The 66,937-nt window shown below is 31.7% G+C and overlaps 1 protein-coding gene across 4 annotated transcripts; it reads right to left on the bottom strand.

Moving 5' to 3' along the window:
* Positions 1-12,890: 12,890 nt before the first annotated feature.
* LOC143242029 (uncharacterized) lies at positions 12,891-59,542 on the bottom strand. 4 transcript variants are annotated; one of them, XM_076485372.1, is made up of 19 exons: positions 59,411-59,542; positions 52,922-53,022; positions 48,769-51,648; positions 46,874-47,040; positions 46,487-46,586; positions 45,033-45,314; positions 42,991-43,137; positions 41,832-41,978; positions 40,522-40,575; positions 39,170-39,238; positions 37,335-37,499; positions 31,768-31,992; positions 28,746-28,828; positions 27,033-27,137; positions 24,347-24,497; positions 23,831-24,074; positions 22,898-23,044; positions 21,313-21,451; positions 12,891-15,828 (listed from the first exon to the last, which is right to left on the bottom strand). In XM_076485372.1, the coding sequence occupies exons 2-19, from the start codon at positions 52,977-52,979 to the stop codon at positions 15,679-15,681; spliced, it is 5,313 nt and encodes a 1,770-aa protein (XP_076341487.1). In that variant the 5' UTR covers positions 52,980-53,022; positions 59,411-59,542; the 3' UTR covers positions 12,891-15,678. The 4 variants fall into 4 exon arrangements, with proteins under 4 accessions (XP_076341487.1, XP_076341506.1, XP_076341501.1 ...); XM_076485391.1 differs by having other exon boundaries at positions 41,832-41,951; XM_076485386.1 differs by having other exon boundaries at positions 42,991-43,134.
* Positions 59,543-66,937: the final 7,395 nt, after the last annotated feature.

Here is a 66,937-nt window from a genome sequence, read left to right as displayed (position 1 = left end):
TGATGGGCCTGAAAGTAAAGAAGAGTGCACTTATGTGTCGATTATATTATATCTACTTCATCCAGAACCGTTTAGGTATTTTGCTCAATACTGGAGCACATCTAGCCAAACAGAATACAATAGACATAGTAATGATCGAGACGCTGTTAGTATTATGAATTACTTGAACTACTACTTGAAATTATTGTTGTTTATTGAATTTCACGCACAACTATTCGAGTTGTATTTGCGCTAGTGATAGACTAAACGGAAGCAACAACCAGGGCCCCAGAATGTAATATATCGGGCAGTGGACTCATAAGCTACACGAGTACAATCTGCATTAGTCGTCCCTAATTTAGCAGTGTAAGACTAGAGGGAAGGCAGCTAGTCATCACGACCCACCGCCAAATCTTGGACTACTCTTTTACTAATAAATAGTATGATTGATTGCCACATTATAACACCCTCACAGCTGAAAGGGCGAGAATATTTGGGGTTACAATGATTCGAACTCGCGATTCTCAGATTACGAGTCGAACGCCCTGACCACCTGGCCATGCCAGGCCGTCACCATATGTTTCCTACCTTGTAGCATGTTCTACGTGATTCTTTGAAGGCACTTTAAGCTCAAAAGTGACAAACAAAACCTCAAAATGTTAAAACACAAACAAACGTAAGTAATATAAAAATACAGTATGTCTTATAATAAAAAAGACTAATGAATTTTTTCACGTGAACAAATGTATTTTAACGTTAGTTTGATCTGTTTAACAACTAATCGTCATCCATTTAAATATAACAGATGTATCAAAGATTAGGGTTCAGCGAGAAAATTTTGTTTTTACTTGTATAATCAATACGTTTAATGTTTATTGACATTAAATGAGAAACAGGTGTCTAAAGTACAAATGTGGAGAAAATTATCATTATTTTTGAAGATAAAATTGTGCTTAGCACTAACCGTTAAAATTAACACTTAATGCTATATCTATCTATCTGTTCAATATTAGAAGTGATTGAATTTTGATATTCCAACCAAAGGCCAGGATTGCCAATGAAACTCTGTATTATGCAACTGCTCAAAAGTTTGAAGATGTCTGTCCATCAGGGACGGCGCTACCCACTAGGTAAATTAGGTGGCTGCCTAGGGCGCCACAAATTCTGAACAGACTTCAATTAAACAGAATAAGAAAGCATTCATAAATAACAAAAAAGATGCCGAAACTCATACACAAAAATATTAATCGTACATTATACAATCTAATCAACAGACTTCTTGAAAACAATTAATAGGCCGCAGTCATTTAACTCCATGTAAAAGATAAGCCCCGTGGAGGCTGGGAGAAGGTGACGTACAAACCCTCTTCCTCCTTTCTCATATCATCGAGTTTATTCTCTCTCTCTACCCTTCTAGCTGCCAAGCACCTGGCACAGACTATGGGAGTGACCATACTCTGGTTTACACGCAGCTGAGGTCAGTCCCATAACCCCTCTTTTTTTCCTAGCCGACCACATCAAATACGCCGCCAAGTAGTCTACACCTGCATTTGGGAATGACCGCATCTGGTAAATAACGAGTGACTGCCCAGCTAACTTCACACATATGACGGCGTCATACGACGAAAAACAGGCTTCTGAGTCTCAGGTCAGATTAAAATTTAGAGATTAACCTGCCATTTTATGGAGAATGTTGTTCAAGGCTTGTTAACACAGATAAGATCAGATTACCGACTGGTCAGTAATTTGACCGATGTAAGTGCATCTGCTGCACCGATCTGGATAGCCATGAACAAAATTAACTAATGTTAGTAAAAATACGAAAACTCGGTTATGAAAGGAGAAATGACCTGGGCTGACGACAGTTATGCTGTAAAAAATCTGTTGAGGAAGACTCGGAAAGGTTTTACTGAAATGACATTTCGCTATCATAACCAAAGCCGATGCTTCTGGGTGGGGTGGAAGCTCAGGGTAGGATGGAGTATGATGAGGTCAACCGTGGATGAGAGGGGGACGGGAGATGTGAGGTTGGGAAGCGCTGGAAGAAGGGGTGTGAGATCGTCTGGTATTACGTGTGATGTGTCCGTAATTTGGCGTGGGTGAGAATGGAGTGGAAAATGCGAGCTGCTCAAGACTTCATGACGTTTGTCACCTCAGTCTTTGTCTTGAAGTAGTCAGTGAAACAAGGATCAAGAGCTGGTTATCCTGCCAAAAAGTAAGTTAAAAATTTGCTTTGTTTTATTATTTTTACAACGCAGTTCCTTGATGACTAGAGAAAGCTGTAGAAAAGAATTGTCTGGAACACAGAATCATAAAAGGAAAACAGAAAAGATATCGAACTAAAAATACAAGCAGGTTCACTTTTGAAGCATCTTCGTCTACATTGTCCAGATGTAGAGCACTAATCTGATCAAACAGACATAAATAATGAGATACCAGTTTTTACCACAGTTTTCTCAAAGTAGAAGTGAATATTTTTTGAATAAAGAAATAGAAAAAAAGTAGTGATTGTGAGAATTAAGATTTGAAAAGACATAAAATTAAAAATACCACCACCAATCTGTACTATAGTGACCCTGCTACTTAGCCCAAATGTGACGAGCATCTGTGACTAATTTTCGTAGAACATGGATCAGAACAATTTCAGCAATATGGTTTTCCTAAAAACCATAAACAAAGAAGATTCTCATCAGTTCATTATAGTAAAAGACTTGACAATGGCGAACAAATGCATCGGAAGTGATTACAGTATTCCGAGTAAAAGGACTCGGTATTTTACTTATGTTGTAAACTGTTTACTTTTGCCTACCAGACTATTTCGTATTTTGCTGATCAAGGCTGCAGAAACTGGAAAAACATATCTGGAATTCTAGCATTGCATGAATGTAGTAGGGAACACTTGAATAATTTTGAAAACTGGAGAGAACTTAAACTACGATTGAACAGCAAAAAAAATAATTAAAGAAATAAACATGCGTCACATCAAACAACAAGAAAAATATTGGCAACAAATCTTAGAAAGACTTATTGTTTTAATGAGAGTTATTGCTATGCAAAATTTACATTTCAGAGGATCACATGACAACTTGCGCAGGTCGGGCAATGGAAACATTTTGAAGTTAGTAGAATATCTTGCTTTGTTTGACCCACTTATGAATGAATATCTTCGTAAGATACAAGACAGTGCCACATGTGAACACTACCTTGGGAAATATATACAAAATGAACTGGTTCAGCTCTTAGCGAATACAATAATAATAATAAAAAAGAAATACTAGTAGCTGCTCATGCTTCTAAGTATTATTCGATAATCTTAGATTGTACACCTAATGTAAGCCATTGAACAAATGACCATGATACTTCGATTTGTAGATATACCTTCAGACACTGATAATTGCGAGCCAGAGCTTCACATCAAAGAACATTTTATTGGATTTGTGCCAATTTAGGGCACAACAGGTGCTGGTAGGACGGACGCCATTCTTCCTCAGTGACAGGAGATTTCATTACTGGTCAAAGATATGCGTGGTCATGTCTATGATAACGAAAACAAAATGAAAGGAAAAGAAAATGGTGTACAACGGAGAATATTGGATATTAATCCACGAGAACTGTTTGTTCCTTGCAGTGCACATTCTTTAAATCTGGTTGTTAATGATGCTGTGAAAAGTTGTCTGAAGGCAACACCGTTCTTTGGTCTGGAAGGTATTAAAAAGCCATGTACCAAACATGACAGGGAAACCATTAAGTGATGCAAGATGAGAAAGCCATATTAATGCTTTAAAATCCCTTTGATACCAGATAGGCAATATACTTGATGTCTTAATTGAAATGTCTGATGCTAGTTCCCTTACGGGATCGTCTGACAATTCTTCCCAGGTTGAGGCGCGCGGTTCTGCAAATAAAACTTCCAATTTCAAGTTTATTGTTTCTTTTGTTGTTTGGTATGATATTCTGTTTGAGGTTAATATAGCTAGCAAAAAAATCAAGAGAAGGAATTGGATATAGATGATGTAGTTCAACAACTGAAATAAACAAAACAGTATCTTCTAAATTGCAGGAAAGACAAAGAATTGAGGAAACATTAATAAAAACTTGCTGAGGAGTTGAATATATCAGCAGAATTAGAACCAGAGCCAGTTCATGCTGGAAGAAGGAGAAAGCAGTTCACGTACGAGGCAGACCACGAACCAATTCAGAACACTAAGCAAAATTTTAAAATTATCTTTTATTTTAGTCTTGGACGCAGCAATACAATCCGTTAAACAAAGATTCACACACATGTGTCAAGTAAGTTTTCTGTTTGGCTTCCTTTATAACATCCACAAAATGCAGACAATATCATTGAAGGAACTAAGGGAACATTGCTTAGAAGTAGAAGAAGCTCTGCAACATGGTAATGACAAAGACATTGAGGCTGCAGATTCATGTAATGAATTGCAATTTATTGCATCGAGAAGCATGCATCCCCATAAGTCATTTTGAAATTTTTGTGAAAAAAAACGCTGGCAGATAGTGTTCCAAACGTATTTATTGCTCTATGTATTCTGTTGACACTCACTGTGTCTGTGGCCAGTGGTGACCGAAGTTTTTCAAATTAAAATTGATAAAAAAAACGTATTTACAGTCAACCATTGACCTTTCCACTCTGTCAATAGAACATGAAATTGCTGAGAAACTTAACTTGAAACAACTTGTTTGCACATTTGTCAGATCAAAAGCACAAAAAGTAAAGTTTCAATGGAAATTTATGTGTCTGCATATAATATAGTAGTAATGATGTTATATTATATAATATTAGTAATAATGTCGTACTTACGACAATAAGCTGTGTGATGATCGAAGTGGTTGCTGAACAAACAAATAAAAATATCTGTAAAAGATTTAGAAACAAAATTTTGCAGGAAACACCCAAGGATGACCAAGAAGGATGGCACATCAGAAAATCAGCATACCTGCATCAGACTTCACTCGAAATAATAAATAAATACAATCAATATATCTACTTTGACTTAAGGTACAGCCAATCCCGTACAGTTACGACAATACGTATAATAATTTTATTTATCTGCAAGTTACGTCTTTCAAGACGAGAAAACTGTATTACATACATATGTAGTTACATTACTTTTAAACATAGATGGAAGTACCTTACAGTCATCTTTCCATTTTTTTTGGTAGGATAAGCATATTTGTTTGTTTGTTTTTGAATTTCGCACAAAGCTACTCGAGGGCTATCTGTGCTAGCCGTCCCTAATTTAGTAGTGTTAGACGAGAGGGAAGGCAGCTAGTCATCACCACCCACCCCCAACTCTTGGGCTACTCTTTTACCAACGAATAGTGGGATTGAGCGTCACATTATAACGCCCCCACGGCTGAAAGGGCGAACATGTTTGGCGCGATGGGGATGCGAACCCGCGACCCTCAGATTACGAGTCGCACGCCTTAACACGCTTGGCCATGCCGGGACCATTAAATGTTTGGTGCAACTGGGATAAGCTTGTCTGCAGTATAACACATGACTTATCTCTCAGAAGATGTAACATAGGCTCACCTAAATTATGTACTCTAGAATATTAGAGAAATAATATGAATATTACCGATTACGTTTAGTGGTTAATAACGTTCTCATTTGTTATTATAAAAATATAAAAAGAACGATATGTTTACTTTGTCAAACATGGAAGGGTTGTGAATATAGTAGTATTAAAGAACCTTTAAGATTATATAGTTGTGTTTGCCACTGCACATTTTCTCGCCATGTGATCTATAATTAGCGGTGGATGACAGGCTACCAGGGTTCTTTGAGAATAAAATATTCTCTATATACATAAATTGTTACTCATGTTCACTTCGTGTATATAATAATAATAATTTAATTTTTTAGTAATAACAGGTTAAATGAGCTAGCTAAATGCTTAAAATATGTATACTTTCTTTCTTTACAGATTATCTTAAAATAAAGCTAAACAATAAATTGTATTTCATTCATATTTTTTTCACAGAATATCCCCCAGTGGCTCGGCAGTATGTCTGCGGACTTACAACGCTAAAAACCGGGTTTCAATACCCATGGTGGGAAGAGCATAGATAGTTCATTGTGTAGCTTTGTAATTAATTCAAAACATCACAAATTCTTCATTGAATTATTATTATTATTATAATAAATTGGTTATTTGCATAAATGAAGATAAGAACCACAAGATGAAAATATGAATGTGTTTTTCGAGACTTAAGATGGACAATATAGTAAGTAGCTCCTACATTAGCTTGTCAAAACTTACTAGTGGTGCACATCTAAGGGCTCGCCTAGGGCGCCAAATACCTTTGCGCCGGTCCTGCTGTCTACAATAAAAAATAGGCCAAACGTTAAGTGTGTTTAAAGTACAGATGCAATAAGTGACAAAATTCATAACACTTTTGAGCTATCGCGAAGTGCAAAAATATTTGTTGTAAATGTTCTGGATTTTTTTTTGCATTGTAACCAGCAGCTGCCGTTTCCATTTTAATTGGATTACAACGGAATTTCTATTGGTCAAAAATTGGTGTGTATCAGTGTTGTTGTTGTTTTTTTCTTGCAGAAGTATGGTTTGTTAAGTACCGCTTAGTACATTCCGATAATTCATGTTTCAAATTGTTAAATACCATTCTTATCTCACTGAGTGGATTAAATGAAAGGTCTACAAAACGAAGAATACTAAAATCCCCAGGAAACATGTTTCCCAAGCGATAAAAATTTTGAGTTTTAAATGTCTTTTCTATTTCTTGACACGGTACAGAAATACTTGAACAGTTGGTTGCTTTAAACCAAGGAAAATTGCAACGGGAATTAAAGATCCCATGTAGATCGCACATAAGATACACCACGTGTATGTCTAAATCTGTAGGCCCGGCATGGCCAGGTGATTAAGGCACTCGATAGCCTTCGTGTAGCTTTGCGAGAAATTCAAACCAAACAAATCTGTAGCTTGTTCCAGTGAAACGTAGACATAACACACTGGGGCCCTGCATGGCTAAGCATGTTAAGACATTCGACTCGTAATTCGAGGGTCGCGGGTTCGAATCCCAGTCGCACCAAACATGCTCGCCCTTTCAGCCGTGGGGGCGTTATAATGTGATGGTCAATCCCACTATTCGTTGGTAAAAGAGTAGCCCAAGAGTTGACGGTGGATGATGATGACCAGCTGCCTTCCCTCTACACTGCTAAATTAAGGACGGCTAGCGCAGATAGCCCTCGAGTAGCTTTGTGCAAAATTAAAAAAAAATGTCTTTATTTATTTATAAATGAAAAATTCAATAACATTTTAATCTCTTAAAATTTATTTGTCGTACTTTTTATTTAAATTAGCTTCTTTGTTGTTGTTGTTGTTTTCAAAATGTCTCCCGTGAAAAGCAGATAGTGCAATGTGACTTTGTTGTAATACGAACAAACAAAATGTATTTTTGTTTAATAACAAAGTCGTAAAAGTGCAGACGGTTCATCTTGAAAATGGTTAAGGACGTGGTACCCACATGGTTACACGTTCAATAAAAGGACCATCAAGTAAATTAGAACAAAGCATAAATATAATTTGTAGGTTACCCCTCACAAACATGCATCACATGGTTGTTGCTTCTAGTGACTTTCAGCAACGGCACGTTTCGTCCATTTCTGATAAACTTTTACGTCTAGTTGCTCTTAGGCCTAATTGATACTACAGGATCCTGTGTTCTTCTAAATCTAAAACAACGTTTAAGTATATTAATACACAGAGCATACTTGCCAAATTCTTGACCGAGTTAAATATTTTTTGCATTATTAATGCCGGTATTTTAGTTTCAAATCTACCGTCACAGAAAAACAGAAATAAGTAATGCATTTTTTTAAAATAAACAAAAAACGTTTAACTGTGAACTTAGTTTTTTTGTAAAATGTGCTTTAATTTTCCTATTTATTACAATGTTTTTCAATTGCTTATGTTTAGTAGAAAAATCCTGTTGTCTTTATGATTGTTAAATCAGTACATTATTGATACATTTCGGCATGCACTTTCAAATATAAATTTTTATTAAAGACAGCTTTAAACATGTTTATGTAGATCTCATGAATCATCTATTTAAAAAGTCTGAACAACTACGTAATTGTTTAAACAATTAAATTACTTCATCGATGTCATCACTTGGTGGGACTTTGTTCTAACAGAACCGACATTTGGTAAACTCACCAAAGTACTCTAGAACAATCTTGAAAATGTACATAAATGTAATAATATTGATCAGAGTTAGATTTGTTTTAACCTACCTGGCCATACCGGGCCGATATGACGTGAATTATTCTCAATTTTATTGTAAAGTACAGGGTGTTTGGAAAGTCACTGTGCACTTATATATTTATTAACAGACATGTTTCAATATAGAATACAGGAGGTAAATATGAATGACAATTATAAACAATGTTGAAAGTGACCCCCGTTGGCATCAATACAGGCTTGGATTCTTCTTATTTTGTTTCTAAACACCGCTATCAGTTGCTGGCTTGAAATAGACTGAATAAAATATGATTATAAAACTGCACAGTGACTTTCCGAACACCCTGTAGTATCACACACACACGTTTTTTAGGTGTAATGGGTAGGTTTTATTTAGGAACTCGTGACTGACATGTACTTTTAAGGAAGGCAGTAGTGAAGCCGTGTAATTTTTATGCAGGATCTGTAGGTTGGAGGTTATCATAATTAAAGTAGGGGCAATAGCTAAACGGAAGTATAGACTGTGAGAAATGACAGCAGGATTTCAGGAGGAGCTGAAATGTAAGAATGACTTTCAGGAAGTTAGAAGCAGTTCTACTAGAGTAAAATGTAGTGAATTTAGTTATAACGACCCTATTTTGTTGAGCAACAAATTTCAGCCCTTGGCCTCTGTAAATGAGGAATTATTGAAGGGAAGGAAAACAAAATGGTGAGAGAAAGATATAGATGATAAGGAAGTTACAGTTGATTCCTTGACAAGATATGTGGATAGAATAGTCTGCGAGGTAAATATGGAGAAAACAAACAGATTATGCCACCCAGGATCATACTAAGAGAGCAGAAAATATAATAAAGGGGCCAAGCAGAGATACAGTTTTTGTGGTGCGTCAAGGGGCTAATTATGTAGGGTAAGGTAGGTCTCATGAACTAATTAATAAGTACAAAGGGTTTGTAAAGGCATTTAAAGAAAAAGATAATAGCTTAATTTTGTCAGGGATACTTGTCAAGAATTACACCCTTGTGCAAATTAATTGAAACAAGACGGAAAATTACGATTTTTTCAATTTTTTGCGTTTTATTTCTGAGAATCCAAAAATTACTCACAAATTAATACGATATAACATCCTTTATTTTTCAGAAGATCATTAATCCGATTTGGCATCGAGTCTACGAGTTGATTGCAATCTTTATTAATTTTTGGATCGCGATGCCACACCTCAATTATGGCCTCAATTAGCTTATCTTTCGTAGTACAGTCTTTTCCCCGAAGTCTTTCTTTACAAATCGCCCAAAGATTCTCAATAGGATTTAAGTCCAGAGAGTTTCCAGGCCAGTCCAGCACCTTTATTAATGGTATTAATAGCGCATGAATGGATTAACGAGATTCCCACTGTCCCTATCTACTATCTAGCGAAACCACAGCCATGGGAACGGGCTTGGAGAAATCAGCCCAAGGATTTACAAATTTACAATTTATGCTAATTTACAATTAGCGTTGTAGTCATAATAATTCTTCACAAGTTTCGATGTGTGGCACGGAGCCAGATCTTGCTGAAAAATGCCAGATCGATCTGGAAATCTCTTTTTCAATTCTGGAACGGCTCTTCTCTGCAAACCTTCGATGAACTGTGATCCTCGCACCATACCTTTTACGATATGTAAGCCTCCGACGCTATAGTAGCTGAAAAAGCCACAAAACATCTTCAAGGAATGTTTTACGAACTGATTGATGTGAGATTCTCGAAGTTTCTCACCTGGAGATCTGCGAACATGCAGACTTCTTTGACCCTGTACGAAGAAATGAGTCTCGTCACTAAATAACACCTTCCTCCGTTGTTTTTGAGTACAGTTCTTGTATTTCAGACCCCATTGATACCGTTTTTTCTTCATTGAGTTGGTAAGAAGTTGTTTTTTTTTCTGGTCTCCTTGCCCTTCTAACGCAACTTCGAATGACGTAATATTCCTCAAAATTTCGTCATATATCCCAGAAATAGATCGACCGTTCTGCAAAACAAGCTAATGACGCCGTCTGTGTGAGAAAATGACTATTAAGGGAAATCAGCGGGTCCAGCGAGCCTACACCAGCTGCCATACTAAAAATATTGTAAAATGACCATTTGTTTCAATTACTTTGCACAAGGGTGTAACTGTGGGGACAAATAGATCACTAGAACTAAATGTTAGGCTTAGGTTGGTATGTAAGGTTGGTGGACTAACGGGATCAGTTCAGTGGAAGAAGGTTTTTTTTTTGGAATGGATGGCTTACATTTAAATAAGGTAGGGGCTGGATTGTTTACTTAGGTCATTAATTTAGCTATAAGGGAAGGTTTAAACTAGTACTAGACAGTAGTGAGGGCTAGAAAAATTAAATGTAAAAATAATAAGATGCGAATAAGAGTTTAACATAGGAAATGAGTATAGACGTAGTTATAAAGTTAGGCTTAATAGTTACTATTGTAATGTTAGAAGAAATAAAATAGATGGCTGTAGAGCATTAGTAGGAATAGAGGATTTTGATATGATGGGAATAAGTGAAAGATAATTAAACGTATAGGATTTAATGACAGACGTTTCTTTAAAAGTTAACTTACAGTAGAGTTAAATTAGCAATATTACAGTGAAATAGAATAGATAATGGCAAGGAAATATGAAAAAAAAACAAAACAGTAGAATAGATAAAGGCAAGGAAATATGAAAAAATATTGTTAAATGTTTACCTCCAAATATTCCTATCTAAGAAATAAAGACCTCTTATTTGACAACACTGTGTAATAACTACTTCCGAGTTCAATGTTTATCGTTCGTAATGTACGAAGTAATTATTACGTTACGTAAACTTTTTCATTGCAATGGTTTATCTTCTTTGTTTTGATATACGTATTTTGAGACAGAAGTCATAGGTTATGTACAACACATATTAGCGAAGTACATCTTAAAACTATTTTGAAATTTTACACAAAATTTTAAATGATTGATTTGCATCAGAATGATTATTTTTGAATTTCGCGCAAAGCTACTCGAGGGCTATCTGCGCTACTCGTCCCTAATTTAGTGTAATACGAGAGGGAACGCAGCTAGTCATCAACACCTCCGCCAATTCTTGGACTACTCTTCAATCAATGAATAGTGGAATTGACCACACATTATAACACCCCCACGGCTGAAAGGGGGCGATCATGTTTGTTGTGACATGGATTCGAACTCGACTTGCAACAGCAATGATAAATATAGAATTTGTCCAATATTTTCCCTTGTAAGATAACATATTATAGTTGAGTATAATAAAACAATATAACAATTCAAACAGCACCACTGTACAATGATAAAAGATTCGGCATACATGTATCCACCTGCTTTCACTGAAGAAAAACTTGAAAATAAGTGATGCTCTGAAAGTTGTTATACATATAATCCTCATGTATTAAATATATTTAATTTCACTTGAAAAGCTTATTACTATTATTCCTCATTCCTGTTTAATTATGTAAAATAAAGTGCATTCCTATACTGGAACTACTATATCATATACGTATATTTTGATATTGCTAGCGGTTTGTTTGTTTTGGAATTTCGCGCAAAGCTGCACATGGGCTATTTGTCCCTAATTTAGCAATGTAAGACTAGAGGGAAGGCTGCTAGTTATTACCACCCACCGACAACTTTTGGGCTACTCTTTTTACTAACGAATAGTGGGATTGACCGCAACACATTATAACACCTCAACGGTTGAAAGAGCGAGGGACGGGGATTCGAACCCACAACCCTCACACCACGAGTCGAACGCCTTAATCCACCTGGCAATTTCTAGTGTGAGAAATTCGAATGTTCAATAAATATACAATTTTAGATATTTATTTGAATTAAGTAAAGGCGTCTTATTGTAGGTTAAATTTAAACTAATTCGTTTTTTTCACACTAATTTAAAATTTAGCAATATTTTGTTTCTCTCCGAGTCAGTTATGAAACAACTATTACCAGTTTCATTACCCTCTACATTCAGACCTTATTTTGTTTCTAAGACGAAGAGTTCGTATTGAAGAGGTTGATTTCATTATGTAAATCAAAAGGAAAATAGCAGGTTTATTATTTTAAACTACTTATAGTACATTCTGTAATTGGTGTTTCACTAATAGTTTCACAGTCTGCTATTCATCAGCACACTGTGTTTTACCTGGAACTGAGTAAAAACTGATCAAACAGAAACCACTCTGGGCTTCTCCTATATAGCAGGCTCTTCAATGAAGGACATGGATAAACTTAAATAGTGTTATGGAAGGAAAAAGATCTTGGTGACCTGGTTGATCAGTTTCTTAATCCATCCAAGAATTGTTTTGTTGCTAGTGACAAAGCAGATAGGACTTTAGACTGAATCTTCAGAAATACTAACTACAAATTGTAATGTAATTGTATAGGTAATTAGTCAGGTACCATATAGAGTATTGTATTGAGTCTTCAGGTCCTTACCCCAGAAAGAACACTGAAGTATTGGAAGGGGTTTAGTGGGATGGAGAGGTTATCACATGAGGATAGGTTAAAAACTCTGAAAATGTTTTGTTTTTCAAGAGTAAACAAAGTGTTTGAGGTTGTTAACAGAATTAATAATATTGATCCATCACTTTCCAAAAGTTTCACAGACAACTGATAGTCTTTGTACTGATATAAACAAAAACCACACCAAAAATTATCCAAATTTAGAAACTTTATTCAACCTTGAACCTAAATCCTGTTATGTTGTTTCTGATAATAGTAATTACCAAGTGGTTTGTGCTAGCAACTATCGTGGTTTTAATTATCCTCTTTTTGATACACATACAAAATTCGTATGATTTCTATATTTTTTTGAAAAGATGTTCCAAGTCTTGAAATCTAATTATTAAAAAAAAAACAAAACAGCAACAAAGAGAACCAACTATTTTATAAAATATGGAAAATAAACATTTCAGGATTTTCTAAATTTGTAATATTTCTGGTTATTTTAAAATATAACTACTGTACAACTGAAATAACAGATTGTGTACCATCTATGTTAAAACAGTGAAACCTACATACTTCAACAACAGTTTGTTACTGCTTTGTATTTTTATTACTAATGTAAATTCTATATGTGCACCTGACACATCAAAATTATGTTCCAAGTGCAGACAAAGTGATTCAGATTTAAAGTGCAAACTTTTGATAAAATTTTAATTCCAAATAATGATAAAACTGTTAAAGCTCCAAATTACTTAAACCACATAATGGAGCACAATGGCTTTAATTTGTGACAATTTTATTACTTTTTTAATTACCTATAATTCGTCTAGAAAATGTACCATTAGAAGTATGTTCACCAAAAAGACAGACACATTGCTAAGATGGTTTAACACGAAAACAATTTTCTCAGTTCAAATAGGTATGTCTCTCCCTCTTTCCATATATATATAACTACTGTGAAAGAAACTAATATATATATTAATATACACAAAACCATTACCTCGTTCCTATATCCATCACTTTAGTTCTGACACATACAATAACAATTTCAGAGGAATTAATTTTCTCCCCCCCACAGAAAAGAAAAACTTTTGACAACATAACTAATTGCAAAAATATTAGATATATTTAGTTTTGTAACAATATAAGTAATTACTTCCACCTGCTGAGATAAAAGGTCAGAATACTTAAGTTTTAGAAAATAAATCTGATTATACATTAAACAAATTACTGAAATAATGCCTGTTGAAAATAACTGTTTAAAAGAAGAAAATGAAAAGGGCCAATGTCAAATGTTTATAAACTGTAATTAAGAATGAGAAACATTCAAGAGAACTTATCTACCTGATTTGGCACCAACTATCCTCAAACTACATGAAAAATATTGAAACATGTGAAGCTTAAAAAAAGATGATGGCTTCTTTAAAACAATCTGCATGGCCATCTTTGCTGATTTCAAGAAACGTAACAAAAGCACCACATGCTGACAACACATTCTGATTATCAAATTAATATCTATACAACATTAAGTCATCTTTACAGTTAATAAAACTTTCATGAGTTTTAAGAAACACAATATGTTCATCTGAAATTCTGGGACCGTCTGTACGCATTTGAGAAACTCCTATAATACATTACACACGTTTCATACCATAACGTTCCTGTTTAGTATTTGATCTCATTTATCACTTCCTTAAATCACATTATCAAAAACATTCCTTTTGCATATCTACTGTTTTACAGATGTTATTTTACAGATTACTATTGTTTATATCTTTACACCACACCTGTTTCAATGCACACATTTAACAAATTTAACATTTACACTACCTTCTCTTCTTTAGTCTTTTAATTACTCATATTTTAAATCTGTTATTGACTAACCACGCAGACTAAGATAAATCTTCTTAAATAAAATTATATTAATAACATTTAAGTAATACATTCTTCTAAAAATCCTAGAGTTCAAATGGCCATGCATTATATACAGGTTCTCTCTTTATTTAAGATAAATACAAAATTGATTACTCTATCATCCAGGCAAGTACAACTTAAACTTATATGTATGTCAGTTCTTAACTGGAAATTTGATGCTAAACCAATAAAAAATACAATAATAAAAAATAAACCAAAGTTAAAAAAAACTTGTAGTTCACTAAATAAAGGTTCTATTGTTTTAAATTAATTGTTTTAGTTATGCATAAAACAAAGGGTTATACAAAGAACACAAATAATAATATCTTTTCAACCAAATTACAACACTCAATCTTAACTTGCTATTAAACTATAAGCTATTCTTACATAATGTTATCAACCCTTCTGGCCAAGATGAACTTCCTCCACTTACCAAATGCATTCTTTTACAGGTAACAACAATAATACTAACCAGAGCTATAAAGTAACTTGCTTCAATCACATAGTTATGGGCCTATTTTTATAAATAGAAGCAAGAGAGCTAATAAATCATCTTCAAACCTTACTAAACTCCCATTAATATAGTTACCATTAAATGAATTTACACATCAGTTTTTATTAGTTCTACCAAATAAATTCTTAGAATATCTTTATGATAATGTACTTCATTTTTTTTTTCACTAATTCATGTATTATTTTAAGGGACTGCATTAAAAATAAAAACTGAAAATTTACAATTCTCTTTTTCCATACCTTTAGAAATGAAATACTTTTCTACATGGTATGCTTAGCATTTACACAGATATATTAAAGTAAGGCAGTAGAGTGTATCTACACTTTCACAGTTGAAACTTTTATGAGTTGCCTCAGTTTTGCTATATTTTCTCTGAAATACACCCATGAAGAGCTTGGACTCAACATTTGAAATTTACAAATCTCCGAGATCCTGCTTTATTGTCATCAAAGCACGGTTCTGTGCTTTTACTTTTTTTTAAAGATTTTGCATACATGGGCAAAACACACATTCAGTAAGCCTACGTAATACCTGTACCTGGGCGTGTACAGTCTAAACAGAAGCAGCCTGTTATTTTAGCAGGATATGAAATATCAGCTCGAGACAAACATGACCTTCTTGACAGTTGGGTGAAGAGATGACTGGTATCAGTGCACTGTCCAAGTCATTCATGTAAATACTTGGTAAGGATTCTTCTTGGGATCCCACTTCATAACCAACCTTAGAAGTAAAAACACAGATACAGTACATTTGACACAAACAATCTAAACTGACATAAAACAAGCACTATACATTTAAGTTTTCATTTTTAAAAAGTTCACTTTAAATAAAAACTGCACACACAGAAGATTTCACTCAACTGTTTTTAACACTTCAGATACACAACTGAAGAAAACAGTCAAGTGTACAAACTGTTTCAATAATATAATCAAACATAAAAAAATATTAGATTAAAATGCTTTCTACTCTTTTACTAAACGGGTTTATTTTGCATAGCTTCCACCTCAGGTAGAGAATCAGTTGAAATATGAATGAGATGTGCACACATGGTGTGAGAGAAGTTGATAATATGTAAAAAAAATATAAAACAGTTACAAATGTAAAAAAAAAAAAAGTGTGTGGGTGTATATATATTTACACGCACACCTTCATTTTTATGCATTTATGTATCTATACAATACATACAAATATTTTCATTGCACAGTAAGTTCATTTGGTACAAGTGTAGAGAACACTTTTACATACTTTTCTTTCCATTGTTAAATTTTATTAATGAATCTTATTCTTAATTAATGCTATCTTTAACTGATGAAACTATACCAATTTTTAAGTTTCTTAGAAACATAATCATGGGAATTTGCATATTATATGCATAAAATCTGGTGGTCAATAAATTCTTTCAAAGTTGTATTTACAATTAAATGATAAACCAGAAGTTATATTAAAAATTCTTTTACAATATGCAAATACTAGTCAGTACTAAAAATAACTTCAACAGCAAACGAAAATCAGTTGTTAACTAGGATTTGTAATAACTTGAAAGACAAGCTTATTCACTTTTCTCGTACAAGAACTAACATTTGCCAAGTGAAATGAAACTAACTAAATAAACAATATGGCTTTTATCATATAAAACTCACAGATAGCTATGTAGACTGATGCTGCTACCCAAAACATTCCCGCTATTTGAGAATTAATATCCACAAATAGTCTAAGAATAACCAGAAAAATTGGATTAACTTATCAAAATAACAAGGATACATAAAAGCTACAAAAATAATAAATTAGAAAATAATGGAAAAAACTTGTACTTGTCATCAGACATTTATGTTAGGCCTATTATAATGTTAATAACCAAACACTAATTTTTCTCTTACTGTGTAGAACAACTGTTTGAAAGAAAAAATGTTTTCAGAGTTCAGGAGGACATCTTCAAAAGAGCTACTCTTAATATTCATTCAACATTTTTAAAGAAAAGGCTTTACTTCATTTTCTGTCAGAGAAACCCTTTTTAAATATTTTCAAGTATGTTGTAAAGTCAAAATGTGATATCAGGTTTTCAGTGACACTTTGTTTCAGGGTATGATATACTCCCGAGTATAGATGTGTTAGCGTTAAATCACAACAAGTACCCATAAAATTATAACATCTTGCAGACTTCTAAATTCACCATATTTTAATTTGTGAAGGATTAGAGTCTATTTTAAACCAGTCAGAATCTGTGAATGAAGATACTCTACATAATATATTTTACCTTGTAACTTCATTTACAAACATAGGGAACCTTCCTAAACAATAACTGTCATGAATACTTAAATGTGTAGCAAAAAAAAATGTTTCACTCCAAAAATAAATGGCTTAAACTAATTCCACTTGACAGAAAAGCTAAAAGTTATCATATGCACAGTCAACAACACTTGTTAATTTATAGTGGTGGAACATATTCAAGTAAAAGAAATAAGATACATATGGAAGCAATTTCCATCATGATATACTGTCTACTTTAACCAGATAATTATTTTAATCATTAGATTCACAATACCTTGAATGCTACTTCTAAATAATCCATTAACTAATATATTACCAGCTGGCTGTGAACAAAGTGATCAGTGTTGTGTTACTGGAGATTTCTACTACCTGATATATTACCAGCTGGCTGTGAACAGTTATCTCTGGATTAAACTGAACTTTCCATCATTATGTGACCAAGCTAAATGCTGACATTACCTTTAGCATAAAGTATCTGGTAGTCAAGAAAAAATTTTGAATTACAGTTCATGTTATTGAGTATCATTATGGCAAAATGTTCTCTTGTTGATGTACAGCTAAGGTGTCTATAAACATCTGGATTAAATGGCCATAAGAAAAGCACATTACCAATAACATGTTGAACACCTGTTAGACCACATTTCATTTGAATGTAACTAACATAGGTAGATAAGTGTTTTTAAACATGAAGCTACACAACTGTTTTGTTTGTTTTGAATTTAGCACAAAGCTAGATGAAGGCTATCTGTGCTAGCTATCCTTGATTTAGCAGTGTAAGACTAGAAAAAAGGCAACTAGTCATCACCACCAACTGCCAACTCTTGGGTTACTCTTTTACTAACAAATAGTGGGATTGATTGTAACATTATAACACCCCCACACAGCTGAAAGGGTGAGAATATTTGGTGTTACAGGTATTTGAACTTGTGATTCTCGGATTACGAGTTGAATGCCTTAACCCACCTGGCAGTGCTGGGCCTACACAATTGGCTATCTCTGCTGTGACTGCCACGAGTACCAACATTCATATTTGAGAAGTGTGAGCCTTCAGACCTACTTGGAGTCACTGGGGGCCATACAGATTAGTTTCACTGGATTTATCACATGTAGCTCACGATTTAATGTGTGTAGTACATATACATGTATTAAGTGTACACTCTTCTGCAAATTAATTGAAACAAATGGTCATTTTACAATATTTTCAGCATGGTGGCCGGTGTATGCTCGCTGGCCCCGCTGATCCTTTTAATAGTCATTTTTTCACACAGATGGCATCATTAGCTCTGTTTTGCAGTACAGTCGATCTATTTTTGGGATATATGACGAAATTTTGAGGAATATTACGTCATTCGAAATTGTGTTAGAAGTGCAAGGAGACCAGTCAAAAAACAACTTCTCACCAACTCAATGAAGAAAAAATGGTATCAATGGGGTCTGAAACACAGGAACTGGAAGCAAGAACAATGGAGGAAGGTGTTATTCAGTGACGAAACTCATTTCTTTGTACAGGGTCGTACATATCTCCAGGTAAAAGACTTCGAGAATCTCACACCAATCAGTTTGTAAAAGATCCCTTGAAGAAGATTTGGGGCTTTTTCAGCTACTATGGTGTTGGAGGTTTACATATCGTAGAAGGTATGATGCAAGGACCACAGTACATCGCAGTTTTGCAGAGAAGAGCCATTCTAGAATTGAAAAGATTTCCAGATGGATCTGGCATTTTTCAGCAAGATTTGGCTCCATGCCAGACATTGAAACTTGTGAAGAATTTTATGACTACAACGGGAATAAAGATGCTGGACTGGCCTGGAAACTCTCTCGACTTAAATTCTATTGAAAATCTTTGGGTGATTTGTAAAGAAAGACTTCGGGGAAAAGACTGTACTACGAAAGATAAGCTAATTGAAGCCATAATTGAGGTGTGGTATCGCGATCCGAAAATTAATAAAGATTACAGTCAACTCATGAACTCGATGCCAAAGCGAATTAATGATCTTCTGAAAAATAAAGGCGGTCGTATCATGTATTAATTTGAGAGTAATTTTTGGATTCTCAGAAATAAAACGCAAAAAACTAAAAAAAATCATAATTTTCCGTCTTCTTTCAATTAATTTGCACAAGAGTGTACTTTATTAAATAGGAGTGTTCCTACTTTTGATTATAGTAAAAGAGTAAAATAGCCTTCTACAAATTGTATGTTGAATTAAGGGAATAATTCATGGTAGAATGTATACAGAATTGTTATTATTGTGAAGCAGAAGGATCTTCTTCCAATTCAGGTGTGTTGTGTTTGATGTTTGCTTATGTTAACTGGCTGTTCACTTCTTGCAGTCAAATGTTTAACCTTTTCACTGATGGCTCAGTTTAGTATTCATGAGTTCATATACATGTTTGCACACATTTCCACACTAACTTTTGATGCAGTAAATGTATCTTCACAAAATTTGGTGGACATTTAGTAAAGATTACAAGTTTTCTTGCATTCTAGTATTTTGTAATATACAGTCACTTTTCAAACTATTATACACTATATGTATATAGATTATTACTATTTATATACAAGCTATTAAACTTATTTTTCTTCAAATATAGAATAAATAAATAAACAAGTAAAGCAAACAATTACCTCTTCTATCTCCAGCCTCTGAACTAAGTTGTTGCTGGATATAGGTTGCTAAGCCTTTTAAAATGTTACACATGGAGAATATGAACCAAAATATATTTTTACTGATTTTATACATATAGTGAAAAAAAAAAAAAATCATACTTCACTCTATTGATACCAAATAATTCCATTATAATTTATCAAGATTAGTAGCTAAGCTCTATTTAGATCCAGAAATTTCTAGCAGATTATAGATAATCCTACCTTATATTTGTAAAAAAGGCTGGTATGGGTAGAGAAAGCACTAGAGGAGAAAACAATGTTTCGACCTTCTTTGGTCATTGTCAGGTTTACAAAGCTACCTTCTTGAAATCTTGTTTCAGAAGAATACAGTAACCTTTTAACAGGTTAAAATGACCGAGAAAACCATTGGGAAGGAGGGGGATATTCTAAGCTGTCAATTGGTTATTTGCATTTCATATAATTAAGTACATGTATATAAGAGACAACTTCCAAAAATAGAAAGAGGTAACAGGGTATGTATGTTTGATTCAGTATGTAAGTCATATCTTAGCAAAATAAAAATATTCTTATTTTATATTCTAGCTTGTCAATATTGATAATTGAATTTGTAATTTTTACAAAACTACAAACCCAGTATTTTGACATCACAAATACCTAATCTGAATCAGCAGTGTATTCAACATACCATGTGACTCACAAAATTCAATTTTGATATACTTTTAAATTAAGAAATTAACTCACATACAATATTTAAGTTTGAATCAATCTACAATTTGATACCAAACTTAATGGCATAAATTCATAAAATAGTAGTTCAACATAATTTTGAAAGCAAGCCATCATGACCCACCAGCCAACCTAGAAAGGGTTAACTACATACATGTAGACACAAGATTTAATAAAATTTATATCCGAACAGGAAATGACATATACATTCATGACTAGATATTACTGAGTGAAGCTACTTTTACCTGACAAGACTGTTGTGTTTTCTGTCTTTCTATGAGAAGCATACAGTTCAAAGTCTCACAAACAATTCTATGAGAAGCATACAGTTCAAAGTCTCACAAACAAAGAAAAGAACTACAATCTCTGTTCACCTCACACTTTAAAATATTTAAGGGGATCATTTCATCAAAAAAAGAGTCGGATCTTTTCTTAAAAGAATGTTGAGTAAAGTTTGAAAACCCAGTTTATGTCTCCTTGAGTAATTAACCTAATTAACCCTAACTGGTGGTTCAATTTAAGAAAAATAAGTTTTTATTATCTAGTTATACATAAGTAAATATTTAATACACACACAGTACCTGTTCACTATCTAGTGTGACTCTAAGTCCAATTTTTGTTAGCTCCTTTTCAGCTAGAAGCTCAAGATGAGGGGTCAGAGCCAGACAGAATGCTTGGGATATAACCTCGGCTAGGCGAACATGGTCAACTGGATCAGACCTAAGAAACACATCTTATTTCACACACTGTTTGACAGTCCCTTAATTTCTAACCAAATATAACAACAGACAAATGCTGGATCACACAACTACCATTCCACAAAAGTATTAGTAACCTTCTGAGAAATTTAAAACTAATCAAATGGAGAAAACTGACCATATGATTAGAAAAAAAATCATACCACATAAACAACAAACCCAATCTCAGTTTAGCCAACTTACTTACAGATTGTTATACTTTTTAGTGGATTTTATTAATCAATTACTTGCTAGTTACCCTAAAATATTTCTAACTATGAGATGAGTAAGTGTATCATAACTGATACAAAACATACATTTAACATATTCCAGATATGTTCCCGTTTAGGATTATTATAATAGATATTTATATTAAGTACACTGGAAATATCATTCACCATTTTTGTTATACACAAATAACTATTAAATTTGTTTTATGTAGCATTAAAAACTCTAGAAGTTATATCCAGTATATTAAAAAAAAAATTACAATTAGCTCTAAATACAAAACTATCAAATTGAAGAAAATTAAGTGTCTAATAATAATTACAGCAAAAATATTTCTATTAAAGTAATTGTTTTTTTCAAACAAAAGGTTCATAGCATTTGTAGGCTTGTTTTAAAATTTTGCACAAAGCTACTTAAAATTTGTTTGTAGTTAAGCACAAAACAACACAAAGGGGTATTGAAACCTGGTTTCTAGCATCGTAAGTTCCCAGACATGACACTACTTAAGAGCTAGTTGCATTATTTATCCCTAATTTTGAAGTAATAGATATGACAGAAGATAGCTAGTCAATACCATCAACAACCAACTGTTACTCTATAAATAAGAACAGAAATGACTGTCAGACTATAATGTTTCCATGACTGAAGTGCAGGCATGTTTGGGGACCAGATTCAAATCTGTCATCCTCAGATTGCAAGCTGAGTACCCTAACACACACATCTAAGCAACACTCTTTAGCTGAAATCAAGAATAAACGACTTTTTTTGTTACTAAACAAAAAGTTAAAGATAAACAATTAAGATTTGAAAGTTTACTTTCAAATATTAAAACTTTAAAAATATTCTTGATTAATATTGTATTTAAAAAGTCAATAAACACTAATAGTCTTTTTGTTGCATTCACATAAACAATCACGTTTTTAAACTTACTAATTACAAATTTAATGTTTCACTTTTAATACTTGCTTAGGAAACTCCAAGTTGATCATTTATGGTGTTGGAAATTCTGTATTAAAATTTAAGTTTTCTTCATTGTTTTTCTCAAATGAAAGCCTAAGAAACTTCACCTTACAGGTAACAGAAAATTTGTGTATTATGAAATAAAATGCAAGGCTACTTTTACATTTAGTAACTAAGTCTTAAAGTAATAATTCACTCTCACAAGTCTACTTTTCACTCTCTCTCTTGTAACTCATATTACCTTCTACCATTCCTGTCATCATCAAGTTTAATTAAGAAGACATCGGTCCAGCGAATGAGGTATCTTTCTCCTGCATAGTCAGTTCCTGATCTGATACGTAGACTCTGCACACCACCTAGATCTTTCCCATCAACAGGACTTTTAACTCTGTAAGTGATGTAATTTTTTTTTAAATGCTAAATTTTTTTATATCAACTGTGGTAAATTTCCTGAACACAGATTTTTATTACTTGGACTGTATTTAATTCAATATAATTTTTTGTTGTTGTCAAAAACACCTTTACAACTAGTGATTATTTATAGTTATATTTATTATATATCTATTATTGACTCATAATTCCTATTTCACCCTTGTACTTAAACCTTTTAAAGGAAACCCAAATTTCTGTAAGAAAGCCAACATTATGAGGTTATTAACATTATTTACACTAGAATTATGAATTTTCCTTTTTTTCAATAACTAGTTTTTATAATACTTATAAAAGTGAATATTATGTTTGCAAGTATGTCACCTTACTTAGACTGTTTGACATCACTATTTAGGCTGCTAATTACTATGTAAAAAAGCAGCAGAAGAACAAAAAATTCAAATTTTTTGCGATGATATTTACAGACATTCACAGAACTTATGACAATCATTATACAAATATTGTTATAAAAGTAAACGCTGTATAGCATTGTAAAGTTATGATGACTTGTTGAAAAGATATTTCAAACACCATTTGGATGAACAATCCAAACCATCCATATAAAGGCAGTGTTGCCACCTGCCTAATATGTCCAATTAATTCTCAATATTATACTTTACCTGTTCCAACTCAATACTCACAATGGTTACAATCAATTCTCTTCAGATTTACTAGTGATTAAAAAAAATACTGAAGACTTCTCAACAAAAAAAATCAGCTAACTTTTTCCACAAATTTGTCTTACCCAATATTGCAATCTTTATCATCTGCAGTCCACTCTAACGTGACAACTTCATCTGGTTCTGAAGCAGCTACTGGTCCACAGGTAATTGTAAAATCTCTCATCTCTCTCAAGGCTGTTCTGAGTGCTAACAGAGTTTCTGAAGGAATCTGAATAAGCAGACCATCTTCCACAATTGTAGATTTACCAGTAAGTCTAGAAGAGGCTTTCAGTGCTCCAGTGAATACAATAAAACTGACTCCAGTTCCTAAACACAAAGTATGGGCATAATCAGGTGAGTGACTTGATGGTTTCATAGATAAAAAGATTAATGGAGCAAGCAGCTGGTTACATATAAAATCCAGTAAATACAGGTTAAACAATAATACTGTTTGTTAGTTTTCTGTGCCAGCTTTCTTATTTTTGTGATCTTAATTTAGTTACTACGAGTCTCTTAATTTAGTTCACAAGATCTTACAAATGAAAAGAAAAACTACATTTTCTTTCCTTATTACAATTTTTATACATGGTGCTACTTACTTGAATGAGACACGTTTTGAATATTAATAGCTTGGGTCTGATATACCCCCTCACTGTTTTGCACACACACCAGATGTGAATCAGCGTCTTTGCTGAAATTTGTTCCCATTGCTAGTACATTTTCATTGTTACTGTTCAGTACTTTCACCATCTGGTTAGAAAAAAAACAACTAAGTAACAGTCTGCATATATTCAAGTGTAATAATAAAGATAAAAATGTGAAAAAACCAACAACAACAAACAAATGTAGCATTATATTTTGTAAAACAGATTATAGGTCACAAGCAAATCACTTGGTTTTAAGAGATCATTATTTTGCTTTCCATCCTAGCTTTGAGTATTACATTCATATATAAATCAATCAAAGGTGCTGAGATGAAAATACAAAAATGAACTTGACTGCTATCTAATGTTGTACCCAATTCTATATGTAGATATTTTAGAAAAAATCATTAGTATACCTCAATAAAAATTTTATAACTTACCAAGTGATATTTTTAACTTGAAAACTTTAAAAGTATTCTCCATAAAACCCTAAATTAACTGATACAAGAAATGTTACAATTTACTTTTATATCAGCAATACCAAAAACCAGTGTTTACATCATGTCATGTTCGATTTCTTGAAATAGGAGTCATAAAAGCCAAAACACATTTATTTAGATAGAATAGTTCAATTACTGTCTACCCATTATGATTTTAGTGATGGGTGAAAGGTGGCCATGAAACCTTACAAGTGTAGTAAGTGTTTGTATATGTAATAAGCTTAAAATAAAGATAGTTTGGGATCAGTTAGCCAAGTTATTTCTTAAAACAGTGTCTTGCATAGTACTCTAAAATATACTTTAATTATTTGTGGGCAAAAAAAATTGTGTATGCCTTTTATTTACCTACCCTAATGAGTACAATGCTAACAGGCAGGAAGAAAATGCATTTCTGATGAATTATTAGAAACTAATTGAAGATTCACATACTTCTAATTATTTTTCTAGTTTGTAAGCTCAGAAGTGTCTTAATTTTATTTTAAATGTAAAAAAATAAAGTTTAATTTTATAGCAATATTGAATAATTTAGTTTTTCTCTAATAATAAAAATAATGGTATTTCTTTTTTTTACCCTACTGTAAGACAATACTATTCCTCTGTGTATTTGTACTAAACAGTGATGGGGAACAGACAAAAGAATTCTACCACTCTTTCCAATTAATACTTATTTCTTGTTACAGTAATCTTTATTGAATGTTATAATTAAAATTATTTTTTTTGACAGTAACTAGATTAAATTATGCCCTATTTACTCCTCAGTTTTTTCTGGAAACATATGATTAAAATGATTTTCAAAGTTTACAGTAAGTGTATCAATGAGTTGGTGAGGATATGTTGTATACTCCCTCTCTTGGAGTCATCTCCATTTTATCAAACTATTTGAAAATGAAGGTGAATCATGTGCTACCGAGCATCTTTCTAGAAGAACTTCTGCATGTCCAGTCATACTTGAGCCCATTGTGCATGATGACAAGTTAATTCTCTTTATACCTTCTTATTCCAAGATGTTGCAAGAACTAAGATTAGTATTACTTTCTATTAAAAGTCCTGACAAACTGTATTTGCATGTGGCAACAGTAATGATGGTAGGATGACATCTCTACACTATCATATCCATATAGCATGTTGTAGCAATACAGGTTAATGGGGCAACCAATACTGATCCACACTCAAACCAGTATGCAACCACTGCTGTGTGTGTCTCTTTTTTTCTATATGAAGTTACAGTTGGACTGGATCCTTGGTACACTCCAGATATGTACAAGTCTTGATGCATTTTGTAACTTGATTAATCTGAGAAAATCATTCACCCACTTTCCACTTGATCAATGCAAGTGTTCTTTACATTAATGAAGACTGGCTGTTCTGTATCAATGGAATATAGTAACCATACACTACTGGTTATTTGACATGAATGTTAATTCTTATGAAACCTACTTCTGTTGAAATGCTTACTGATTTGTTATTCAGTTGGAGATCTGAGGCACACTGGTTGCTTTCAGTCAATACTGTAAATAAGGAGCCATCTGGTGGGGTTATTTATTGTGGTTTACTCCTGATTCAGTTCTCTGCTCTGAAAACAAGTAAACAATCAGCCAATGATGCCATATGAAACTTGTCATTCTCATTTGCTTGTGGTGTATTTGATCAGATTTCAGCCAACCTACTACTCTCAAAATCATGGAAATTTCCAAATGTCTTTCTCAGACTCCTGATATCTTTTGGTATCAATCTGTCTGGAGTTCTGTACAAACACTACTGAAAACATGATCTATTTTCTTCACTTTACTATAGACTTAACACCTTTCAGATCAGAATAAACCACCTGATACCGGTTTTACATAAAATGTAAATTAGTAGCTATCATTAAACAATAGTAGTCGTACCTCACTGTAGCTAGAATGTAGAAAACTAAAGTTATTCTTGTGTTCAAGTATTTTTATCATCACTTCTTAAAACATACAGCAGTTTCTTTTTTCACTATAAATTTGATATAAAACAGTAGAGTTAAATGTTTGGAGAACAAGGATTAATTTTTTTAACACTAATGTACATTTTAATTCAACAGAAAATTTGAAATAATGTATACTTAGTATCCATTTCTTGGAAATCAAATAAAATATTTTAATGCAAAACAATACCTGGTCATAGCGGTTTCTTGGGATGTAAATACAAGATTTCTTGTCCTTGATTTGGGCAAACATACCAGGAACTGTAGATAACATGTACTGATAGTTTTGAAAATCCTAGAAAAACATAATCATCTTTAGCTACCAACACCTCGCTAAAACTTCACAGTTTATCCAAAACAGTATTTAAATATCAAAGTATAACAATGAACTTTATCAATCTTACAATCTTTGTAGTAAAATGTACACTTATTCAGCGTTACATGCGTCTTTTAACAAGTTAAACTTAACACTCCTATTTACAATGCACAAATATCTTCAAATAAAAAGAAAAACTCGCAGCAAAATATGTGTTATAATTACTAATATGTTTTGCTACAAATGTCAGATCTAAACTTCAGCAGTTTGCATTTTCTAAATGAAAAAGAAAAATATTTTTCATAAATTTTTTCAAATTTTAGACAATTTTGATCATGCTCCCACACTTATTTTAAAAAAGAAATTATAAATTTATTAAAATAAATACTCTGTGTGTGTGTGTATATTATTACAAATCTTGGATGACAATGCAATAAAATTGCAAGAAAACTTTTACATAAATTAAAACTAATATTTATTATATATTTGCTCTATGTTCAGAAATACTGAGCAAAAGTAATTTATTTTCAAAGTGTTTTGCTCAAAACATAATTTTGAGTTTGAACTTGAATGGAATTTTATCCAGCATATGGGCTTAAAAGATCAGGACAGTGAACCTTACAGATCAGGTATGCAAGTGCCTCATTTTGAACAACTGACTAGAGGTAGGTTTTGGTTGCCTCTTAAACTTAACAATAGGATTTACTGTTTCATTTATACTGCACCAAAACTGAAAGTGCTGAGTTTGTGTTGTGGCACAATAGAACAAAACCTTGGGATTCAGCACTCTCTATCCTGGCCTTTTGAAAAGGAAGTTGAAATCTGTGAGTTGTCATGACTGCAAAAATTAAACTATTTTTTTACTACATATGTTTACTTATACATACATATATACGTACACAATACCAGGAAATCAAAATTATAGTAAATGAAAATCTTTACGCTCGAGTGGACAAACTACCAAAGACATACGACATCATTTAAGTACCTTACTGATATCAGTTAAGAGGTGGAAGTAAAAATCTAAATACATTGCAAAAACAAAACATGTGAGTTTATCACTATGTTATTCCAATGACTGAGAAAATCAAATAATTACATTTTCAGAAGGAACACACAGTATAAAATGACATATGCAAAATTATACTCCCGGTTGCATGTTATCAACTACTACTTTGTAGAATTTGTGTAATATTTTCAAGGATTTTCAGGTTCTTATATTACATATAATCAACCTGACAGAATTTCAACTTTTATATGGAATGAAAAAAGATAAACAATTACACTTAAGTATGTTAATAACCATAAAAAATATGGATGTTTCAGACACTGCTAGAGAAATATACCTGATATCAGAGTTTAAAATTAGAAATGTTACATTTTTAAAATATATGACAAAAGAAGTAATTAAAGTAATGAAAAACAGTAGATCATAGAATTAACTGTAAATCTTGAAAAAGTGTACTCACTATGTGAGGGTTATCTTCATACTGATATTTTACTGTTTCTCTGTAAGAATTTTTGAAGATGTATACATACACTTGCATCATCAAATGATTATTAAAACAAAATAGAACAAAGACTCACTGCTAATACATTCATTATGGTACTGCCTATTTCTCCATAAACTGACTTGCGAAAACGAACACTAACAAGAGGACAAGGGTAATCTGTGGAAAAGAAAATGACAAAAAACTTCTCTTCATAACTCATCTAATTGCACTTGTACATTTTTTTCAATTTAGGATACTATACTATAAAATATCTTATTAACTTTATCAAACTAGAGCATTTGGTAAACTACTCTTCTTATCAAAAAATTGCTTTCATATAAATCATATATCCAGGCCTTGACCTTAACCTTTGATGGCATAAACAAATAGTTGCAAGTTATCTCCCTCTTCCACTAGAATGTCTGGGACTGCTACAATGCTACCATTATTCTTTTTTAGAATTAACAGTAGCTGTGTCATTATTACATATTTCATATATAAATATTTATTTGTACTTCCATGTATATATTGGAATACCAAAATATGTTTTAATTGTCTAATAGTGCTAAAAGATGTTCAATTTGGGAAGAAGTTGATGTTGCTATGTCATGACTATCTAGTTAACCAATTTCTATAATACTCTATTGCTGATAGCCATCCTATATTAAAAACTTTTTCTTATTAAAATTTACAGTTTAAGCATTGAAGGCTGTCAAAGCATTATAAACTCAAAAAGGCTTAACATCTGTTTTAATTATTGAGAAATTAAAAAAAATCTGTAAATTACTTTATTTCTATCTTATAATTAATAGTACCTTTAGTGAGCAATCATTAGAGTGTGGTTTGTTTTGATTTCACACAAAGCTATATGATGGCTGCCTGCACTAGCCATCTCTAATTTAGCAGTGAAAGACTAGAGGGAAGGCAGCTAGTAACTTTTACTATCAAATAGTAGGTTTGATCATCACATTATAATGTCCCCCATGGCTGAAAAGATGAGCAGATTTGGTAGGATGGAAATTTGAACTACCAACCCGCAGACAGTGAGTCAAGCACCGTAATCACTTGGTCATGCCAGGACCAACCATTTGAGCACAGTTTTTCTAATCATGAAATAGAAGCCAGATGGTCTGAGTCAGATTAGCTGGCTCATGTCTTGGTAACAAATCAAGAATAAAGTCGCAGTGTTTCCAGGGATATTTTATTTTACCTGTCATCATCCATAAGGTTAAACAAAGAATGAGGCCTAACTAACTAATGAATGAACATATGCTGTAAATTTCTTATGAGTGCTATAAGTATAGCTTCCACTTTGGCCATCAATTTGATTTCATTCCCCTAAGTTCCATGCTCAATCTTTGTTTGGCTGAGCCTTTTTTTTCTTTTTTGACATATCTAAGGTGTTTTTGATTAGATAGAATAATGCACTACACTTTAATTATATTAGGAAACTGTTCAGCTATTTATTAAACATTATTATGGTATGGGTATCCTGAATCTGAAGCAAGTAAAAACAATCACAAGCATTTTCATATTAATCTTATCAACCCTAAGAGTGGTTGATGGGATTCTGCCGAGCCATTGACTTCAAGTATCATTTATAAAGTATATTACTATGATGTGTTAAATGAGAGACAACACACCCTTGAAAAGAAATTAAAAAATTAAATTTGTTATTCAGTAAATAAATATTTCTTGAAGTTCCCCTGAAATAAATCATGAAATATCCTAGATTATCTGCTAAATATGAAATAGTTGCAAGTAATGCTTAAAAAAAAAGTTTTACATTTCATGCAAATTGCTTAATTTCATTATCTAAAAAAAAAATTTCAATTAAGTCAGATTCCTCTTAAACCAGTACAATAATTATCATTGTCATTTATTGACTACCATAGCTTTATAAAATTTACTGTTTGTTTTTTGTTTGAAGCACCATTTAATATGAAGTTAAAAGTTATCATAAATAAGTAATTTTCAGTACACTATCTCTGAGTAAGAACTAGTACTGATATTTTCAATATTTGCAACACCTTTCTCTCACAAGAGCTAAATGGTCAGAGTTCCCTAAATGTTCAGACATAGCCATTTCTAATTTTAAAACATTAATAAAGGAAAACAATAAGCAGGAAATGCCAACACAGAGGCTGTATCCAGTTCTGAACATGCTAAAATCTTGCTCTGATAATGCACTCACATAACAATACAGCCCAAATCTTGGACCATATAATCCACAGCCTCACATGAGGAGCTAGCTAAGAAATGAATTTTATTTAAATAAACTAAAACCTAAAACAAGACCCACTAAATTTTGTTTCTAAGCATTCTCGGGTGGTAGGCATGAATGAATAGCATTTAATGAATTACTAACAAGTGTAATAACTTTCATATTACTCTAACGTATACTGGTAGTTAACAGATGCTTTAAGGCAAATTAATCATTAGCTACATATATCTAGTCTTCATAAAATGAGAAATGATTTTTATCAAAGTGTTTTATAAGTTATAACATGTGTCCACTTTTTAATTTTGTCTTACACTTGGGTCTCATACATAACTCAAATGGTTTTAAAATACTACCACTTCCTAGTGGTAGGCATGAATGAATAGCATTTAATGAATTACTAACAAGTGTAATAACTTTCATATTACTCTAACGTATACTGGTAGTTAACAGATGCTTTAAGGCAAATTAATCATTAGCTACATATATCTAGTCTTCATAAAATGAGAAATGATTTTTATCAAGGTGTTTTATAAGTTATAACATGTGTCCACTTTTTAATTTTGTCTTACACTTGGGTCTCATACATAACTCAAATGGTTTTAAAATACTACCACTTCCTATTTACAAATTTTTCTGTTCTTTTATGAGCACCACATCAATAGAACTTCACAGACTTTCCTAAAGCTGAATTATTTTTAGTATATGCATCTGATATTAGTACAATATGTAGTAAGTCAAACAATATTCCTAGAACTCTTAGAAAAATAAATTTTACTTTATTTTCAGAAAACAACTCACATTGTCAAAAGTCAGTGTCTTTGAATTTTCATACATTAATTATATAAAAATTATTCCTTTATATGCAAGTGACAAGAATGTATTACTAACTTACAACGATATTCATATCCTAGCCTTAACACCAACCGAAGAGGAAAAACCTTTGCCCATGGAACTTCCCATTTCTGGATAAGAACTGCCACAAGAAAAGGAGGAGATGGAAGCACCAGCTTTCCTAAGCACTGAAATGTAGGCCTAACAAACAAGAAACCACTGTGATCACGACTTCCCAGCATTCCTTCTGGGAACAACGTATGCCCCAAGTCGGACACTGTGGTACCTACGGAAACAATTAATACTGTGTGTTATTATCATTGCAATTTAACAAAAAATCTTAAATATATATAACACATTTAAATCTAATAAACTAGGGCCTAAAGAAAACTGAAAATGATCATTCATCTCAGATATTAATTAATATTTTAAGGTTCAATATACCCAAAACCACTAAAAATCAACCAGTAACTCACATTTGGCTGTTTAATGCTAACTATTTCTACAACTTTAAAATAAATGAAATCAAACAATGTTTTTGGATGTCTACAAACTAATGATTTAACACATTTATCTTGTTAATGTATACTGATTTCATGAAATACATTTAACAGTAACATACAAACTAGAATATACAAATCATATCCAAGAAAATTATTAAAAATCATTATATTTACAATGTTACAAATTCAAAATAAAATATACAAAAGCTTACGTTGTACAACATTCTTTTTATGAAGCTTTAACCTGTTCAGTGCCATAGACAAGATAAATTGTCCAAGCTGATTGGAAACACAGTGCCATGGACAAGTTATTCAGTTTGCTCTCAATAATACCCAACTTCAATGCTAGATGACAGTACTATACATGCATTTGATCTACTTACAAATTGTTTCACTTTTGATCCACAATGGCGTTACGAAAAAGGTTACAAAATGAAGAAGCATTAGAGTTGTATTGTAGCAGCTGAAATACTTGGCAGTCAACAGGTTAAACTGATCATAAAAAATAAACTTTCATAAATGCCCACAGGTGGGAGAAAAAAAAATTGTACACATTTCACATTTTTTCTAGAAATGTTTGTTTCAGCTATTCATGAAAAGGTACACAAGTTACCTGGGCTAGCCATCCCTAACTTGAAAGTGACAGATTAGATGGAAGGCAGCTAATTAACAGCACCCACCTACAACCCTTGGGCTATTCAAATTGAATAGTGGTATTATCATTACTACTATAACAGAACCAAAGTTCCAAAGTGCAAAACAGGATTCTGTGGCATCAAATTATGAACAGCTAATCCTCAACTTTAAATTTCAACACATTAAATGCTATATTTAATATTCAGTATTTTTCTAAAGATAGTGGAAAATTAAATTTCATGTTGAAAATTAAATTATTTCCATTAAACCTAAAGCTTCTTTCAGGTTTCAAAAAATAATGGTTCAAGAAAACCCATATTTAAATATTCTGGGGATTTAAAGGAAAGGTTAGATCGTTGTAGTAAGCTTCTGAGACACAGCTATTAAGATCAATAGTGCAGTTCCATTTGATGTAGGGTGATGCTGATATTAGCTGCAAGGGGCACTGTGGTCACATCTCATAAAATGACTTGCACTTTTTAAATTTTTTATTAAATAAGATGAAAGCATTAATTGTTTTTCACTCAGAAAACCAAATGTTATGTAATGGGTGAGGCATATCATATAATAAATATGATATTTATTACACATTCTAATTATAGATTTACACTGTATATTTACACAGTCTTGCGTCTACTTTCCTTTCATTGTGTTTGGTTAAGAGCAGAAAGAAGAAAGACAACCCTCAAATGAATAAAGTACAGTATACACTTAGTATGAGTTAATAAATTGCTGTTGATGCATTTGTCACCAGATTGAAAAAATCTGATCAAAAATGAGAAAACTGGTTTGTGTAAGTAACATAAAACTGAAAGCTACAAAGCTCATTGATAATAACATGAAAAAGGAATTTTGTATCAAATGTTTTATGAATACTGTATTGATCCTTCTTGCTATGGGTAGGTCAAATTTTAGCATGAGTATAGAGTTATTTTATAGTCTCCAATATTATTTGTTTACAAAGTAATTAACTCTTTCAGCATGAGCTCAGTCCTTGGGATCAAACTCATAACCATTGCATGCTTGTTATAGTTTTCATGTTATAATGTTTAAATTAACAAGCATATGTTCACACAATCTGGCAGGTTATCAATAAACATTACAAGGCTTTCAATATGCAAAATATCAGATATTTTTAAGTCTTAAGGTTTTGTTAAGCAGTGTTTTTCTCATGCCTATTCAACATGCAGACTATTTTTAAGATTAAAAATACTTTTATGCAACAGAAAATTTTTAAATTTTGCAAGCAATATCTTTATAACATTCAGATACTATCAAAGGTTTAAAAACAACACTTTTACATGCTATTTTCACTAATAAACTCTATACAACATTGGTCGATTTGACTGATCTTGTAACCATAAAAAAGACAAAACATAAATGATGCCTCAATTCATCCTAAAATGACTACAAACTATAACACAAAAACAAATGTTTAAACTAAACAGCTTAAATCCCATTACATTATACATTTATTTTATATATATAATATTGACCTTTTAGCCATGCCCAACTGACAATACAGAAGTTACAATGATGCTGTGCATGTGCTCTCATGTTACCATATCCAACAACATAAAACTGATCTTTATCTTTCTGAAATGACCTATCTTAATTGTGTTTTAGTAAGACATTTTGTAAAATAGTCACATTTCAATTATTACACAACATATGTAAATATTATTACTAAGCATCAAAATAAGTTCTTAAATGTATTTTTCTTAAAACACAGAATTGTAAGTAATGACGTAAAGCAAAGGATTTTCTTGTTTTTACAACTTTTCTATTTGTGTGCTGCTTCTTGTAGGTTGCCCAAGCCTTATAAAATTACTTGCATGGAAGATGTGAAATGAAATAATTTAATAAAGGTTTTTATATATTGATGCCAAATTCATAAAATAGTTCAATAAAATTTTGAATGCAAGTCAACAAAAGCAATAATAAAGTCTTTGACTCTTGACCCATCTGGAAAGTGTTAACTAGAAACATAGACCTTGCTACACGTACCTGTCATACCACTCTTTCACAAATTTGGCAACAGTTCTCTGTGATACTTTTTTTATTACATTATTTACAACCAACAGGATGGCAAAATTTTAATCTATTAAATGATGTATTACATTACACTATTTTCAGTACAGAGTACTGTCTATTTCATATTTGGTTTGAAAGCTTTCACCTTGTTCAGATTTCAAGACTTTTAAAACCACAGCTAGAAAGCCAGTTAAATTATGATAGCTATAGAATATTGTCTAATTTGTGCTTATTATTCTATGTTCTTGAGCATAAAAAATATTTAGTGTTCTAGTTAAATTATGTGACATTTCTTTTTTCATGAATATTATTTATTTATTATTATAAAAGTAACTAAAATGTAAGCATTAGAAAATTTATTAAGTCAGACAAGGTTATAATAGGTAAGATAATGAATAACAGTAACAGAAATTCATGACATATGATCATTTGTTACACCATTCAATACAATAAATTGAGCTATGCATTCCTTGAATGATAATTAGAGTTGGAATGGCAAGAAAACAATAAATTTAAGTACAGACAGATATAAACTGTTATGAGCTTTAAGTAATTTAAGATAAACAATTATAGTTTCTTGTCATAAGCCATAGTCATTCTAGAAAAAGAAAACGGCAGTTCAGATTTCTTATTTTTTCATGGTGGTTATAAGGTTGAGCAAATCAACTGAATGGTTATAAAGTTAGAGTACAGAAATAACAAATAAAATGTAGTTTTACTGACAAAAAGGCCTGATACGTATTCAGAGTTTTAGAGGTTATAGAATTGAAATTTGAAAATTTTCACATAAAGAAAAGTATTTTAATCTTAACATGAAAATCCCTGTGTATTCATAACAGTCAACACATTGACTTAATATGTTTCCAGAATAAATCTTTAGTAAAAGTACTTAATTAAAAATAATAATTTATTTTTTTGTACAAAAGACTTGTAATATTTACTGAAAGCTTGCCAAATTTCATGTAGATACACAAAAACATTAAATGTTATAACATGGAAAAATCTTGATGGCTACTTTATGGTTACAAGGTTGGTCACATTGGCCAAACCTGTATTAAAAAACTGATTTTTCTTTCAATAAGAGAAATGAGTATTGGTTTCTTTTATAAAGTAAAAATTGTTTCCAGATAAAAACATAAAACCACTACTTTTAAAATATAGTAACTGTGCAATCACTGAAATAAAACAATATCAAATATTGTACATAAAATGTTCAAAATAACCTGTCAATGCACATACATTATGTGCATTAAGTAAATAATTAAACACTAAATGTTGAGTATAAACTGCTCTAAATATGTGCTGTACACATTAAAAGATGTAACAGTGTGCCTGATTTTCCTTTAAAGGCTCCCAAGATTATCTAAACCAATGCTATTTTTGCAGTTTTTAAATATGGTTTTTTGTCGAGTCATGCAAGTAGAACACTTTGTTGCCAAATAAATAACCATTTGTCCATCTGTAACTATCTCATAACGTTCTCAGTTATCACTCCAATGAACAAAGAAAATTGTGAAACTTTATTATTCTTAATTTATAAGTTATTGGTTATTCTTATGTTCTTGGCTTAATATTACAGGAAGCCAATTGTTTTATGACTAAGCTTATGGGTTATCTTATTTCATCTCATTTCTCTCTCACACAAACTAAACCCAACATTATATCTACCTAACAGATTGGTTTTATATGATCTCCAAGTATTTTCACATAATTACCTAACCTAATTTTATAATGTTTAAACATGACTGGATAAAATTCTTAATACATTCTTACTCTTCTAGTAAATAGTAAAATATCTTGCATTCAGACACACACACTATCCATAATCCTCTATCTAATAAAAAAATTTATATAATCTATTTTTTTTTCTTTTATATCATCTAAATATGATTGTATAATATTGTTTGTTTGTTTTGAATTTCATGCAAAGCTACACAAGGCCTATCTGCAGTAGCTGCCCCTAATTTAGCAGTGTAACACTAGAGGAAAAGCAGCTCACCATCACTACTCACCGTCAACTCTTTTAACAATGAATAGTGGGATTGATTGTCACATTATAACACCCCCATAGCTGAAAGGGTGAGCATGTTTGCTACAACAGGGATTCAAACCAGTGACCCTCAGATTACGAGACAAGTGGCTTAACCACCTAGCCATGCCAGGCCTTGGAAAATATTCACAAAATAATCCTACTTAAGCAGTAAAGACCTTATGTTAGGCCACAATTATGTGATATCACTAAATTTATGAATAATAAATCAACACAATTTATTAAGGACAAAGTAAACATTCTTTTGTATTAATTCCTATCATTGTTGTGTTTTTTAAGTCATCTGAGTAGAAAACATTTGGTCAAGTAATTATAGTAAATATACCTCAGTACTCATAACCACTAAAAATAAAGAAAAATTAACCCTTGTAACACATACACTTGCAACAAAATGAATGTACTCACCACCTGATGCATTATCATACACAGTAGTAAAAAGACGGAAAACATCTCTAGGTACTGTGTCTTCACTTGTCTCTTTCTCAAGAACAACAACTATTTCATCCTGACCAACAGAACACATTCCACGGCTTGTAAAACACCAACACTCCTTTCCGTAACAACACCCCACTAAAATGAACAGAAATACAAAATGTCACCACAGATAATATGAAACATTCTATCTGCATTCACTAGGGTTTTAAATTTTCATTAATAGCCTTCTTATAGTTATTTTTTGCAAAATAATAGTAACTGAAATAAATTTGAATATAAATTATAAAGTAAGCATATCAAGACTTTTTTTCTTTACCAAAACTAAATATTTACAGACATTACACTTAATTGGTTCAATATAGATTTACACTAAATAGTAAAGTATTTAAAAAAAAACAAACTTATATCAAACTGATGTTTATTTGCACCTGTCATAATGAACAAAACTAGAAAAAGATTATGCACAGTCAGCTTTGGATAATAAAAGTACACACACATTAACAAATAAATTACAAACATGCATAATTGTAAGTGTCCCAAATTGACTCAAGTTTCCTCTGTTAAATATTTAGGAATTATTTTAGATCGAAAATTAAATTGGCAATTTCATATTAATTCTTTAGTTAATAAATTAAAATATAGTTCTATGCTAATTTTTTGAACTTAGTCATTGTGCTCCTTATCATATTTTGTTAAGTGTATATTATGCTCTCTTTCAATCTTTCTTACAATATTGTATTTCAATTTGGGGTGGCACATATAAGACTTTTTTAATTCCTATTCACAAGTTGCAAAAAAGTGTTTTCTCTCTTATTTTTACTCATAGGCTTGATACCGATTTCAGTAAATTTAACTCCCCTCTTTCATATGATAAACTTTATTTATATTTTTTAGCTTTATCTACATTGCATGTTTCCTTTAATAGGCCTTTTAAAGTCACTTCATATTTTACACGACTTCAATCTTTTTTTCCAATTAATGTACCCACACCACGTAAAACAGTTACACTTCATCAATATCTTTATTTGGCACCTCGTATTCATAATTTTATTCCTTATAGTATAAGATCTTCTATTAATCGTGTTAATCAAAAGAAATACTTAAAACAATGGATCTTAAATACTGATGATAATATTCTGGGAACTTTATATTGATTTTGTAAGTTTTGATTTTACATTATTATGTGTTTAACCATCACAGGACGAGTTAACTCTTTGTTGATGGTTTTATATTGATATTTGATTTTTTGTGTCTAATTTATTGCTTAATAAATTTATTATTATTATATTATTATTATATAAATATATCAGTGATTCTAAGTACAGCTTTAAAGAGTAAAATGATAAAACTGCATACAATTTTAATAATAACCTTTAACGACATCCATTAGTAATGTATAACAAAAAAAAACAACTTAAGATTTACATACATTAAACAGTATTTTGTTTTTATCTAGGAAATGTAAAAATATTACACAGGTGTCAATCAAACAAAATCATTACTAAAACTCACTTCTAATGACACAAAGTGTGCAAAAAAACAGCACAAGTTTAGTTTTGATGCAAATTCCTATTACAGTCATTATTTATGGCTTATCTAAATCATAACTCCTCAGTAAATATCCAGGAATATAAATTTTAAAACATCTACCTTAAAGATCCTTCTGTAATATTAAAGTCATTTTTTACTTTACATGTAAGTAAATAACATTTAGAAGATAAATAACTTATTAATAAAAGCCATGAAGAATCAAAGTATATTGTTAATACTCTTCAAAATGATTAAGTGAAAAATGTTATACTTACATGTGACTAACTTGCAAAGAACATGCAAATTCTTTGTCAGTCCAAATACAATAGGACGAATGCTGTCATCTAACAACAACAAAAATTATTCTCTAAGTCTAGTCAATGAAACTTTGAAACAAATGTGGATTAAATGACATCTTAATTAGATAATGAAACTGAAAACTCTGATTAAACCATTTAATGTTAAGTTAGCAAAACCATGATACGTTAAAGTATACAGCAAAGAAAAACTTTTCAAATAATGAAGTATATGTAGGGATGGACAATATCAGTATAATAGTATAGGAACAGAGCAGTAGAATGTTAACAGACACAGAGGGTATATTGATCTCAACTGTGATTGTTTAAATATATATGTTAATTCTTGCCTGTTCTATTACTTAGGGATGATGGTACAATACAACACTACCATCTTGTTCCCACTATTTTTGAAGGAATGATATCAGCTATCCCTACATTCACTTCCTTTTTTGAATTTTTTTTTTTAATGTAGTGTTTCAAGACACAGGAAGGTTGTATTTATAACCAAGTTCTAAATGCAATGAGGTTCCATTTGGAATATTTGTTGTTTATCTATTATTGGCTAGTAATTCCCATTTCTCCCTGTACTTAACTTTATAAAAGGAACATCAAAATTCTGTAAAAAGCTAACTTTAAAGGGAACAATAATATCATTCACACTAGAATTATTATTTTCTACTAGTTATTAATTATACTTAAAATTAATTTGTTTTGAAATTTGTGCAAAGCTATATGAAGGCTATCTGCACTAGCCTTACCTAATTTAACAATGTAAGACTAGAAGGAAAGTAGGTAGCCATCACTACCTTCTGCCAACTCTTGGGCTACTCTTTAACCAATGAATAGTGGGATTGATTTTCTCATTATAATGCTCCCATGGCTGAAAGGGTGAGCATATTTGGTGGAATTGCAAGTCGTGTGTGCTAACCAATTGGCCATGTTAGGCAATAATATACATAGACGGATAAACCTTTTGCAAGTATGTCACCTCAGTGAATTTAGCTGACACCATTGTTCTGGTTCGAGAGTTATGTAATAATAATAAAAAAAATCAAACTTTTTGCTGTGATGTTTACAAACACTCCCAGAACTTATGACTCAACCATTACACAGCTATTATTGTAAAGGGTAACACTGTATAGTATTGTGAAGTTCTGATGACCTATTGAGGAAATATTTAAAATACCAGTTCAACGAACAACCCAAGCTATGCCAACATAGGCAGTGCTTCCATGTGCCTGATGACAAGAAAGAAAATCTAGATAAAATTATTTTACACCAACACATTTACAATATGTAGCTGCTCATCCTGTAATAAAAAAACTTACCTTGCATCCATTTCAACAGATGATTAATGTCTGGCTTTTCATCACTGGGAAAATCTGTAAATGAGCAAACAAGTCACTGCTACAATAAAAGTTTGTCACGCATGCACTTGTTATCTAAAATAGTTAATTTGAAAAAGAAATAAAATTGACAGACTATTAGTTGACAAGTGTCACCAAATTAAAAAAATGTAGTTTTGAAGTTTATTTCATGCATCTTAGAACAGAGGAAATAATTTTGACATTTTAGAAAAAACATACTATAAAGACCATACTGTATACTGTTTGTAGTAAATGTTTACTGAAGAGACTTGTATAAAAGAAATACCAAAGTTCAGAGAATTTACAGTGTGTGCGTGTATTTTATAACAAAGCCACATTGGGCTATCTTACTTTATCAATCGAGGGGAAATCAACTTTTGATTTTAGTGTTTTAAATTGATAGACTTACTGCTGCCCCAATGACATTTGTATTATGCACAGCTAGAATGATAAAAGGTAATAATAATAATGAGTTTAACACTTTCAAACAGTTCATTCAAATCTTGACTTACTAATATTCCTCCATATATTTTAGGCTTTTATACAACTAAACAAATTACATTCAGACCTACAAATCTGAAATATTTATACTGTAAACAATGTTAAACTTCAGTATGTAGCATAAGATGTACAGATTATTTGTAATCTAATTTAAAAGCTGGAAATTGGAATTTGAACTAAACATTTGTGAATTAGTTCAATAAATAACTCAAATGTTTTTAACATCTGAGCATTTTATATGGGTATCAAATGTACTGATTGTTAAATTGTAAGCACAAAACTACACAACGGTCTATCTGTACTGTGCCTATCAGGTATTGAGACTTAAGTTTAAGCATAAAAAATCTTCTGGTTTATAGCTATTGGTACTGTCAGGCACAGTATTCTAGGCTTTAAGTATTAAGAATAAGTATAGTGTTATGTTAACACTGTTCCTTCAGTGGTAAGTTAATTTTATCTTGTTAAAGATTATTCAACTGTAATTCAAGTCCAGATGGATATTTAGACTAGAAGAAATGTCAGTTTTATGCTCACTTAACAATAGAACCAATTCAGCTAAACAAAATACATAAAAACACCTGTCAAGTATTACTGCATTTAAGTAGTTTAACTTGATTTAATTATGATACACATTAATGGATGAATACTTTTACAAAGGGGGAAAAACAAGGCTAAATGATGCTACTACTTATTCAAAGAATTAATCATTTGGACAAGAGATTAAAAGATATTACTTCTTTTTGGGTTATGTTTTAATTTTTGTCTGATACCTGCAGGTAAAAATATTGGAGGTAAGGGGCCTTCACTATCTGATATGACGACTCGTCTTCGTGTCAAATCTTGACCAGATCCTTTCTTTCTTCTTCCAGAAGATATTAGAGAGCTTCCACCTGATGATGATTCAGAGCTAGAATCACCTAGTGAAAAAAGTGACTTAGAGAGGAAGATTTAAATAAGTTAAACAATTATTACTTGTAGAGATAATAGTACTTTTGTATCATACAAATGTAGTTGAACACTTAAAACTCAACATCCTTGATAAAAAAAAACAAAAAACACTGAAGTCCAAAAAAATTAAACACACCAAAATGTGAATGAAACACAAGACTTTTTTAAAATTGTCTATATTAATTGTGAACAAGCAAATACTGAAAACCTTTTATTAGAAACCTGGAGAGAAATACAATATTCACTATTTTAGAAAGTAGTCTTTCATTTTTTTACTATTCATGTGAGAGTTTTGAACATAAATAGTTCAAGTCTCTTTCCAAGGATTAATCCAGTCTGCTATCTAAGCTCAAAGTACTGAGTCATTCTCCAGAAAATTCTCACTGTTGAACATGTTACAAATGCTGTAAAACAAGGTGAAAAATGCTATTTTCCTATTTTTTATATTTTTATCTATTTCATTTACATTAACCCATAGTATAATGCTTGTTTATCAAAATTTGCTTAAACTTTTCATGACAAATGCTAAGTAACTATTACACAACAAAAACACATTATTTCATAAGGTTACTTATCAAATTATCATTTGCCTTTAGGACAATTAAATTTAAATAAAAAAAATTAAGGTCACTAAAACAAACAGAAACCTCTGGAAGTTTACATAGTGATAAACTTTTAATGAAAAACTTAAATTTTTTCCCCAATTTCACAAAGAAAAATGAGTATCTCAATAGATCAAACACCATCGTTATAGTTTGAAGTTATTAAAACATCACTTCAAAATCACAAATGTGACTGCTTATGTTACTCAAATCATAAAACTTCAACTTGTTAACTACTGGCTAAAACAGAAGGGTAGTGACTTTATATAAATCTCTCTCTCTCTCTCTCTCTCTCTCTCTATATATATATATATATATATATATGTACACCTTAACATCATTATATAACACCTGCTGTGAATTTTTAAAATAAAAATACCAGTGACTTTCTTCTGAACACGACCTTGACGCCTGAATGGTATGGTACGGTAATCTGGTGGATTATCAATATCTGTCAAATCACCACCAGGACGTATACCATCAGAAAACATTACTTGTTTCGGTTCTCCTCGAGGTTTATCTCCTGCTGGTATAAATGAAATGCACAATTAGATATCACTTTCACTAACTATAATACATAGTTTTGTGAAACCTTGACAAACATACCCACACATAAGTAAAGGTTTTCAGAAAATTTTCTGCTCATTCAACACAGTAGAAAACCATTTTTTTTCTAATAAAATGATATGAGAGACTATTTTAAACATGATCAGTTTAAGCTTTCACCAAGCTACCCAAATTCACACAGAATTGGATTAAAACAAATACTCATGTTAAACCAAAACTAATGATATAATTTCAAGCTTTTATTTCACTACTTTTTTTAAAATCAGCCTTTCACTTTTAAAGTTATTTACACTCTTTTTTTAGAATTAGTAACAAACTTTAACTATCGCTATGGATTCAGTTAATTTGACTAAGTCTGTGACAAAGTTCCCATGCTATAACTTTAACAATGTTTTATGGCTGTCATAATGTATCTGGTTTTTTTAACTATGCAATAAGAACCTTTAAAAATTTAACTAAGATTGTTAATGTGAATACTGTATAGAAAATGTAACATAAATGGGCCTTACTTTCTGGTTTCTGGCTCTGGAAACAGATAAGATTAAATGCTATGATAATTATACTTTGCCTTAGTATTATCTATATTACAATGATACTTTAAATTTCATACTTTTCAGGTTGTGTGAACGAGGGTCAACAAGTGGGTTTCGTCATCACTAATGATACATAAAGGGTAGAGTAAGAGGTTAGAGAAGAGGTTGAAGACCTAGAAAAGTAATGCCACAGTTCTCATACTAGAAGACACGGAAGATTTGAAAAAATATTTCCATATAAAAGTAAGAACTTAAGACACATATAATATTAAAACTTCACTAACTATGTTTTGTTACCAAGTTTATTCATATACAAACATAAAGCTTTTTAACTACATTTTGAATATAACTCTATAAAATGTCATGACATACACTTTGACCTACCTGTAAGCAAGATGGTTAAAGTGAAACCACAAAATATTGTATAAATACTTGGTTCAATTTAATGCAGACCAAAGACAGAATACATCATTTGTTTAGATGATTATGTTAAACCAGATACAAACAGTGAAATCCTGCTTTTTATAAACTAGTTATAATCACCTTGAGCAACCAAAACAAATTACCAAAAATTAATCAACAGAACTGGATCAGGATCACATTTACGTTTGTTAGGTTTAATTCAGCCAGACATTTTACAACATCCATTTTTAACCTAAATGTAAACAGATTGACACAGATTAGTCACTCAGTGAAAAGAAGTTAGTTTCAGTCAAATATTTTAATATATAGCAGAATTAGTCTTAAAGAATATTTATTTTTAAAGAAAACTAAAAAATGATCATATCAAAACTGTGCAACTAATCTTTCAATTGGGGTTCAAAACTCATCAGTAAATCACAGTTTTAAGGCTGTACCATAAAATGAATAGTGAAATGACTTAATGCTATTCTTCTATAGATTATTCAGGCTTGAGTGTTCATGATAAAATGTAGTTTAATGGATGGCAACTGCCTGTTGTAGAAACACAAGTGTAGAGGAAGATTCTTTGAAAGTCTTCCATAAACCTGAAGATTAAGAGGCAGAAGACTTTCAAAACACTGTCTTCTCTGACTGTGTTTATACAGCAAACAGATGCCTTTCATTCAACAACTTAATGCTAGTTTTTCAAAGACATTTTACAAGCTCATAGAGCAAGTGCTCTTTCTGCCTATGTCCTAAATTGTGTCTAACTTCAATAATTACAGAAGAAATTATAACATCTCTTGAATTTTAAATAAATTGTGTGTTAATATTTAATAGCTTGACAAGACACTAGTACATGGATGTTAGAAACAACCATAAAAATGAGGTAAAAGTCCCCAAGTATAAGAGTCCTTACCTCGTTTAAGAACTCCTATTGGTACCATTACTGTAAGAGGGGGTCTGTTTTCACTTCCATTATCTTGCTGTAGAGGCGAAACAGTGGAACAATATTCTTGAGGATTGTTAGGGTCTGGCTGCCATCTTTCTTGACCCTGTATACTTGCCTCACAAGGTAGAAAACCTGGAGATGTTGGTGCAGAATTGGATCCAGAATAAGGAGGTGATGTAGCTATACTGCCTGTTCCAGGGTTGGGACTTGCTGGAACACTACTACCAGTCAGTCTCTCAACTGCTTGAACTATAATTAGGAAGCAGATAACACTCATTGTAAATTTGCCTATTTATAACCACTGCATTATTTGTCTATTTATAAATCATTGTATTATATTCATTTATGGGAAACTATATTTTTGCTCATATCTAAAGAAACTGCAACACAGCACTTTGACATTTCAGCTTGTAGAATGCTAAAGTTAAAATGAATACAAACTTAAATGCCTGTTGAAGTATGTTTGAGGCAAGGTGGTACAAAATGGATATGTTAGATTACAGAAATTACCAATTACACATAAAAGAACCTTGATTTATACTTGTCCAATCTCTGCAAATTTGATAGTGGAATAAATTACTAACACTCATCATACTTTCTACATAGTGCAAAAGTTTTCAGAAAATACTATTTGTGAAAAATTAAAATCTAATTATAGAAATGAAAATAAGATTGTCACAATAAAATTGATTTTGACAATATTATATGAAGTAAGCCAAATGTTAAGAAGGCAAACAATATTTGTTTATTGCAGTCTGCTTCCTTTCAAATTACTGTGAAGTATCGTTTAGATTTTTAATAAAAAATATTAAATGCACAATTCTTACAAGTTTCATTTGTGACTTTAACCTATAACAAAATCCATCTCAAAATTCAAACTTGTACTACTTTAACTCTGTTGTTTAAAGGATCTCTTATCCTTCAGATACAACACCATTACTGAAATGTTTTAAGAAAAAGAGCTGCTAGAGAGATATAAAAATAAAATTTATCTGTGATGCTAAACACCTGCAACTAGTTTAGAAACTAATTAGCAAACAAAAAAACTCAAAAGATTGGCCAGTTACTATTTTTTAAACTTCAATTTTATACTATTATACAGGGTGTTCGGAAAGTCACTGTATAGTTTTGTAATCATATTTTATTCAGTCTACTTCAAGCCAGCAAATAATAGTGGGGTTTAGAAACAAAATAAGAAGAATCCAAGCCTGTATTGATGCCAACGGGGGTCACTTTCAACATTGATTATAATTGTCATTCCTATTTACCTCCTGTATTCTATATTGAAACATGTCTGTTAAAAAATATATAAGTGCACAGTGACTTTCTGAATACCCTGTATAATTTAATGAAACAAATTAAAGTAAATTTTATTCTTTAAACAAATAACAGGATTTCATTTGATGAATGGAAAACCATACCTTTATTTAAGATTGCAAGGCAGTTATTACACACCCTTGCTTCTTTGTTAACAAGACAAACAAGACGTGCCTTCTGATTACAGCAATGTGCACACAACACCTGAGATGAATTCAAATACAAAACTGTTAAGCTCTGGTTACTATCAAAATTTATGTTTATATAAAACAGAAATAAAAAACAAACAAACAATATTGTAGTTTTCATGTAGAGAATCATTTTATTTAACAGGCAATGTAGAATCATGAAGAAAGTTAAAAAGTGACACTTAGGTTTTAGACTAAAATGTAAAGCATAAATGGTGGAAAATAAATATGATGTATGATGAAAAGCAAACTGTGCAACCAAATCTTGTTAATATAAGTTGTTTCCATTATTCAAACACACACCTTTCCACAGGCTCTACAGTGATGTCTTCTTTTGATCATTGTAAATCTAGTTTCACAGTGCATACAGCTAGGAGCATCAGTATCTGGTATCCAGAAAGGCTTTACTTTTCCTAGCATCTGTTCCTCTTCACTCAACATAGCAGACAAGTTTTGTAAAGAGTTTTCCTCTATAGAAGCACGGAAATAATACACACTTAGAAACTTTTTGTTTTACTATAAGTACCAATGAATACCTAGAACTTTACATAACTACTTATGCACACACACAATTTATAATCTGAACAGTACAAATGTTTTGCATAAAAGAAATTATTAACAAACTATTCTAAAGTAAAAATGTACATAACATTCTAAATTTTGTTTGAGTTTTGATACAAAGATGCATTATGTGTACTGTCAAACTTATGTAGCAGTCAGAAATACATTTGTATAAACAGTTATTAAATAGTAAACTGCTGTTTGTTATTCTTAAATACATCATCAAAGTTATTGTTGTTTTACATCATAGTATTGTTGTTTTACATCTGACTAGTATGAACCAAAAAATCTTGTTTCATGAAAAGTCAATTTTCAGGACTACTAAGGTGTGAAAAAAAAGTGTTAAGTAACATTTTTCACTTTACAGAAAGATTACAAAATATTAGAAAAAAATTTAAACTAGAGAGTTACAAGTTAAATAAAATTAAAAATTATGTACATCCAGTTAAAAGAAAAAAATGTAGTTCTCATAATAAACTTGAACATTTTAATGGAAAGAATTTACTCATCACAATTTCAAAAGCAAAACGAACTTGAAACCCAAACTATACCACTTTGTGCGAATACTGAATATATGCAAATTTAATTTCTAGACTGCGCTTTTTGAGAATAATAATAAAAAAATCTTTCTATTAGCTAACTTAACAATTGAAAAATGATTAACTAAACAATAAATATATGTATGTGCATACATTTACAATTAAGGTACTTTAAGTAACTATTTCTTGGATATGTGCACTTGATAGTATTAACCATTACCATAACCCCTAATACACATTGACAAGAAAGATTCTTTACAACTCTACATTAAATAAATATCTGTACTATAAGATACTGTCTTTGTTTTACTTCAAACTTCATTTGGAATATATTATTCACATGAGATAATTTTGGAGTCACATAATGTAATTAAATATTTACTAGAACTAATAAATCTGTATTTATGTAGGTGACTTGGAATAAGATTAGTGAATCTATTTAAGTCTACATTTGGAAGTGCATAACTTGATTATTTTTTTAATTTCAGGCTCGCATATGTTGTAAAGTTCAAACAAATGGCTACAGTGGCATAATTGCTAGGTTTTTAAGATATTACTTTAGGCTATTTAGTGAAAATTTAAATATAAATCATGAAAGCACTGATATGTAACAAATTATTATCAGTACATCCATGTTTTTACGTGGTAATACTTAACTAGTGGGACACAAGTATTGATAAGAACCGTTTCTTGGAATTTGCTAATTTTGTTTTTGCACCCTCACCATTTTGGCAAATGTTCTTCTTTCTGTACAATTGTGCAAGTACCAGCAGCAGACTTCTTTACAAGTAATATAAATAATAATGCATTATGAAATATATCTTCACTCACCACCACCAGAATTAATTAATCATTGTCCCACAGTCAAATGTCACTTTGTTATGTTGTCACTATTTTAATGCAGAACTGGAAATAAATGTAGCAAGCTACTTGTTGCAAAAGTCTCTTAGATTTAAAAAAAAGAAGTATATTGCTTAACTTCTAGTAATACAGTATTTATATGATAACAATACTGCAGGAACACTTTTCATCAGTGTACATTGCTAATTTTACATACAAGTTGACTGGTACGTACAAGATAGAAATGTTAAATATTACCATTGCTAAATCCCACAGTGTTCGAAGAGTCATCTGATAAATGTGCAGTATCAACTGATTCTGCAAGTATTTCATCTGCACCTGAAGTTTCTTGTTGGTGTTCTGGAGAAGGTGTTTCATCAGAGTCTGAAGATGGAGGCAGAACTGGCTTAGAAACAGCATGTGCTCTAGATGGTAGATTAAGAAAAGTTGGACGCTGAACTCTGGGCTGGGTAGTTTCACCATTTTCCTGAGAAGGTGACTTGGATTCAAAAACAGATGTGCAACACTCAGTAGGTAGGGCAGACAATTTTGAGTTAGTTGAGGTATCTTTCAGGTCTGTATCTATAGTTTCAGAAGAATCAACATACTGTTGTGATGCAACCAGTTCTTCTTCAGTCTTCAACAAGCTTCCAACCACTTGCTCCACTAAGTTCTCTTCATCACCAACAATGGTGTTAGCATCTGTGGTCTCATTATAAGATGTAGTTTCGCTCTGTAACTGGGTCCCACAACTAGAATCTAAAGATAATGAGCATACTTCTATTGTCTCTGGCATCAAGTCACAAACATTAGCTTGGTTCTTCACCTCTTCTCTCATATAAACGTCAGTTTCATAACCCTCAGTACACAACTCTAACTCTGAATTTTTTTCACAATTATCATCAACTGGTTTCAAAATTTCAATTTCTTCTGCTTTGTTACCAGTTGATTCTTTAACACAAGATTCACTTAAAACTTGTTCTTTAATAGAACTATCATTCATAAGCGATTCTTCTTTATTATCACAATTATCAGATGTCAACTCTCTTACAGAAGAGCCTTCTGACATTAATATTTTATCAGACCAGTCACTACTAAGTGGCTCTTCAGTATAATAATTCTCTATGATTCTCTCTTCAGGGAAGCAATTATTTCCATCAGATTTTTCAATACAACAGTTGTTTATACCCAAGTTTTCATCAGAAAACTTATTCAGTGATTCTTCCTCAAGCATGTTGTTGCTTAGAGACAATGAACTTGGATTTTCTTCTTTTGTTAAACTGTCACTATCAGATATATGTAGATTATCTACTTCATCCAATTCTTCCAGTTGTTCCTTTTCAATGTCATAATCATCCTCAACTTTTTCATGAAGAGCGTCCTCACTATCCTTCAACATTACATCACTTAAATATTTTTCCATTTCTTCCTCACAAATGTCGTAATCATGTAAACTTCCAAAGCTTTTTATTTTAGGTTTACAATCATTTCCTTGTGATGCATGCCAGGCTTTAACTCCTGCATCACTAAAGTCTTCTGATAATTTTTCCTCAGAAGGTAAACTATTAATGCAACTTAAATCCTCACTTTCTGCTTGTTCACTGTGTACATCATTCTTTAACTCTTGGTTTTTCAAAAGGCTACTGAAGTTGTTTTGACTAGTTTTATCATTAAAATGAGATTTACAATCACCACTGCCATGATCTTTTGAAACTTCAGAAAACTCATCATCAGGAATAACACTAGTGTCTTCAAATTTCATAGTACTTGGTTTCTCTTGAAAAGGGCTCATGGCAATGTCTTTAATAAGATGTTTGTGAATGAAACTATGATGACAGGGCACATCATTTTCATTCTCTTCAGTATCTATTGTGTCATTAGAACTTATTTCTTCATAATTTAACAGAGGTTGTTCTATTCGTTCAGAGAAAGCAGTATCTTGCAATGTGGAGTGATTCTCATTTTCTTGGCACTCACATCTCCCTTCATTAGAGCCACAATGAATTGTGTCTTGTCCTTTTATTGTACTTTTATGAGACTGAGAATTTATACAGTTTTGTTCAACATTTCTTACTACTTCACTAGTGACAGACTGATTGTCTTCTAGTGACTTGGAGACACCATCACGATACGCAAGTTCACCGATCTCACTTCCTGGATCCTCATTTCTGGCATCAATGCAAGGAAGAAATGATTCACAGTCTATTAAATCACTGTTGGAAGAAATCACATTTTTAAACTCGTTTTCAGATGAAGTATGCAACATTTGGTTTGATGAGAGCAAGTGGATTTCATATTTTTGGTCTTGTGTTGTCATCTCTGATGTACTGCTAGTTTCAGCTGGAACGGAAACACAAAGCACGTCTTGATCTTCTTCCCCATTATAGCCATTAATAAAATTTCCTTTACTATTAAAAACATTAAATCTCGATATGTAATCAGTATTACAAAATGGATGGTCTTCAGACTTACTCTGTGGTTTATTCTCAGTTGCACTTAAACTATTTGTATTAGTCAGCAGAACTTTATGAGAGGGCAATAACGATGCACTGCTGGATTCAGATGTTTCTGGCATATGTGGATGACATTTAGTGTTATCAATGTCATGCGAATGTTGGGAGTGGTTAAATTTAAACAACACCGTTGAAACATTTGATAAATGTTCTGGTTTTGAACCTGAACAATTTTTCAAACTGGAAGGATTTATGAGTTGGCCTGTTGTGGAAATTGGTGAAGGAGACTTGATATGAGAGCCATTTCTTATAGCTACAGCACTTGCCAAACTGTTCTCCTTAGAAATAAGTGGACCCTGTAACAATAAATCATTGTCTGTAAAAGACATGTAATTATTCTGATTTTTACAGTCATCAATAGAAGAAGGAGGGTTCAGAGTGGACGTCTTTAGGTTTGATGCAAAGTCAGCTTCAGAAAGATCAATTTTGTCTGTATATTCTGTATGCCAATGGTGTTTTGGCTGTTGAAAATGAGCTGGTTTGAGGTCTCTGGAAGGTACATTAAAAACACCTTTTCTATCAAGAATACATGAATTGTCTGGACCTTTTTCTTGTTGTGAACTTCTCAAACTTTTATATAATTGCTGAGAGTTCCAAATACTAGCTGAACATTTATCTTGTAGATCTAAACAAAACAAAAGCATAAAAAATATGCAATGATCTATTGTATATTAAATTTCTAAGGCCTTTTGTCAAAGGCTCAGATAAATTGCAACTCAAAATGAATAAAATTATAGCATATCACTAATAGCTCCAATGGCAGAATACATAACACATCTAAATATACTAATCTAATTACACTGCGTGCTGTTGAAGAAAACGAAAACACTTTGACTATTAATATACCAAAAAACACAGTCGAGTGATCCTCAAAATGAGCAACAGTACTATGATATTTAACTGTTATAAAGATCATTAAAAAAGAACAAACTATTATTCAACCTTATGTTTTAAAGTTAAATGAATATCAGATACAACATAAGGCTAAAGTGATGACAGTTGTTTCATTTTACTTACATAAATCCTTATTATTAATAACCAAAAAATTACTTTTAAACAGTTAGTATACTGCCTGTAATATCCTCACCTTTCATACAACCAAAATTAATTAGAGGTGTGTACAGTAACCATACTGAGGGTAACTGGGTAAAATTCTTCTCCTTTAGTCAAACTACTTATTGTAGTAATGTCAAAAAAACAACTTTGCTCTCCAAATTTAGAAAGATGTATGGGTCTTACATGGATTTAGTTTTGAACATAGTGAATTCAAAAATTGTTGATTTTATTTGAATAAATCTAAAGCTTGTTGGAATTTTTCTGCAATACAGATTAAGTTACAAATATTAAATCCATTAAGAATTTAAAATGTGTGTGTTATTTTTGGATCTCATTTGTATTTTACATTTTGTTTATTTTTATTGTATTGGTATCTAAACCCTTTAAAACACAGAAAAGTACAAAACTTTGCGAATCTGATCAATTTATGGTTTGTCAGTTTTGGTATCTATTAATTAAAGGAGACAACTTTACAAATCCTGCTTTTTTAAAAAAACTATTTATCAACTGGTTTGGAGGTTAAAGAAGAGCCATTTTTTCCTAAATTTTGAGTCCAGTGTGGTGTCTGATGTACATGTTTTTATTTGATCTGACAATCAAATAGTTGCAATTACAATATACTTATATTATTCAAAACAAATATTTTTTCCTTTATATCTAGAATAATTAACACGTATAACTTAAGATACAAAAACTATACACTTTCTTTCCATGATAACTTTAATGTATCAGGTTTTTAAAGGCTTTTATTTATTTAGGTACATACAGCAGCTCAAGGTTCATGTCACATACTACTACACATATTTTATACCGTACTGAATGTGAATTAACTTATTTGTTACCTTCATTTTCTTCAAACTCATCCAAAACTTTATCTAAATCAACTGTAAACTTGTCCATCTTCAACCATACGGTGCTGACCTAGTACCACTACATCACATAGCTAGTAGTGGTAAAATACCAAAATAGCAGTTAACACATTCATACTTATGTATACACATTTATTATCAAACTTGCATAAGTTCAAAACATTTAAAAATTCACACTCCTGATTGTAAATCAGAAGTGACATAGCCCAAAATGTACCTTAAAATGTACTAATAATTAAAAACAATTATAATTTCCATTAAAAAATGTTTCATTTATTGAAAATTATGGTTTTAGTAAATTTTTATTTGTATTGACAGCTGAAAAAACCTTTCAGGGATTCTTATAAATAATAATAAATACAATTCCTACAAATTAAGGAGAAGTAAATTAAATTTGTATTTGTTGTATTTTAGTACATCAAATATTTTCAAATGCTTACTAATGATATTTCCCAAAACCGAAATGTACCTGGACGCCACTTTGACATTTAATGAACATAAATTAGAAATTCACCTATTAAGGCACCTTACCGATTGACAATTTGTTTATAATAGTTGGTTATCTAAATGCATTTAGTTCTGACTCATACACTACTGCATTGCTGAGAATAACTATCTTTTATGCATTTCAGTCTTGTAACTCAGAAAATGGGGTCAAATTCTGTAAACTTATGAATCACACACACTACATGGATTATCTTTATGTACAGCATACACATATACAATACATTACAATAATCTCACTACCTGTCCAATTATCAGTATTAAACATTTGTTTTTTTATATCCTACAACCACACAAGGATTAATCAGAACAGTGTATGTGGTAAACTAGTACATCTTTACGGACACCATGAAACTATATTGCATATGATCAAACCTATCCAAAATCCAAATTGAAATCTTTAATTTATGTTTTAAAAATCTCACTGAATCACCTTTAAAGGCACTTCAAAAAATTAGATATAAGCAAGTGTAAACATAAATTATCCATTAAACCATATACAAATTTTTATATAATTTTCAAATTATATAAATTAAAGAATTTACTTTTATACACCATTCAATGCTAATATTTGCATTATGGAGTTTGTCTTGGTAGTCAAGCAGAGTTTATATTAATTCATGAAAAATGAAAGCAGGTAATTAAGAATCCATTATTACCAAATTATTCTGTTTCTACAAACACTATTTTGTAGGAAGGTGTGGATAACACTTTTTAAACCTTAAAAAATGAATATTTAACTTATTATTACAAGGAGGTCACTTTGATAACTAACAAATACATTTACAGTACAAAATGTAAAGAAACATTATACTTGTAAAAAATTAATTCCCTTGGTGACATACAAAATAAAACATTATTGCTTATGAGTAACAACCCTGTGACCTAAGATGACTCATGCTAAAACAAAAGAATACTTTACTGACTAGTTCCATAAGCTTCTAGTACGTGTATATACTTACAGTTTAACAGTGCCAGTTGTTAGGCTTCTACTCAGTACAAGCAATGTACATAAATACTCAGGAAAACTTTTGTGATGTCATCACAGACGTAAAATATTTTTATTATGTAAATTTAGTGCATACAGGTTGATAAACTTGTAATGATACATCAGGTTTATGCATTCCACTGTAGTAGAAATTGGGGGAGGGGGGGGAGCAACATATCCTTTGGTCCTCCACTATAAAAATAAATTTTATTTTGCATATTTCTGAGAAAATCCAACCAGGTGGTGTCTCTAGAGTGACATAAAAAGAATTAATTTATACGAAACAGAGGATGCCATGTTGCTTGAAAGCCACAAGGTTGCCGATGAAGTAACATTGTATAGCTGACATGTTTTCATCAGCACCGATAATTATGTGCACACTGCTAAATACCCAATAAGCACATGTTTAGCACCATTCAACGCTGTACATGTAACCAGGAAAAAGCAAGAACTCAATATATGTCTTTCTCATAAGGAACTGTTGGTAATACCTTGGCTAATGAGGTACTCGACTTGTATATACAATAAATATTTTGTTGGTTCACAAATAATTTAAAGTTGGCATAAAATTTAAGAGAAACTTCATTTTTAGTGTACCTGTGATAGGCAGTAATTTTATTTTATACTAATTACTATAGAATCCTTGGTTTATTATATCAACAAGTTAGGTTACATAGATTTATAACAAATATATCTTTTATTTATGTGGCTTTGACTCCTGATGTTAGAAGTGACTTTTGAATTTATGGATGTTATTTGATCAAAACAATAATTAAAAAGCAGTATGCTGACTCATAAAAAAACTGTTACTTTGAGGCTTGGCTTAAATGCACTTTTAGAACAGTAAAATTAGAGAGTATAAGTAAACATTGGATCAAAGTAGCAAAAACTAGTGTGACTGTTTTATTTAGATCTTAATACAGTCTTTAGAGGATTCAAACTCATAGTTTCATACATTTATTTGTAGACACCATTCTTTTCACTTTCACATTAAAAACTGAAGTTACATTCTTAGAAAGTTAAGTGAAATTCCTTTGAAAGCTATGCTTATAAGAGGAAACAACTGTAAAACATCATGCTGCAAAAACCCATAAGTTCAAAATAGAGAGTACAGTTTATGCTACTTAAATCAAGTAGAAATAAATGTATAAGTACCTTTGTCTTTTCAACCTAGTCCTGTTAACATATTTTGCTATGAAAATGCAAATACATATACATATACTTCTTACTGTGGAATTAAAGAATTTTTACAGGTCATTTTCATGCAAAACACAGGACCACTATCAAAATATAGGTTTTTTATAGATTTATTAAAAGGTCTGTTTTAATATATAGTAGCAGATGTGTTGACTAAAACTCAAAAGGAATATCTCTCTAAACAAATCACTACTTAAAACAGGATAACAATTTACTGAAATTAGTTTAGAAGAGGGTTACTCAGATGATTCTAAGAATTGACAGCTTATCTTAAGGGTAAATATCAGGATCACTTATTTTTTCTTCAAAAAGGAAGAGAGATTAAGTTTTTCAAGATTCTATGTGAAACTGCAAGCATTAAAGCTTCTGACTGTGTGTTATGTTCTAAACACAAGAAACGTTTAAGATATGGAAAAATATGCTAGGCTCTAATGAAGTTTAATTTTCTTTTTAACAGAGTGACTAGCATATGAAATGAGCTGTCACAGATAGTAGTGGAGACAACCATTCTACAAAAGCTAAAGGGAGAAGTAATAATCTTCTAAAAACAAAAAGTTTTTTTTTTAAATTAAAGGTTGGTGTGTAAGAACAACCCTGAAGAAACAAATAAGGTCCCTTATTACATGTTTTATTAATACAATCTTATAGTTTAAGAGATGTATATACAGCCAAGGCTTTTTATTATCATATTACTTCATTGTATGTTGCATATTCAGTACCTGTTACTGATGCAGTGCAGCTGTTAACTATATATCTCTTCCTCTAAGTTCCAAAGCACAAAAGGAGCTGCTATATGTTACACTTTGTCGACATTTTTTAAAAAACAGCTTTTAAGTAATGGGCAGTACTGAAATCAAAAGATATTTTCCTGTGTGAATAACACTTAATGTGTGATTACTATTCAAACACTGTTAAACAGTTCCTATTAACAACAGTAACATCAGACACTACTTGAAAACTACCCATTGAATTTTCAATGCCAGAAGTATTTTCAGATGCATGTCATCCTAAAGAAGAATACAAATAAAAATTACTAGCAGCATCATATACTTTACTATTACATGTGAACTAGAATGTTTACAAAAGTAATATCTACATAAAATTGCAATGTAGGCCTCTTAATTTATAAAATATTTCATGGTAAATGTCTTACCATCTTTCTGGACAAGTCTCCTACATAGTACTCTTTCTACTGTTATATCATGTTTTTTTGCAGAGATGTAGTTTCATGAATAAACACTGTACAGCGATCTATCTTGGTCTCGATAATAAAGTCAGCACTGATCACTATACTCCATTACACATACTCAATTGAATGCAATTTACATTACTTAAAGGTTTCTAAAATTCTCAAACATAACCTTGAGAATAATTGTTACTGTTGTTAGTTTTGGTGAAAAACTAAATACCATTAGGGCTCAAGATGTTCTCAAGATTTGACCATTGTGGTTCATTAATTTGCAAGCATTTAAGCTGGTTTTAAACATTTTAGACCATTACTGAACAATTAATTTCTACATTATTACTTTGGTGATGTGTTTCAATTTTTGCTATATCTATGCATAGACATAAAACATGCCAACATTTAAATAGCTGTTTTTCACTTTTTTTTAAATACAAGTGTAACGTCGTTGCAAATCCAAAACCTTTAGAAAAGTTCAATTAACAAAGTTAAAGAAAAAAGAGATCTCTAGATCCATCTAAGCCATTTCATCCACTTTAAGAGAGAACAAAACTCAGAGTTAGCCTTTGTATAAATACTTTTAAGCCTTTTCTTACACTTATTTAAATTTACAACATCCATCCAATCTGAGAATAAAACCCATTATAAAGGCCAACTATTCACTTAGAAAAGCATCTTAATTAAAGATGACTCCTAATCTGTCAAAAATACAAAAAAATAGTCAGAAGTAGTCACTGAAACTAACCAACAGGAAAATTTTATATTGGAAAGGGGACATTTTACACAATATTATACATATGGAGGAAATAAAAGATTTAAAAACTGAAAACAACTATTTTTAAAATTTAAAGTATGTAAAGTTGAAAGTTGAACAGCTTCCTAAATCTCCATAACTATTAAAGCATTTATGAGTCAGTACAAAACTTAAAATCAGAAAGATATTCAAGACAGACATCAAAACAGAAAACTGCCAACATTAATAGTAAAGGTACACAATTAGGGTTGGATTGGCCCAGCATGCCAGTGCATTTGATACATTCTTAAAAACTATGTAACATGTGAAACATTATTCTGCCACTGCTAGTGATATTGCCTAGGCTGGTACTTTAAAATATTTCAATCCATACAAGAAAAATGGAAAGTATATTTAATTAGTTTACACTCATTACCAAAACTAGGATGAATTTTAACTTTAAGTAGGTAGCTTGTTCTGACTGGTAGTTAATATTAACATTATGGTAGTCACAATCTCTGTATGGCACTCTTCTGAAGCTCAAATTTTCATTGATCCTTTTGCTCCTTTAAATATTTATGTATACAATTTAACCATTTTATGTTAATCTTAACTGTAATAATAATTTCTAAATACAAACCTCACATAAAAACCTAGAATACATATTGCAGAGGTAAAAATATTATTCAGATAAATTATGATACAAAGAAGTATTTAGAAACTGTTTTTCTAGAATCCACCACAAATACGCGTTTCATCTATTTGAATAAAAGTACACAACAGTTACCTACACTATGTAGCTGTTCCTAATTTTGAAATGATTGACTAGGAAGAAGGAAGCTAGCCTGTACTACCCACCACCAACTCATTGGATAATTAAATAGTGGGCTTTACCCCTCATTTGCAATTCACCCATAACATCAAAAGTAAGAAGCAGAATTTTTATTCTTTTTCACCTAGTAATTGGAAACAAACAGAGGACTGTTGGATACATATTTCAACAGCACAATTAAAAATCAAGTTTCCATTCAATATAGCAAAGTTAGATTAGAATTCCATCTATCATCTAACAGTAAAGTAAAATATGTTTCAGAATGAAACCTTGAAAGACAACAATACCTATAGACTACCAAGTGCAACCTGCAAGTGATTAAAAACCCAAATAAAACTTGCTGTCATCAGGTCAAGATTCCTTACTAAGCTTAAGAATAACATTATGGACACACATTTCTGTTACTGTACTTACAGATATTTGAATTCTTGGTAGAACATAAAGCTTGTACAAATTTTTCACTATTTTATAGTGTAGAAGTTTAGTGACTCATACTGTAATATCAGTATATTACAACCAGCACACAGCCAAAGACCAAAAGTGACAACTGTTCACACAGTTTTCAATGTAATACTGATTTTGGTATTGTTAGTGTTACTCAATATACTGAGTAACTCTAGCAATATTAAGTATTACAATTTATTACCTTAATAATAATAACCTTAACTTGATGATTAAGTTAATTATTAATGTGGTAAAACTAAGTTAATCTGCAAACAAACCATAACAATATAAACAAATTAATGAAACAAAGTTTTTATATAAATAAGCTGTAGTTTATAAAAAAATTATTATTTACATAGAATTAAGACTTACTAACAGCATTATTATTAGTAATACTAATGTGTTACTAAGTGATACAGCTACTAATGATACTAGGGCTAGGCTAGAGAAGTACTGTACTGAAGGCTGTAGCCTTGCAAGTTCAAGTCTGTAAATATAGGTCTTAAATATACTAGTAATTTCTGGCATAAATTTATATTACAATAACAAAAACAGTAGGAATGTTATTGTTCAAAATATACCTTAATTATCACCCTGAGGTACACTTTCTGAGGACAAAAACATAATAATTTATTACTGTAACAATATTTACTTTTTACTAATGATTCAAGTCGTAGGTTAAATCGCAACCTCTTTCGCAAGCTACTTTCGTGCCCTCTATTGTAATAGAAAATTTCAGGAGAAGGAAAAGGAAATGATGTTTTGAATTTCTAATTTTGAAAATTTATTAAAAAAAACCTTTGTTGAATAAAGTTCATTACTCTAAATATAACTGCACCCCATAAATATTTTCTAAGCTGAGAAAAAATGTCATTTTTGTAATATTAATATCATTAATATTAATGCATCTTTAATATTTATTAAATACTTTTAATGTGATATTTTGATATAAAGGTTTGTTTGTTTGGAATTAAACACCAAATTACACAATTAGCTATCTGTGCTTTGCCCTCTATAAGTATCAAAACCCAGTTTCTAGCAATGTGAGTCCACTGATATACCACTGTACTACTAGGGGGCGTTGATAAAGAGTTAAATTACATCTATATGGTTTGTTTTTTGTTTGTTTGTTTTTGAATTTCGCACAAAGCTACTCGAGAGCTATCTGTGCTAGCCGTCCCTAATTTAGCAGTGTAAGACTAGAGGGAAGACAGGTAGTTACCACCACCCACCGCCATCTCTTGGGCTACTCTTTTACCAACGAATAGTGGGATTGACCGTAAGGTTATAACGCCTCCACGGCTGAAAGGGCGAACATGTGATGGGGATTCTAACCCACGACCCTCGGATTACGAGTCGAGTGCCTTAACTACCTGGCCATACCGTGGCGACGTTTAAGGAACTGAACTGGAATGCGGTAGATTTTCAATGAAGTTTTTCATTGTTAATTGCATTGTGTTTTACCGTTTCTTTTCTTTTGATGATTATGAGCATCTCGTAATTTTCATTTGCATAACCAGGTTGTTTTATGGATTAAGCTTACTTCCTTTTTTCACTCTCTAATTTAATACCAGGGACACTAGAAATTCAAAAATTTTCTATCCCAGTTCTGAGTCGCCCTAAAATGGAGGTAACTTCCTCCAGGTAATGTTTTAACCACTTTTTTATGTCTGTTGTTAAGTTAAGTATAATTATATGTTTAATAAAAATATTATTTTTGAGCCTTTAGACATGGCATCTGCTGTTAAAGCTAGTGGGGAAAATTTGTGATGCCTACCAAACTTGTACAAGAATCTTAGATTTAAAAAATATTTTTCTAAAAGGAATAACATTCATCGATTGATTCTTCTCCCGTTCATTCTAACTTTATGTTATTTAAACGTAAACGCAAACGAACTTGGCAGGGGTTTAGTTTATAGAGAGAGAAGTTTCAAGAAGTCCCTCCCCAACTGAGGTGATCAGAAACGTTGTGGTTCCTCTTCATCCCCTCACGTGAGATGTTATTTAACTGTACTTGAATCTTTGCCTGTATTTAATTTAAATTTTTACTTGTTTGAGGTATGAAGTGTGATGGGACATTATAAAATTGTTGGGTGAGAAAGAACGAAACAAAGGTGGCATCTAAGAAGTGAGTCAATGTAAATATCAACTGTCTTTGAACTCTTCCGATTTCTATAGCAACGCTTCATGCAAAGTCTTTAAAGAAGGTAGAAGGCTTGTGTTATTTGGTGGCAGAAGTTTCTTTTAAATATAGGGTTACAGGCTACACAGAGTATTAAAGAGGGGAGGAAGAGTGGTTTAATATGTAAAAAAGGGAGTTACATCTTATTGAAGTTGATGATATTAAAGATAAGAGCAATGAAACTGAATACATTTGGTGTCTGTTAGTGGATATAAAGGGAAAAGGCTTTAACTGGAATTTGTTACAGAAAAAAATGATAATGATGAAATTAGTAAGGAATTTACAACGAGATTTTAATATTTCAGCTTTTAATTGAGTGATTTTAACTTCAGGCATACAGATAAGGAAATGTTAAAGTCTAACCATGAGAAAGAAAGGTTTCTGGAAATTGTTCGGAATGACTTTCCTTCCAAGTTAGTCAAGGAACCTACAAGAAACAATGCTATTTTAAGTTTGTTGCTAGCTTCAGATACAGAAATGATCGAGAGGGTAGAATTAGGAAAACATATGGGTGCCAGTTATTAATGCTTCATTAAGTTTGATGTTTTGCTGCATTTGGAGAAAAGGAATAACGAATTTTGGTTAGAAATTTCAAAAAAGGAAATTTTGAAGAGATGTGACAACAATTATCTGTTGTGAATGGGAAGATGAGTTATTTGGAGACATTGATCATAAGTAGTAACATTTTTAAAGATAAATTTTTAAATATTCAAGGTAAGTATCTTCCTTATAGAAATAAAAGGGTATTTGTAAGCAAAAAAGCAGGTTGGAGCACAAAAATTTAATAGGCAAAATTAAAGAAAAACATTACAAATTTAAGAAATGTTAATTGACTGGTATAATAGGAGAATTAGAAGTTTGTAGCGTATCAAGAAAGTTGGTGAAATAGGAAATTAAGATATCAAAAAGGAAATAAAAAAATTAACAGTAAGGATTTCTTTAAATACATTAAGGGGTAGGAACCTTGAGGAATGATAAAGGAAAGCTAGTATTTAATGATCTATGAGATGGCTGGGTTATTAATTTTTTTCTTCGATTTTTACTAATGAAGATTTAATCAGTATTCCAAATCTTGAACAGTTAATAAATAGAAACGAGATCAAACAAAATGACTGCATTAATTCTGAACTGGTTTAGAGAAACTGAAAAATAAAAAAAAACACGAAAAGCTCCTAGGTCAGATAATATTTCCCCAAGAGTTTTGAAGGAGGTTAAAGATTGGACATGTGAGCTATTTACTATTACTTTTTGTAATGAACCAAAGGATTGAAGGTTAGCTATTATAACTTCTCTTTTCAAGGGGATAATACAAATTTCTCCAGTAATTATAGGCCCATTAGTCTCACATCAGTTGTAGGAAAAATTTTGGAAAGTCTGATTAAAGATGCTTTGCGAAGGTATTTAACAAAGTGATGAATTTTATTGGATAGTCAACATGGTTTCAGTAAGGAAAAATATTGCATTATAGATCTTTTGACATTCTTTGAGAAGATTACTGCTTATTAAGATGAAGGTAAGGGTGTATATTTATGCATTTGGAGTTTCAGAGAGCATTTTCCAAGGTGCCACATAAAAGGCTTGTAAAAATTGTCTCTGTAGGTGTGGAAGGATAAGTTAGCAAATTGGATAGAAGAATGATTGGATGGAAGAAAGCTGAGGGTTGTTACAAATGGAATTCAGTTAAACTGGATTAATGTAACAAGAGGGTACCTCAGGGCTCAGTCTTAGAACCTTTCCTCCTTTTGATTTACATTAGTGACATAGATGAGAGAACAGTCAATAAATTACTTAAATTTGCAGGTAATATTGAGGTCTTGAGCATAGCTGTAAAGAGGATGCTGCTGTTTTCGAAAGGTTTTAGATCATTTATTGAATTGGGCAAATAAATGACAGACGGCTGTTAATTATAATAAATACAAGATAATGTATGTGAGTTATCATAATTTAAATTATGAATATAATTTGGATGGGAATAACATTAACCGTGTCATGAAAGAAATGGATTTTAGTCTAATAGTCAATAAGTCTCTAAGACCACCAAAGCAGTGTTCTGTTACTATTAGTAGGACAAAAAGGATTTTAGGTTGTATCTACATAAATATTTAATACAAGTCTAAAGAAGTTATAATTTCACTGTATATGTTACTGGTGAGGTCACATTTGGAATATTGTATTCAGTCTTGGGCTCCTTACTTTAGGAAAAAAATAAGTTGTTGGATAGGCTTCAGTGATGGGCTACTAGAATGATGCCAGGGATTGAGGGGCTGTCATGTGAGGAGAGGTTGAAATATCTCAAATTGTTTTCTCATGAAAAAAGAAGAGTTAAGAGGGTTCTGACTGAGGTGTTTAAAATTATAAAGGGAATTAATAGTTTTTGATTACACATAATCTTTCTTCATATTTAGTAGTGACAACAGTAGGAAGAGAAGACAAATGTGTAAATTTGGAGCCATCTTTAGCTAAGGCAGTTTAATTGTTCTAAAAGTTGGCCTTTGGAATGGGTTGCCTTCAGATGTTGTAGATTAATCAAGTTTTAATGAAATTAAGAAAAGCCTGATAAATATATGAATGATAATGAATAGCTTTAAGTTCTTTTTTAAAGTTAATTTAGTTGAGAGTGTAGAACAGCCGAAATGGACCAACAGGTCCCAAAAAGTTATGTTATGTGTTATTGAAAAATGATAGGGCAAATCTTAATAAATGTAACCAATTTGTACTAACTTCTCCTCGCCCTTAGTGGAACAGTAGTATTTCTACGATAAAAACCAAGTTTCGATACCTGTGGTGGGCAGAGCATAGATAGGAATTAAGTCGTGTTCCAGACGTTTTGAGTAAAACGTGAGAATTCCCTAACACAAAGATCAATAGCGAAAGTCCTCCACGTGCCCAGCCATGTATACATAAGTTACTTCCACGACATACCACTCGGAGAAGAGCATACTGAGAAAAGCTTGTTTGTGTATTAAAAGTAAAATTATATAATTACAAACCGTACATGGTTCCAACTGAGGAGCTAAGTAAGAAATGTATAAGACATTTCTTACCTCATATTTCTTCGTGAGAATACAATACTTATGGAATTCTATCCATGTGATGCAAAAAATAGGACCAGACGTGGCCTAGTACCTCACATGTCCAGACTGCGGATTCAAGAGTTCATAACATAACATAAAATGCTAACAAAAGATCTTTTGGTCCATATAGTCTGCCCCATCCACTAAATTAAACTAACCACAAAAAAGATTTAGAAACAGTTATTAACTTTCAAATAGTTATCAAACTTTCCCTTAAAGTCCCTTAGATTAATTGCATATGATATCTGAAGACAACCTGTGTCAAAGGCCATTTATCCTGTTAGAAAAAATAACGCCGTCGTAGATAAAGAAGACTCCGGCTCTTTCAAAATTTATATTTGTGTTCCATAGTCTTACCATTCTCATCATTAAATACGAAAAAAAAAACTACTCAGCAACACAATCATTTTCCTTTACAACTTTAAATAACTCAATAAGATATCCTCTATTTCTTAAAAGAAAAAAACAAATGCAGAAATCTTATTCTATTCTCGTATGACAACTTTCCCATCTAAGTAGCGCACTCTAAACAGTTTCCAACAATGCCATGTTCTTTCTAAACTAAGGAGCCCAAGACAAAACATAGTACTCCAAATGTGGTCTAACCAGTGACCTCTACAATGACATTATAATCTCTTTATCTTATATGTAATATAATTCTGTTTGCCCTGCCACAAACAACAATTCATTGCTTGCCTAACTTAAGAGATGGATAAACCAAAACACCACCATATTTTTCTTCCATAACACTGTTAATGTTATTTTTCATCAAAATTATACTTATAATTCAAAGTGTGATATTCCTCCAGACTGATTAAATCCCATCTATAACAATCCTATCCTTTCTTCTGTTTTGTCGTTTAACATCCAGTAAGCCAATCTGCCTTTTTAACCTACAGATATAATTTTTTCATCAAGTAGAAGAACATGCTACATCCAGGAGATTAACTGTCAACGTTCGCCATGTCCTATGTCTTCCTCACACAGCCACTGTAGCAAGACAGCAATCACTCTGTGACATCTGTGACCCCTTTTCTCCTTAGTCAACTTCTCTTTCTACCTCACCCTCTGTCAAAGTTCTTTGAATCTTATTTGTTTTAATAATGTGTCTAAAATACTAACACTTTTTTTTTTTTGGATGTCTGCTTTTAGTGTACACTTTGTTTTGGCAATTTCCAGTATTTCCTTGTTTGTTTTGTACTCTTTACAAGATATTTTCAACATTTTTGAAAGGATCCACATTTCCAACGCTTCTATTTGCCCCAGAGTCCTTTGGTTAAAGTCCAAGTCTCTGCAGCATACAGAAAAATGGCTAGTATATAACAGTTTACAAGTTTCTTCTTTGTCTCTAAGATAATGTTTCAGGTATTTGATACGTTTCTTCCATACGGATGAAATTTACTCTTGAAATTTCTACCCTTCTTATGATTTCTGCTTCGCATTTACCATTTTCAGTTATTAGGTGCCCCAAGTAGACAAACTTGTCCACTTATTTTAATGTACGCTCATCCACTTTGATGATGACTCTAACATTTTACTTTATACGTCTCCTCACGACCATGGTTTTTATCTCACTGATAGTAATACTCAATCTGCACCCTATACTTCTATTTCTTACGAAGTACATTATTTTTTGTAATACTTTCTATGTCTCTGCCAGTGGCGTAGCTAGGGGGGTGAAGGGGTACATTGGGGGCGCCAAATTTATGTTACATAATTAGGAATTATGGCTTACATTTTGTCACGAGGGGGCGTGAAATCTGGCTTTGTCCCCGGGCACTGAAAACCATAGCTACGCCGCTGGTCTCTGCCAGTAGTACAGTATCGTTAGCCCGTTCCACGGCTCTTTTTCTCGAACCTAAATTGGTTACCTTTAACCCACCCTCCATAGAAAAATACGAAGAACAAGAAATAGTTAATTTATATTCTACACTGTAAGAGAATTGAAAGAAACATCACCATGGCTGAATCTGAGCTATTCTGTTAAGGAACAGAGAAGGAAGAAATAGATTCGTCTTGTTTTAACTATTTTAAGTCTTTCGAAATTAAATTCAAAATCACTCTAGTGTAGTGATAGGAAGAAGGGTTTAATTTACATTTCTCATGGTCCACTGAAGTAAAAAAAGTAAATGTGGCAGAATACACGCCAGATAAGATTGCATATTTAGGTATGATTGATATAAAAAGTATAAGTCATGTATAATGGAATATGCATAATTTTAAAAATCATGAATTGTTGTTTTGTTCCTATGTGTGGCAAAGTTACTAAGGTTATATGTTGCCATCTTTAATTTTGGAGCCCCGGTATGACCAGGTGGTTAAGACCCTCGACTCGTAATCCGAGGGTCGAGGGTTCTAATCCTTGTCACACGAAATAAGCTCATCCTTTCAGCCGTGGGGGCGTTATTGACGGTCAATCCCACTATTCGTTGGTCAGAGAGTAGCCCAAGAGTTGGCGGTGGTTGGTGATGACTAGCCGCCTTCTCTCTATTCTTACACTGCCAAATTAGGGACGCTAGCGCAGATAGCCCTCGTGTAGCTTTGCGCGAAATTCAAAACAAACAAACAAACCCTAATTTTGGCAACCTAGTAGTACAGCGGTAAGTTTGCAGACTTATAACATTATAAACTGGGTTTAAATACTTTATGTAGTCACAGCACAGAAAGTCAGTTGTGCAGCTTTGTGATTACCTACAAACAAACAAACTATAATTTTGAACTAGTGTTTAGAGGGAAGCAGTATTATACCATTCATACTGAAGGTTTGACTCTTATTCTTATAACGCATCTACAGCTCACTCGTAGTCCGACGTCGCGCCCGCGGGGAATATTGCATCATGTTACGGTTAATC

This window comes from Tachypleus tridentatus, chromosome 2, assembly GCF_004210375.1.
Source record: "Tachypleus tridentatus isolate NWPU-2018 chromosome 2, ASM421037v1, whole genome shotgun sequence".
NCBI classification, from domain to species: domain Eukaryota; kingdom Metazoa; phylum Arthropoda; class Merostomata; order Xiphosura; family Limulidae; genus Tachypleus; species Tachypleus tridentatus.
This window is presented reverse-complemented; position numbering and strand designations above follow the sequence as displayed.

Coding starts and splice junctions, on each gene's coding strand:
- LOC143242029 (XM_076485372.1), bottom strand. CDS start 52,979: ATGGACAAGTTTACAGTTGATTTAGATAAAGTTTTGGATGAGTTTGAA. Junction 51,649..52,921: donor TGAGTTTGAAGAAAATGAAG/GTAACAAATAAG, acceptor TGTTTTGTTTAG/ATCTACAAGATAAATGTTCA. Junction 31,993..37,334: donor GTATGATAATGCATCAGGTG/GTGAGTACATTC, acceptor TTGTTTCCGTAG/GTACCACAGTGTCCGACTTG.